The sequence below is a fragment of the Pinus tabuliformis genome, chromosome 5_1 (genome assembly GCF_031772625.1).
Source record: "Pinus tabuliformis cultivar Carrire ecotype Pingquan chromosome 5_1, CPIR1, whole genome shotgun sequence".
In the NCBI taxonomy this organism is placed as follows: domain Eukaryota; kingdom Viridiplantae; phylum Streptophyta; class Pinopsida; order Pinales; family Pinaceae; genus Pinus; species Pinus tabuliformis.
The window spans coordinates 495,252,510-495,324,598 of NC_142305.1; the positions used below are offsets into that span (position 1 = coordinate 495,252,510).

The 72,089-nt window shown below is 39.2% G+C and overlaps 2 protein-coding genes across 5 annotated transcripts; both read right to left on the reverse strand.

Annotated features, from left to right (window-relative positions):
- Positions 1–13,393: 13,393 nt before the first annotated feature.
- On the reverse strand, positions 13,394–24,680 carry LOC149165658 (vacuolar protein sorting-associated protein 55 homolog). Of its 4 annotated transcripts, none has more exons than XM_089431177.1 (3): positions 23,593–24,680; positions 14,165–14,249; positions 13,394–14,049 (listed from the first exon to the last, which is right to left on the reverse strand). In XM_089431177.1, exons 1-3 carry the CDS (start codon positions 23,651–23,653, stop codon positions 13,983–13,985), a joined length of 213 nt encoding a protein of 70 aa, XP_089287303.1. In that variant the 5' UTR covers positions 23,654–24,680; the 3' UTR covers positions 13,394–13,982. The 4 variants fall into 4 exon arrangements, with proteins under 4 accessions (XP_089287303.1, XP_089287300.1, XP_089287302.1 ...); XM_089431174.1 differs by having other exon boundaries at positions 13,394–14,063; XM_089431176.1 differs by having other exon boundaries at positions 23,533–24,662.
- A 217-nt stretch (positions 24,681–24,897) lies between these two features.
- On the reverse strand, positions 24,898–26,326 carry LOC149165659 (BTB/POZ domain-containing protein At1g63850-like). The gene has a single exon (XM_089431180.1). It carries the CDS (start codon positions 26,247–26,249, stop codon positions 25,032–25,034), a length of 1,218 nt encoding a protein of 405 aa, XP_089287306.1. The 5' UTR covers positions 26,250–26,326; the 3' UTR covers positions 24,898–25,031.
- Between the last annotated feature and the right edge of the window lie 45,763 nt (positions 26,327–72,089).

Genomic DNA, 72,089 nt, shown 5'->3' on the forward strand with positions numbered 1-72,089 from the left:
ACCTACGCCATATATAGTTTCGCTCCCACTAAACCACGCTTACATATGTACAGACTCAATGCAGCTGCCTATCATTGATTTGAAAGGGTGCTTTATCGGCCCGACGCACTTTGTAGTGCCTCACATACATATTTTGGTCACACCGCACTAGCAATCCAAGCAAGCAAAGGTGGGATGACAGCCCCCAACACGCACGAAGCTCCCTTCAAACCGCCAAGGTACTGCTCTGGCGACTAAACCAATCACTGGTCTGGCGGAGCATGTCGCAGTTGGGTACCTGACATGGAAAATGTCAAAGAATGTTCTCAAGTAGCAAGTTTATATGGCGTAGAATTTTATGTTTTGGCCTTTGATGACACTTCCCCAACACACTATAGACATGGTTGTCAAATTTATTGAAGACAAACATGACAACTTTGCTGTTTTTTTTGCTGCTAACTAGACTGCAGTTGGCACTGTACCTGGAACATGGCATTGCCAGAAAATGGGACGCCAAAAGAATCAATACAATCTATTATACAAAAAATTTCTGGAAAAAGCAAGCAAACAATATCAATTCTCAGGCCCCTTTGTTTCAAAATGAAACCAATTGGCAATCAGTCAGTTTATGCTCAAATAAACCAACCTTACAGACATCTGCCAGTGAAAATCCAAATGGAATAACTGCAAAACAAAACAAGCTAGATTTCCATAGATTATGTACAAATACAAAAATTTGGTCAATGGATTTGGCCTCATAAACTCCTTGGCCATTATGGCTTTGCCATAGCAATCAAACAATTTGAGCTAATCCTTGGGGCCTGTGTAATATATATAACAGAGATGGTTATCTTTTATATAAAAAAGTGGTTGTGGCCATGCCATATAATGAATTGGTAGAAAGTCTGAAACCAGTCCTTCAAAAAGTCCAAGTTTCAAAATTGTTGCCTATTGGCTGAGCTATTCTTGCTTTCCTAGAGATATTGCTATATAGAGATATAGCTATATAGCCAATTGGTATAATGCCTACTAACATGCTTAGCTAGCAAAAAAATTGCTTTTCAATAATTAAAAAACTTTAACTTAGATGAAGTCATTCCTACTGAGGGCTTCTTGTTTGATGTCAGTGCCTTTGGAGGGGTAACCAAGGAGTACGATGGTTTACTGAGGGCTTCCTGTTTGATTTCAGTGCCTTTAGAGGGGTAACCAAGGAGTACGATGGTTTTCATGCACGGGTGAGGACCTAGTTTAGCCTAGGACCAATTCAGAGAGCGTATTATAGTTTGCTTCCAGTTTCCTAGGACCAATTCAGAGAGCGTATTACAGTTTTCTTCGAGCTTCTCATTTTGCTTCCAGCTTCTCAGTTTTCTTCGCTTTGATGATACAACCTTTGAATCTCTTGCCGTTTGAGCTCTGAATTTGAATACCGAAGTGCTTCCCGAATATCCTCTACATGGTGTTCATTTATTCACTGAGCTCTTCACAAGTCCAAAGCCTCACATGGGATGTCACAACCAGAATGGCAATGGCCCTTCATTCTTGGCCATTCTTAACCAAGGAGTACGACGATTCTCCATGCAAGGGTAAGCACCTAGCTTAGCCTAGGACCAATTCAGAGAACATATTACAGTTTGCTTCCAGCTTCTTAGTTTGCTTGCTTTGATGATACAAATCTCTAATCGCTGAATCCCTTTCCAATTGGCTAAGACGCATGGGAGAAAGTGCATCCAGGTGCCATAAGCCACAAGCAAACTACAGATAAATTCCAAAATGTTCACCGTCTTTTACAATAACAAATAGTAGATGTTCTTTTAGAAGGCAAGCAGCATTGAAGTGTAAACGCCTTCCTTTCTAATGTTTACTGGGAGCGTGAGTTTTTTTCCTTATATTGTGTTACTGTACTGTACGAATTTATCATCAGAAAAAGGAGGAAAAACATATATCCAACGGGTTTACAAATTGAGTCCATCCTCTGCAGTGCAACTCAATCAGAAAAGAAGAAGATAAGCAGATATCCAGCAGGTTTTTAGCTTATTATTGCATGTGGCCGGGTAACAACTGTTCTTCCTGTATCACCATTTGAATTTACATATTTACTCTTATAAACATTCTATTCTTTCATGGAATAAGTTTTCTTCTGTGATTCCAAAGTCCAAAGTCCTATATAAGTAATTGGTGCTTGATGAAACAGGGATTAAGACATAGCAACAGTTATTCTCTTTGCATCCCTATATTACGCCTGCAATGAAGCACTACCTGGGTACATGTTTCCTCAAATTATTGTTTTTCCCTCAGAAATAGTTTTTCCCTCATATCCAAAATGAAGTGTGGAAATATCTGGGCAAATTGTTAGTGGGTTGCATTGCATTAGAGAACTATGCAGGCATTCTAATTATTGCATTTAGTTATACAATTGCTTTTCCCTTGGATTCAATGTGAATTGTGGAACTAGTACGGTAATTTTTTAATGGGTTGCACTGCATCATAGAACTATGCAGGCATTTTAATCATTCTTTCTATTCATACAATTATTTTTCTCTCGGATTCAATATGAATTGTAGAACTATTTGGGCAAATTTTTAATGGAATGCATTGCATTATAGAACTATGTAGGCATTCTATTTATACAATGTAGATTGCCAGAACACATTAATCTGAAGATGAAATTAATTTTTGGCTATGACTATCCTCGCATCTTTCTCGAATTTCATATGCATACATGTGAGATTTGTGCTAGGCCATCCAACATATTTTCCTGGATTTCATGTGCATTTTGAACTACCTAACAAAGTATTGTTATACTTACTCAAGCAACCAATGATGGAAGGAAGATGGTGCGTAAATGGCATGTTACAACAAAGGGCACACTTAACGAAGCTACAGAGTGCCAATGAAATCATAGGGCCATAGACTTCTAAATTCCATTTCTTCTCTTCTATCAGATGATGATAGCTTTAGGGATGTGACATCTCATAAGGCAGGATGCCCAATAAACATTTTTCTTACTTAAATTGCCCAATCATGATTCATTTGTGCTTGTAAAAATTGGGTTTGATTCCCTTTATTCATGCATTTCCCATGTGCAGGGCTGCCAAGTTCGAACAGAGAGTGCCCATGGAGAGAGTGTGTGTTGTAACAATGTTAGGTCATTATTTGATGAACTTCCTACCCCACATTTGGTAGTAGAGATAACTGCCTTCCCTGCTGGACATGTGACTGAGCCAGACTGTGTGAAAGCTAAGAAGATTGAGAGGGTTCTGCGAACCAGAGCTTCCATATGAAAGAAATTTCCCCTGATTTAACTTTTCAAACAAGGCCTATCATACCTTCTTCCAAATCAAGTTCTGTATATAGCACATTATGTTGTTTGTCCATTTACTTGTGTATAGCAGTATTTAACATATACTAGCAGTGCATAACACAAACCATTTTGCTTTCTTGAATGTGCCTCATCGTTCAATGTGTCAATCAATGCTTTGTGAAGGCATGGTAGGGCTTCCATCCCACCCATTTCTCATGGGTACCCTGAAAGACACAACAGAATGCATTTTTTATCATCAAGTTGGGGTTGAAAGATTGATCAAAGAATGCTGTGTGGCATGGATTAATTGATAAATGATAGATACTTGGCAAACCAGATCTTAACCGTCAGATAGATACTTGGCAAACCAGATAGAGACTCGGAAAAGCTTGATGTTATAATTGTCCCGACAAATTTTAATTGGTTTATCAATGGACTCGCTTCATAGACTTTGATTGATCACGCATACGCATATTTACACCAATCCTTTCTTTGTCAAGTGATCGTTTTCACCAGCGATCCTAAGCTTCCATCCTTATTTCAAATTGACATCTTGATGTGGTCTTTCAAAATTTGCAGCTTGTTCTAAAGCTGAAAACATCAAACCCTGTCATCAGTGATTAGTTTCCTAGCTAGTTGTTCTGTAATGAGGTCCCATAAATTGTGATCTCTGTTATTATTTTCCCTGCTTGATTTATCTTTTCAGTTTTTAGTAGTTGTTGCACTAGCCGGAAGTCCAGTAGTTGCCCGGGTCCAGTGAAAATTCCACTATTGCATGATGATATCTGAGCACAAACAAACACGTAAATATCACATAACTACTATGAATTGTGAAAGCTGGTTATATTCCTTAAGTTTTCAACTTCTCCGAAAGCAACGAGCACCAATATTTGCAGAGGCAACAATAGATCCACAACAGAATTTCATAGTGGCCCTTGTAGAATCAAACAAGATTTTTGATATTACTGTTAGCAGCGTAAGCCGTGTTCAAAACTACCAACCATTACTAAATTTACGATGTTCAACACCGCATAACTAGAGTCCCATGCAGAAAGGGTTTTTTGTGCAAATTTCTTATGCACGAGTTTAAGCGTAAATTGTTTTGTTAAACAGGTTTACTATGTTGAAGAGTGTGCAGAGGCAGTGAAGAGTCGGTGAATTAAGAAGGTGTGACAGATGCAATGAAGGAGGTATCCATAAGTGTCACACATGTGGCATCGAATGTGTGGCATTGATCGAAATACAGATGTGCTCATGAAGAAAGCATGTGGCATTGATTGAAATACAGGTCGAAACCTTCTATATGAATATCTATATACTAAAAAGTCAAGCTGCTATGGATATCAAGTGGACTTTGGATACTCAAGTAACTTTGGATATCAAGTAGATATTTTACTTTGGATATCTTACTGTTAGTGAAGTAATGCTAGCATTACTTCACTTGACAAAAACTAACTAAATAGTAAATACATGCCTTTTGTTAGAAAATGTAACGAGGTTCGGTCTTCATAATTGTACTTGAAGTCAAAAATGTAATACATATTTGTCAAAAGAAATCATAAGGTATTTTATTATTAATTTCATTGACTTATTAAAGCATGGGTTTCATGCTTGGGTCAAATATATAGGTCAAGCCTCCATTGTAGGCTTTAGGTTATTGTCAAAGTCAATTTGTGAAGACTCCTCCATCAAGTCAAAGTCTCCTTGTTGTTGAAAGAATCCTCATCAAGTTGACCTACCTCAAATAATATCATGTCGGCCTAATTATAAAGACACACCTCTTCATATATTCATGTCAGCTCATTTCAAGTTGGCAACAACTATATATACCAGGATAAGGACTTCGCATAACTACCACAGAAATTCGCATAGCATTTCAGAAGAAATATTTCGGGTCACTACAGAAGCTCGGACAAGGAACAAGGAGGATCTCGGTGCAATCACAGAAGCTCAGATTATCTCTGAAATGAAGTTCATATGTCACAGGATATACTCTCGGTGCAATCACAGAAGTTTGTATCTATTGAAAGGAAGTTTCGGTGCCATCTCAGAAAGAAAGTCTCGATGCTATTACAATGAGAAACTCGAATGGGGTACAGGCATACTCTCGATGTCATTACAGTAAAGGTACTATCACAATAAGGTGTTGTCACTCGATGTTATCACAGTAAGGTGTTATCATAGCTTCAGTGCTACTACATAACACTGTCTCGGTGCAAACTCTGTCTCGATGTAACCTCAGTGATGAGAATTCGGTGCCACAACAATGAGAAGGTTTGCAGTGAGAAGGTCTTGGTCCCACCACAAAAATGAAGTTTCGGTGTCAATACTATTACAGTGTGACATAGATCTTGATATGAAAACACAATGAAAGGAGGATGACTTGATGGAGGTAGTCTCGAGTCTAAGTTGTAAGGGTCTTGGTCGTCTCATCTTGAATCTACTGAAGGAAGAACTTTGACTGGGTTTTCCCCTAGAGTGGGGTTTTGTTGTGGCAGCGTGCCTACATCTTGTGTTCCCTTATATTTATTACTTGGCATTAATCTTGATGATAAGAAAATGTAATTAATAATAACTAATAATAATGATGAAAACATCACAAGTTAATGTCATAATAAGGGAAATCATTTAACTGCCAACTCTATGGATTTTTCAACACCTTTATCCATGTCTTATCCTAAGATATTCATGCCTCTTACGTCGAGAAGAGGCCAAATAAGATGTTCAATTTAAAACTTTCATTAAAAATGAAATACAAGCTTTAATCCTTGAAATTCCATCTTCAAACTTTGGCTAAAACAACTAAAGACCATTGGTTTCTATGCACATTCAATAGAAAAGGACCATCCAATTACTATAGTGGACCATCCAATTACCTTAGTGCCTGCAGCAGGGATTAATAATATTATAATAAACACAACGTAGAGATGACATATACTAGCAATTGCCCCAAAAGGTGCAAAGACATGCCGATAAGTTTTTTATATTGGAAAAATTGTACGAGGAACGCATTTGTAGATATGTATGCCATATGCCATACTAATTTACAAGTTCTTTGACAATCATAAATAAATCTTCAAAATAACCTTCATTTTGTTCCTACCTTAGCCCCCTTATCTGTTGTCAAATACAAACCTCAAATACAACTTCTCAACAAGCCTGAGATAACCTTTTAGAAACTTCCCTCAAATGACCATCAAACGTCTTTGAAGGACCCTTAGATTAGACCAAATTTGTACCTTAGAACCAACATAAATAAAAAAATTCATACCTTTGAATTATGTTTCAAAATGGGTCCAAATTTCATCTCACCAAAGAGAAACCAAACATACCTCAAGGTCTTTCCACAAAGGCTAGAAGTCTACTTCAGAAAAGGGCGAGAATATACCTTCTTAAATTGCCTTCAAATAGTCTAATACAGGCGCAAGAATGAGGGTTATAACAGACCTCATAATAGTTTAAACAAGTAGAGATGTCCACACAAGAACTGTCTCAAAAGTATGCCAAAATAGAACTCCAATACACCAATAGTCTGTTCTTCAAGCTGTCCACAAAGAGCTTCAATGCACTATGTAAAGTTTCGTAGATTAGGCCCTATAAAGGTTCGATTCAAGCCACAGAGATATAATCTTCAGGCAACGCAAATCTGTAATTGTACCTCAAGGCCAAGATTGGTCCTCAAGACAAGCCTAGATTATGCCTCAAAAACTCAGAAAGAGAAACCTTTTGTTAAACACACATGGGCAACAACAAATAGGAAAGATAAAACATGAGAGTGCAATTTTTATTAACAAGAGATATACATTTATAGTACATTATGTGACCGTTGGGTTCCACATCCCAAGGTCTCTTAGACTCCTTTTGTCTATTCGGCTTCCACACTAACCCATTGAGGATTAGGTGTCCAACATTCCCCCCCTTAATCCGAAGGGTTATGTATGAGTCCAAGAAGAGAGCTGTAATACAAAATGTGCAAAAAATGCATGGCAGCACTAGGCTGAATGTGCTCTCTGAAATGTTGGTATAAAGGGCGGTGGTTTAAGGATGACCACCAACACTAGAACGCTTAGTGCAGTTCCCGGAACTCTTCCAAAACTGGCAAGAAGTTGAAGTCTTCTGCTAGAGGAAGTGCTCCTATTGTTTTGAAGAGGGAAACCTTCAACCATGAAAGGGAGGTCTCACCTCGCATAAAAGGGAGAACTTCAACCTGAAAAGGGAAGTCTCAATCTGTGATGGTTTAAGGATGACCAACAACTCTGGAATGCTTAATGCAATTCCTAGAACTCTTCCAAAACTGGCAAGAAGATGAAGTCTTCTGCTAGAGGAAGTGTCCTCAATTTCGTTCCTGGAATTCTTCTGAAACTGGCAAGAAGCTGGAGTCTTCTGCTAGGGGAAGTGTCCCAGATTACCAACTGAAGGCATGTTCACGAGCATCTTTGTCTCTGGCTACAACTCTGAAACTGGTGTGGCAAGTTGTGGCTCAAGCTCGCTTGATGTGGCTTTGAAGCTTGTAGATGACCATCATTTCCCCCCCTGTCAGATACAAGGTGAGATGATGGAGAAAACTCAACTGCAAGACTGTTCAATACTCTGGAACAAGTTCTGACATGTGTTTGGAATATCTTCTTGGTTGTTGATGCCCATTGCCAAGAAGCGATCCATCCAAGATGAATCTTTGTTCTTGCAGGACGTTTATTTCTGAAGCATCTGTGTGAAGAATGACTGGTTTTATGACAGTGCTTACATGGATGAAGATCAAAACAGTGATCTTTCAAATGGCCAACTCGGTCACAGTGTTGGCATTTCACAATCTGTTGTTGTTGTTGTTGTTGTTGTTGCTGTGGAAGAGGGGCAGAGTCTAGAACAGCTGGAGGTGAACTGTCATGAGGAGCAGGTGAACTGTCATGAATGAATCCAGCACTCTGAAACTGAATGGGCTTTGAGTAGTCTGGAATATGAAAGGACAAGTCCTTCTCATATCCAAGACCGGTTCTGTGCTTGTTGTGGACAAGCTGTTCCCAAGGTCTGATGATGGGCTTGGGAAGTGCAGACTGAACTTCTGCATTTGCATGTAACCTTGCTGCTTTATGGGAGTCTGTTTCAATCTTCTGAACAGAAACAGGTTCAGAATGATGACTCCTCTGTTTTAATTCTTCTTGCTGTAGCTGGGTTTCGAGCTGCAAAAAATCAATTTTCTCTTGTGCATTTTGTAGACAGACCTGAATGTCTGTGAGAAAAACTTTGCTGACTTTTAATGTATCATGATTAGTAGGCAATATCAGAGTTTTGAGGAGCTCTAATACTTCATTGATTCTGGCCATGTCAGATTTACACCTTAAAAACTGATCACAACTACTACTCAATGCAGAAAAGTAATACCCACTCACAGTACACAGCAATATCCTTTATAAATGTCAGCAAATGATCAGTGTGCAACCAACAAGCACCAATTAAATAAACAGTGTATCAATGCAACAATTAATTAAGTCACGGTTTCATTGACCATAGAAACATAATTTTGACCAGTAAAAGAACCAACAAATCAGTCACCTCGATTAGACTGTTCCTCTGGCTGGTGAGGAATTTAGAAAAACGGAATCAGGCTGTAAAGATTGTTGTCCAAGTTTTTCTTGGCAATGAGAAGCGCCTTTGCATTCAGATCTTTGAGCAACTAGGTTTTATTCAAGACACTTGCTTTGTTGAGACTGCAAAGGGTGCTATTTTGCAGCTTCTAAATTTTGCTGAGGTGATTGCAATAAGTCGTCGGTCTCTGGAAAGGCTCTTTAGGGTTCTGGATATGTTTTTTTTTTTTTTTAATACAAAAAACATACTGAAGCATAAAATATAGAACACAATAAATATTCCATGGCCCAATGGATAAGGCGCTGGTCTACGAAACCATACAATATTTAAGGTTTCTCTCAATGTCGCATTCCACGCTGAATTATACACGGAGATCAATGCTTCATTCACTATTTCAACGTAATAGCATCACCACATATGTAATCTGATGTTTGGTATTCCACAGAATCTACTCTCACCTCACAACAGGCTACTACCATACACATATATACATCGTTAAACAAACCTTCTCAGGCCAACGCTCCATTTGAAGGTTCCAACTGTTGTGTTCACACCAATATTCAATCCAGGTTCCAAGCTGGTATGATCTCAATCGTTCAATCAAGTTCTTCATACATTACCCTCATTCCAACCATCACTGATGCTGGCGTACTCTAACCCGTTTTGATCATAGCATGCGTCCTTTTGATACCACTAACAACAACACTCTAAACAACAAGAGGAAAACAATTGTTTTCAACAGTTAGTGGATGACTAGTAAAAAAAAAACGGTAGCGAGAGATAAACTCTTAGCCGAGCAATGACTTTGTTACTCTTGATATGGGCAGAGCAGCTCAAGGGACAGCAGCAGCAGAAATTGTTAATGTGCATTCGACGACAGCCAACACCGTAATTTTTTTCCGATTTTTATAATATATCAATGAACATATAATGATATTTCTAAATGAGTTTCAGCATACCATTATTCATTGAAGAGATACCATATCCTCGCTCTTAAGTCCGCATATGAACTCTGAATGTTCCGTCGTGAGACTATTCTTCAAGTGTTACAACTGTCGTTGCAGAAATGTGTTTTTATTGGGATTCATTTCTGCCAAAACGGAAAGCGTTGTTGTTCTTTTATGTAGAGAACCTTGCTAACGCGCTGAAAGATATGAACTGGGATCTAAGCCAATGGTGCCCGCTAATCGATGATAGATGCTTTCTGCAGTGGCTCGTCAAGATACCTTCAGAGCAGGAGCAACTGAGGGCACGCCATATCAGTGCTCAACAAATCAACAAAGTAGAAGAACTTTGGAAAACAAGCCCTGATGCGACCCTTGAAGATCTCGAGAAGCTCGGTGTAGATGATGAGCCGCAACCTGTTGCTGGTGATGAGCTGCGTTTGCGTGAATCAGATAGCCTCCGAGCTTAGGAAGACCAAGGAAATGATGGCTTCCTTGGATGATGAGTCTAAGCGTGCTCAATCCAAGTTCCAGCAAGAAGATAAAATTGTGTTGCAACATGGTTCCGCGGTTCAGAAATCCTCTAAATCTGATGATACAGATTGTGAAGGTTCAGATGATCTTCAAAAAACCGATGAGACTGACAAAAAAGGCGATTTTGATTTTGCCCAAAATCACTGCAACAGGGATTCCCAAGATTCATTTGATTCCGTTGTCAGATCTCTGAAAAAACCAATTAAACGCTTAAATAATCAAGATTTGGAAGACAGGCGAAATCTTGGATACCCCGAGGATGAAGGGAAGGACGAACAATTCTCATCTCACAGAAAACGATGCAGGCATCACTGAAAATAGAAATGTAGTATGATATCAAATGTGTCCAGGAAGGTCGGACCAGCGTTCAACTCAATCAACGGAGCAGCGTTCAACGTTTATTTAAAAACGCATATGACAGAGGGCGCAGTCTAGACAGAAGGTGCAGTCTTGACAGAAAAACGCATATATGACACTGCCACAGAAGGCGTCAGGCAACCAGGCAGAATATAGACAGTTCTGACCAAAACCTACAAGTCGGACCAGCGATATCACCGAGCATAACGGTTTGGAGGGTGGACCATTTCAGAGAGAATAAAACGTATATGACAGATACCACAGACACAGGGACACAACACAGGGAAAATCAACTGTCCATTCCAACACATGGAGATATATGCATTCAAATGCCATGAACTACGCTCAGACTTCAAGCTCAACGCCAACGCATGAATCAACGAGCAATATGATTGCACCCAGACTTCACAACGCACATAACATTAATGGTCAGAGTAGGTAGCTTGAACAGAAATGAGCCAACGCGCCAGGACTTTTAACTCTCAACGTTTTTGCACGGCCTTCAACACATAGCAGAGGTCATATTTATAACCACATTCCACAGTCCAAGGCATACGCTGCATATTTAAATATGGACCAACGCATCTGGCTCAATAAGACCAACGCATCTGCCTCACACTATTTCAATGCTTTCCATACACCACATTGTGGTATTCATTCAACGCACCAAAAATTATACATATGCCAGCACAAATATATACAACGAATTCAATCATATATAAATATTTAGACCAACACGTATATAGAGTTTTGATTAGGAGCAGGCATATAAACTTCAAAATGTGTACCACTATTTCAATGCTCTATTCCAAGTAAAGCTTCAACACCAGCGCATGAATTAATCAACCAGCAATATCACTGCACCGAGAGTTCACGACCCACATAACATTAATGGTCAATGCATAGGTCTGGTGAAAGAAACACAACAAAAGGCCACAAGAAAACAGTGACTCAAATATGAGCAGGGCCAGAATTTGCCCGCTCTGATACCATGTTAAACACACATGGGCAACAACAAATAGGAAAGATAAAACATGAGAGTGCAATTTTTTATTAACAAGAGATATACATTTATAATACATTATGTGACCGTTGGGTTCCACATCCCAAGGTCTCTTAGACTCCTTTTCTCTATTCGGCTTCCACACTAACCCATTGAGGATTAGGTGTCCAACACCTTTGAACAATGTTGATATAACCCTACCTAAGAGCCAAAATTTGATCTCAGGGAAGATATGAACCGGGCCTTAGAATAGGCCAAAAAAGCCTATGTGGATACACTCCTACCTTGGGGCCGAAATAATGCCTCATGTCAACCACAAATGAATGTGAATGGGAGCCTCAAAGGAGCACGAATTTAGCCTCGACAAATTATTTGAATAAGCCTCAAAACTTGTTTTTGTCACAAATCCGTTCGCATATTACTCCATATTTTGTCAATTAGCTGTATGCATGCGTTTTCTACATTTCATATCAAAAAGAACTGTAACCGCCATGAAACACAAATGCCTACATCATTCAAATTCAAGATAAATCAAATGGAAACAAATAAACCATCAAAAGAATGGAGAAGAATCAATAAAGTCAAAAGTGGAGCATAAAAAAATTCCACATCTTGCCATGATTGTATCAATGTTTAGAAATTGCACAAGAATACAATCAGGACATCTTAGTTATCCCCATATTTTATAATGTCTGAATTACCGCACTTATTCTTCAAATTAATTCCAAACAGAGAAGGAACATTCTTCACTATTAGCATAAACAATTAACAGCAATATCCCCCAGCAATGTCAACACCCTTCACTGAAATTGATATGAATAAAGCACTTTCAGTTCAACCCATACTACTTACATTATAGAGCGAAGCTTTAAGGTCTTCAGAAATGGAAAGTTTGCATGGTTGGGGAAACCTGATCTATAAACCCCCTTGTCTACCATTGCAAAATTCAATGAAGGGACAAAGTTAGCAATGCCTCCTTGCTGTCGGCATATTAGTTCTGCCTCATTCATCACTCGGGATCTGCCTGCAGCTACTCCATCGCTCCGTTTCAACTGCAATTTCACCATGCAGCACAAGATGGCCTCTTCACACAATTGTTGTTCATGGGTAACATAATTTCTAGCTATTGTTCCACCCACTATCCCTTGATTCCCTAAAACTGATATTTTCATTTACCTGCAGATAAAGAGTATTACATACAAATCCACCATAATCCCCTTCTCCGATGACGCAACACATATATTTTGAAAGTGAGAGTGAAAATGCTCAGAATTAAACATACCATTTTGTTGTTTTGGACAGCATTGCACACAAACCCACCAGAGTAGACAACAATAAAAACAAATTTTGGAAATGAGCAATAACTTAGTTAAAATACTCGTAATTATACTATTTCGTTGTTTTGGTTAGCAAACAAAACTAAGAAATAACAAAAATACAAGTGCTTAATGAATCTCCGAGCTAACAAATCTAAATGCAGATTATATAACAAATACATTCCAACCTGAAAATGAAGTTGATCAAGGTGAGAAACAAAGAGGGATCCTGGAAAGGAAAACCAGCCGATCTAGTTAAAAACAGTTTGGTAAAAATATGCATTTAGAATCCCTTATATTGTGGTGGAGTTCGAACTGAAAGAAGGTCCAGCATAAGTCACAGAAAAAATGCTAAAATCAAACAAAGGATTTCTTATTCAAACCACAAAAGTTAAGGTCCATGGATAACATTCAAGGCCATGCCTCTAACATCAAAGGTCACTTTTCTAGAAATTGAGTAGGCTGGCAAGATACTTGGACACTCGTAGGTATCTACTTTCTTCAAAGTAAATGGAGAATGATTAATAGAACCTCAACGGCCTTCTATTATCAATCTCAATCTCCTAACCACCAAATTATCTGTGGAAATATTCACTTCCATCAATACTTGCATAAAAAATATTGAGAAACTCTGGAAAACACCATAGATATCAATCTCAATCTCCTAACCACCAAATTATCCGTGGAAATCTTCACTTCCATCAATACTTGCATAAAAAATATTGAGAAACTCTGGAAAACACCATAGATGAATTACAAATAAATGTTGATGAGTACAGCAATACTGCTTTCCTTCAGAGCATTAATATTTTGACAAAACGTACACCTCACTCACATAACAAAATCTACAGTCTTCAGAAATAGCTATCTTCGTCTTCAACTCCCATACGAAAATAACAAAATGATGTACAACCAAACACAAAAAGGATGCAAACACCAAAAACATGGCTCCCAGCCCAATAACATCAGCATGATTTAGGATAGAAGATATTGCAATGCTCCCAATTATAGAAGCTCCAGTCAAGAATTTTGCTGCATCCACCCATCTGTTATTACAAATGTTGAAAATGATAAGAAAATATCAGTTGCACACTACTTCAGAATTTGCAAAAATGCTGAATAGAGTGGATGGTGTTGTAAAACCTACCCTCCACCTTCTGTAGAACTAATAACTGAAGAATCTCCAGGTCCAAAAAATGACAATGGCATTGGCAGCATTACGTACATAATAGCTGCAAAACAAATCCACTTTCCAACATTAGTTTCACACTAGCGCAGTTCATATCTTGAATTGTGTCGTCCATTATACCAACAGGAAAACAATCTTTGAGAAAACAAATCCACCTTCCAACATTAGTTTCACACTAGTGCAGTTCATATCTTGAATTATGTCTTCCATTATACCAACAGGAAAACAATCTTTGATCTCAAACAGACACAAGCAATAGTACCTGTTAGCATAGGCCACCAGTTCTTGTATAAAGCACAAGCCTGCTTGTCACATGAACCCAAAAACAAATGAGGAAAACCAAAACAAATATACACAGTAAAGCCAAGCCAGACAAAGCATAAAAAGGCAAAAAGGTTGAAAAGGAAAAAAGATTAAAATAGACTAAATATGACATTCCAAAAGCTTAATACATACAGGCAAATACAGTAATCCAAGATAAAGTAACAAATTAAAACCAAAATCTTGTTAACATTGAAAATCCACTCGCTCAGGAATGAAATATTGTTAAAAGAAGTGAATATTTTTCATCTACACAAACAGATTGCTAATCATGAAAGAGTCAGTGCAGATTAGAATACTGATATTTAATCCCTCAAATCCACCAAAATACGCACGAAAAAAACCCCTGCACATTTAAAAAAATAAATATAAATATAAGGAAAAGTGGTGCAGACACAAGATCAAAACCAAAGCCTTATGTAGCTCCAGAAGAATTTACAGTCATACATCAAAGCAAACTGAAAAAGCAGTTGAAAAAGTAAAGACCGCATTCTAAAGCTTCAAAATGCCCCCCAAGAAAATTATCTTCTAACATCTTAAATTCCATTGCCTCAACCATGAAATATTGTTCAACATCTAAAATTTTGTAGCCTCACCAATGAAATATGGTTCAAAACGGTGAACATTTTTCATCTACATTAACATATCTTCTGATAGTGAAAATTCCAGATCAGCTCATCGTAAAAAAAATAAAAAAAATCCATAATTCACACTCTCATTATAACATGAGCATATCCAAGACACTAATGGCTGCCTTCTTCACTAGGTTCTGATATCCATTCTACTCTTTGCTGACAATGTGGTCCTCCTCTCCTCATCCCCAAAAGGATTACAGAGGCCACTGGATGCCTTAGCTCTTTTTTGTGACCATCAACAGTTGACGGTCAACCTGGGTAAAACCAAGGTTATGATCTTCAATGGGGTGAAGAAAACCTCAGACCTTCACTTTCTATTCAGAGGGGAGGAGATTGAGATCACCAGCACATATACTTACTTGGGGGTGCAATTCTCAAGTCCCCGCTTCAGTTTGCGACCAGTGCTTCAGCCTCGGATCAACAAAGGATATGGATCCTTAGCCCTTCTCAAGAGACAGTGCTTTCAACATCACTTCCAGGACATCTCGTCCAAGATGAGCCTCATGGACACCTTGATCCGTCCCACTGTTCTATATGGCTTAGAGATTTGGGGACCGTCTTTACTTGAGTCAGACTGGGCTTCAGCTGAGAGAGTCCAGATTCTTCTTCTCCGCCGCATCATTAGGTGCAAACTGACAGTGCCGCAGCACATCATCCTTGCAGAGTTTGGAGCTCAACCCTTTCGGCTTGAGACAGTCTTCAAATTGGTTTCATTCTTGCATCGTGTCCAGGGCTTGGCAGACTCGATAAAGAGTAGGGACCGATATCCTTACTTGGCATATTGCTCTTTTGAGACTATTGCCCATTCTACTCCCTCAGGCCGAGCCAGATGTTGGTTTACAGGAGTTTCAAACCTCTTAGAGTCAGTGGGAATTCAGTTGGATTGTCTCCCTCCTTTCCGATATTCCTTAGATGCTCCTGGTCACCTTTTACCTACTAGACAGGAGCTAAACAAGATCATCAGGGAGGACATCTACAGGCAGTTCGTCCAAGTCACCTAGGTCAATCCTCCAAGAGGGTTGCGCCCAAAGATGGCCTTCTACGTTGAGCACTTCTTGGAGTTGAGAGACAGGCTCATTGTTCGACCCCAGTATACGTTTCACCACTGGATGCATGCTCTTCGCATTCCTCTAGGCCAATTCAGAGTAGGTTCTCATAGACTTCGGGTAGAGACGGACCACCAGGTGGATAGACTAGATAGACTCTGCCAGGTATGTCATTTACAGGAAGTGGAGACCGAGGTGCACTTCATCCTTGGATGCCCTGTCTACTACGAGATCAGAGGAAGGTTTCATTGCTTGTTTAGAGATTCTCAAACCCTCGTCGACTTTTTCAGGTACCACGATCAGAAATGTTTGGCCCTATATATGCAAGAAGCTCTTACGTTTCGAGCGCATATTCTTCAGCCTCCCATCAAACCAGACCCCACACAGAGGATCACGACATTTTTCAGGGTACTACCTTCAAATAGGGGCACCAAGAGATTGATTGATACCAGTACGTATCCAGACTTCAAATCAGTGAGGATCCGTGCGACCTCACCCCGCCACACGAGATCTCAGCAACAGTTCTGTCACAGAGCCGTCCCTGGGAGACGGACTAGGTCCTCCAGCTTTCAACAGCGTGTGAACCCCCCCAGGAAACGATTTAGTGGACAATTTGCACTTGCCATTAGCTCTTCATTGGGCCAACAGATTTTGTTGAGTTTCTTCAGTGTTATTCATTCAACCTCAGATGTTAGGAGAGATGGGTCTGATCCTCAGACCTATTAGCTCCTAGATCTTCTCTGCTAGGGCCAGATGTTGATTTACTTCATGCATTGTATCTTTTATAGGAGACCGTTTGGTTCTCCCGCTTTGTATATACATCAGTGTACTCAATAGTCCCTTTGACCTACTTTGTGGTCATTAGTTGGACATAAATATAATTATCTTATCTTATCTTATATTCTATCTCATAGCACCCTTCCGCATAAAACATCATCGCATGTGGGTGAAAACCCATAAAACTTAAAATAAAGGATTTCATCACCACAAGTAACAGAGGATTTCATCACCATAAGTAAGGTCCAGACACAATAGCCATTATGACAATAGACTACTAAAAGTCCAAAAGATTTTGTATTAAGGCCGCTACTATGACCCATTACAGGGAGAATACATCCATAGCCGTTGAGAAGCAGAGCATCCATTGAAAAACCCCAATCAAATTATTAATATTATATTTCTGCACTCGATCAGACCTATGAGCTCCTAAATCTTCTCCGCTAGGGCCAGATGTTGATTTACTTCATGCATTGTATCTTTTATAGGAGACCGTTTGGTTCTCCCGCTTTATATATCAGTGTACTCAATAGTCCCTTTGACCTACTTTGTGGTCATTAGTTGGACATAAATATAATTATTTTATCTTATATTATATTCTGTCTCATAGCACCCTTCTGCATAAAACATCATCGCATGTGAGTAAAAACCCATAAAACTTAAAACAGAGGATTTCATCACCACAAGTAAAAGAGGATTTCATCACCATAAGTAAGGTCCAGACACAATAGCCATTTTGACAATAGACTACTAAAAGTCCAAAAGATTTTGTATTAAGGCCGCTACTATGACCCATTACAGGGAGAATACATCCATAGCCGTTGAGAAGCAGAGCATCCATTGAAAAACCCCAATCAAATTATTCATATCATATTTCTGCACTCGATCATCAACGACAATACACTATGCTCAAAAACAAAGCAACCTTGAATATAGATTTATATGTATACGCATTGTAGCTGCTACGGCCACGAAGGATTCTCCCTATAGTAATAGTACAACAAGAAAGAAAGCAATGGATTTAAGAACATCTCAAATCTTATCGATTTAAGGGGCTTTCACAACGGGATTTGTAATGCCCTGCGTTGGCAGGCAACCGGGCGCGCCTTCCATCCACCATGCGAAGCGACTAAGTCATGAAAAAACGCGAAGGAGTGACCAAGGACGCGACATAATGTTATGTGGACGAGTTGGGCATTCCGAGTTTATATGGGCGAGTTGGATAACTCGCACCACAAGCCGACCGAGGAGCGTAAGGCAAACAAGAGGATGAATTGATGGGCGGTCCCACGCCATGGGCGGGCCGACCTACAAAGGCACGTATTGTTTGATGAACGCGCGGTTGGAAGGAAGTATGGAGGGTCGGCCGAGGGCGCGACCTCCCCACGCAGCAAGGCATATATACATGCGAGCGAGGCTTGACATTTGGCCATCGCACTTCGCACTTCGATCTCTAACACAAGGTGCGAGAACAAGAGGTGTAGTCGCGATAGAGGCGCAGGTTATGCGCCCGCCCGCCGGGCACGGTTGCACGAAGGTCTTGGCATAACGTTGGACGGTTGAAGGCGCGGGTGGAGGGCGTTCTAAGGCGCCCGCCCGCCGAAGTCTTGGAACAAAGTTGGATTGTATTTTGGGCAAGGGTCGTGCACGGGCACGCCCGCCCATCTTGACAAAAGAACTTGTGTATTGTTGTTGGGTTGTGGTGAGACCACCATGCGGTCTTGCACGGGTGGGCGCCCGACTCGGGTGTAACGCCGGTTGAGTTATACTCCCGGTCATTTGTAAAATTCTCTCTCATATAATAAAAGATTTACATTACATATGATGTTGTTCTCCTGCTGTTCTATGTTGTTATGGTATTAATGGATTCCACACATTAATATGTTATTCATGTATAATGATGAATGTTAAGGTCTAGTTCGTAAAGTAAGTAACAATGGAAGATGTTAATCACTTAGGCGGTGCCGCACCCGGCCAATTTAACGAAAAAAGAATTGGGGGCGTGACAAGTGGTATCAAAGCAGGGTTGCTCGTGACAGGTGAAGCTGATTCAGGGTTGAAGAAGCTTGACGGAAGCAGAGAACAGACATGTATGCAGGGAAAAGTTATGGAGAAATCGTGGATGAACAGTCTGGGTTTCGTGGACTTGATGGTTCATGGCAAGACCATTCAAGCTCTGGTGGACACGGGGGCCACTCATAACTTCATGACGACACGGTTGGCAAAAGAGGTTGGACTGATGATCTTCCCATCGAATGTGGAAGTCAAGGCAGTGAACTCTAGAGCTAAAGTGGCGGGTTTGGCACACGAAGTGCCTGTGCAGATAAAAGACTGGAAGGGTCAGTTGGACTTCACAGTGATGGAGATGAACGACTTTGATATGATACTCGGACAAGATTTCTTGAAGGGCAACAGGGCTATTGTTGTCCCCTTCTGTGATGAGGTGGTGCTGGTTGGACAGTCACAAACTTGGACTTTGCCCACTCATAGGCAAAGAAGGGAAGTCAAGGTGCAGCATGTTTCTGCACTAAGTTTGGAGAAGGCTATGAAGGAGTCAGATATGGAGACATATGCGGTGATGTTCAAGGGAGTCGAAGGTGATGGAGTGGGGACGCCTGTTCCAGCCAAGATTTCTGAGGTACTGGCCAAATATGCAAATTTGATGCCTGATGAGCTACCAAAGAAACTTCCACCAAGGCGTGCAGTGGACCATAGCATTGAGCTTGAGCCAGGGAAGCAACCCCCGGCTAAAGCACCTTATCGGTTGTCAGGACCTAAGTTGGAGGAATTGAAACGACAGTTAAAGGAGTTAGCTGATGCAGGTTTCATGAGACCTTCAAGGTCCCCTTATGGAGCTCCAGTATTGTTCCAGCGGAAGAAGGATTTGAATGAGCTACAGATGTGTTGTGACTATCATGCATTGAACAAGCAGACGATAAGGAACATGTATCCTTTGCCATTGGCTGCTGATTGCTTTAACAAGCTTGCGAAAGCCCAAGTGTTTTCCAAGCTAGACTTGAGGCATGGGTATTATCAAGTGTGGATAGCTAAAGGAGACGAGAAGAAGATCGCTATAGTAACAAGGTATGGTAGCTTTGAGTTCCTTGTTATGCCATTCAGGTTGTGTAATGCTCCTGCTACGTTTTGCACTTTGATGAATGATGTCCTACAGCCATACTTGGATTCGTTCGTAGTAGTGTACTTGGACGATATAGTGGTGTACAGTGACAACATGGAGGATCATAAGAAGCACTTGGCGATGGTGTTCGAGGCACTGAGGGCAAATCAGTTGTTCTTGAAGAAGTCTAAGTGTGTGTTCGCTCAGACCGAGATTCCGTTCCTTGGGCATATTGTTGGTCAAGGGTACATACGGATGGAGCCGAGCAGAGTGAAGGCGATCGAGGACTGGGTTGAACCGAAGAATGTCCATGAGATGAGGGTGTTTTTGGGCATGACCAACTACCAACGAAAGTTTGTAGAGGGGTACTCCAAGGTAACATCGGCACTGACAGACCTATTGAAGAAAGACAAGAGGTGGAATTGGACGGATAAATGTCAGAAGGCATTTGATGACTTGAAGAAGAGGATGGTTACAGCACCGATACTGAAGTTGCCTGACTTCGAGAGACCATTTGAGGTACACACAGATGCTTCAGATTTTGCCATAGGAGGGGTTCTTATGCAGGATGGGCATCCGGTGGCGTATGAGAGTCGGAAGTTGCAAGATAGAGAACGAAGGTATCTGGTTCATGAGAAGGAGATGACTGCAATCATTCACTGTCTTCATGTGTGGAGGCATTACCTGATTGGGAAGCCGTTTGTTGTCAAGACTGACAACGTTGCAGCAAGTTATTTTGCATCACAACCGAAGCTTTCTGCGAAGCAAGCTCGTTGGCAGGACTTCTTGGCAGAATTCGACATGACTATCGAGTATAGACCTGGGAGGCACAATGCGGTAGCAGATGCCCTTAGCAGGAAGGGACAACTTGCAACATTGGAAGGAGAAGACCGAGCAGAGAGGAGTAGGAGTCGAATTCAGATGTCAAAAGAGATGCAGAATAAGCTCAAGGAAAGTGTTGAAACCGATACTTTGGCGCAGAATATAGTGAAGCAGATAAAGGAGGGGAAGACACGAAAGTTCTTTCTACGAGACGGGTTCTTGTTCTTTGGAAACCGACTCTATGTTCCAAAGTCATCTGGACTCAGGAGGCACCTTTTGAAGGAGTGCCACGACTCACCGTGGGCTGGCCACCCAGGGCAGCGTCGTTCTTTGGCATTGTTGGAGAGAGGATTCTTTTGGGAGAAGATGCGAGAGGATGTAGAGGAGTATGTACATACATGCATCATTTGTCAGCAGGACAAATCGGATAATCAGAGACAGGGAGGACTGTTGCAGCCTTTACCGATTCCTGAGAGGCCATGGATGAGTGTCTCGATGGACTTCATTTCTCAGTTGCCACAGGTTCAGGGGTATAATGGGATCATGGTCGTGGTTGATCGTTTTTCCAAGTATGCTGTCTTTGTTCCAACAAAGATGCCTTGTGGAGCCAAGCGGACTACGGAGTTGTTCTTTAAGAACATAGTGAAGTATTGGGGGATGCCATTAAGCATCGTGTCGGATAGAGATCCGCGTTTTACAGGTAAATTTTGGACCACATTGTTCAAGTTAGTCGGAACAGAGTTGTTGATGAGTTCGAGTTACCATCCGCAGACAGATGGACAAACCGAGAGGATCAACGCATTGCTGGAGGATTACTTGAGACATTATGTGACGGCTGATCAGAAGAATTGGCCTGAACTCTTAGATATTGCTCAGTTCAGCTACAATATTCAAAAGAGTTTTGCGACGGGGTATAGTCCATTTGAGTTGGTGAATGGACAGATGCCAGTTGCACCGCATACCGTAGTGACAGGAGGTTTCTTGAGGAGTCCTCATGCGAAGAAGTTCATGAAGGCTTGGGATGAGACCTTGGAGTTGGCACGATTGCGCTTGCACGAAGCTGCAAGGAGAATGAAGAAATGCGCTGACAAAGGAAGACGGGATGTACACTTCAGTGTGGGAGATATGGTGTTTCTCAGGATTACCGGGGAGCAGTTTCAGCCAGCCAAGGGGACTGCGAGCAAACTGACACGGAAGTATGAGGGACCATTCCGAGTGAAGAAGAGAGTGGGGGAAGTTGCTTATGAGTTGGAGCTTCCACACCATATGCACATGAAGCATCCAATTTTTCACATGAGTCAGTTGAAGAGATGCAGACTTGATGCTGATCATCCAGAGAGAGCTGAACCGCCGAGAGGACCAGCCGGGATTGTGGACAAGCCAGGACTGGAGTTGGATAAGATTTTGAGCTACAGAACTACAGGGATTGGTTGCCACATGAAACGGGAGTATCTTGTCAGATGGAAGAATGCACCGGAGGAGGAAAGCTGGGAATCGGAGGACTCGCTTTGGAGATGGAAGAAGAAGATTGCAAAGTATGAACGGAAGATACTGAGGCAGTCAGGATTGTCGAGGGCGACAATGATTTCGAGTGGGGGAGGATGTAATGCCCTGCGGTTGGCAGGCAACCGGGCACGCCCTCCATCCACCGTGCGAAGCGACTAAGTCATGAAAAAACGCGAAGGAGCGACCAAGGGCGCGACATAATGTTATGTGGACGAGTTGGGCATTCCGAGTTTATATGGGCGAGTTGGATAACTCGCACCACAAGCCGACCGAGGAGCGTAAGGCAAACAAGAGGATAAATTGATAAGCGGTCCCGCGCCATGGGCGGGCCGACCTACAAAGGCACATATTGTTTGATGAACGCACAGTTGGAAGGAAGTATGGAGGGTTGGTCGAGGGCGCGACCTCCCCACGCAGCAAGGCATATATACATGCGAGCGAGGCTTGACATTTGCCATCGCACTTCGCACTTTGATCTCTAACACAAAGTGCAAGAACAAGAGGTGTAGCCGCGATAGAGGCGCAAGTTATGCGCCCGCCCGCTGGGCACGGTTGCACGAAGGTCTTGGCATAACGTTGGACGGTTGAAGGCGCGGGTGGAGGGCGTTCTAAGGCGCCCACCGAAGTCTTGGAACAAAGTTGGATTGTATTTTGAGCAAGGGTCGTGCACGGGCGCGCTCGCCCATCTTGACAAAAGAACTTGTGTATTGTTGTTGGGTTGTGGTGAGACCACCGTGTGGTCTTGCACGGGTGGGCGCCCGACTTGGGTGTAACGCCGATTGAATTATACTCCCGGTCATTTGTAAAATTCTCTCTCATATAATTTAAGATTTACATTACATGTGATGTTGTTCTCCTACTGTTCTATGTTGTTATGGTATTAATGAATTCCACACAATAATATGTTATTCATGTATAAGATGAATGTTAAGGCGTAGTTCGTAAAGTAAGTAACAATGGAAGATGTTAATTACTTAGGTGGTGCCGCACCCGGCCAATTTAATGAAAAAAAGAATTGGGGGCGTGACAGGATTGGCCTTGAAAATGGCGAGGCGGCTGGCAGTCTTGTAGTCAAAAGAGCAGTCATGCATATCAGAGTACCTGTGCTGAGCGCAGAAAAGTTCACCACAGCGGCACTTAAAGCCCGTCAGCCCCACCCACCTTTTGCACGCAAAACACCTCTTCTTGCTCTTCTTCGGCTGTTCCTCCTCGTCCTGTTCATGTTTCTCCAACTCCTGTTCTGCCGAGCTGGATGGGGCGGTGCCAATGGCCGTCTCCACTGCTGCTACTGCTTCCACCATCGGGGCGTCGCTACTTGAGGCACTGTCGCCGCGAGAAGCGAAATCGATGGGTGCTTCGCCACATTGCTTAGCACTTGCATTCGAGACCCTCAGGAGGTCTTCTTCCCCGGGCGACTGTAAAAATCCTCCATGAGGACTGCTTCAAGATCGTGGTCGCTCACATCCAAAACCTAATAACTTCAAGCCCCAATCTCATCAAACGCTGGCCACAAATTTACCGGTTATCTCCAAAAAAAAAACTAATTCAATTTGGTCACTATCAAGGCGTATAGGAGCAGGAGGACGACCAATACGGAGGCCGTTTAATAGGCAAAGTCCATTATGAAAAAGCAGAGGAAAGTTAACATGAGGCGCTTCCAAAACCTCGGAACGATTCTCATAACTCTCGCGTAAAAAATTTCCTTTCCCGTGTAGATGGAAGCCACAGTATACACGATGGTCGCCGTGAACAGCAATGAGAAGGGCAAAACGAAGACTGTGTAGACCTCTAGAATTACAAACAGCTGCGTCCCCGCCAAAGGCAAATTCCCTCATAGTCCTCCCCCAAGGACCAGAGTTGAGAATCTTTCCTTTGGGTATCCCGTTTTGCAAAGACCCTGAGCCAGCGCATAGAGGAAAAAAATATTGTTTTGCAAAACCCTGAACCAGCGCACATAGGATTTTTCCTGGTGCATTATATCCATTAAAACCCTGAACCAGCGCACAGAGGATTTTTCCTGGTGCATTATATCGATTAAAACCCACAAGAAGAAATCAGGTACAACGCCTTATTTATTACTGTAACTAATTCATTGTGATTGTAGTGCTCTTCTGATTCATTGTGATATATTTGGCAACTAGCAAAAAGAGATGGCGTGCATTATTTTCATTATTACTGAAGCTAATTCATTGTGATCCAGTATTACTTTCATTATTACTGTAGCTAATTCATTGTGATTGCAATGCTCCTCTGACATTGGGCGACTAGCAACTTTGGGCAAATAGCAAAAGGAGATGGCGACTATATACGTGTTTTACCATTTATGTGTCAGGTGTCAAACGGAAAACAAAATTGTAGACGACTAACTGATTCAAAGAAATGACATAATCGATTTAATGGCGAAAAAGTAAAAAACGAGACCATGGGAGTCAAAGTCACTTCATCCAACAAAAGTACCCGAAATTCCATTACGAATAAAAACTTTTACAGAATCAATCAGGACTGTGCTGATTTTCAAAACGGTGTCACTTAGACACTTATCAAGATTTTCAAAATAGTGCAAGACTCCATATCAGCATTGTGTTAAAATGGGCACTCAATCAAATTCTGCCTGTCACATTAAAAAAGTTGGTGTGGCGGTTGACGGCATTTTTCACTTTTCCGCCCCAGCCCTCAAGTGCCTCCTTCATATACGAATTCACATACCGTTTTCCATCCATGGTTTCTTTTGCAATGTTGTAAATACTTCTCTGGTTAACCAGTGGGAGGGTTTCAGCTACAACAGTCATTCTTTGGGCAACAAGTCCCTCGACATAGCTATCGTGTTTGAGACTGATAAAAACAACAATCCAATTGGTAAGAAATGAAACGCGAAATGCGTTACAGGTAATTATCTGCCCATTTCGTAGAGCTATTAGAATCCGATCAAGTAGACCAAGTAAACGTTTAGAATATCCAGTCTCATCTCTATGACAAATATAACTATGTACCCGTTCCCATTCAATATATTGATATACGGCTTTAGGAATTTCAGCATCTTTACAAAACATATTGAGCACCGTTTCAAACAATTTCCAGTCGCATCGCTCAATCACATTGACTATCCAAGAAAGTGCGGAACAAGCTTTAGGGGTTTCAAATTTGGATTTGGCACGCTGGAGGTTGGCACTAAACTCTTTCAGAAGTGCAGACCTGCAAGTTTCCGCAAAGGATTCATTTTCCTTAAAGTGAGCTATGATATATTCTTCAATATACTCGCCATCATCAAATGAACCACTTGAGATCGCACGCAACATTTTCTGTAGAGTCTGCTCCAGCATATGTAAACCTGTTAGATCTGGCTTGCATTGGCTAATGCCTAGTCTATCAGTTAAATCGCCCAAAATATTTATCTCCAGAGAGAGTAAAAGGGCTCTGAGTTTGACTTCTTGTTTAGTGCTCCAAGGAACAGCACTCAAATATTTCATACATTCATCCATGCATTGCTGAAACAGAAGTTCGGAAGCAACTGGTAGAATAGCAAGGGCTTCATCCACATTTGAGAAACTCAAGGGTTTTCCTGCATCAGAAGAATACATGAGCTGAATACATTTAATATAAATCTCACCACTGTAACGGCTTGCTACAGTGATTTCAAAAGGCTGGTTCTTCTCCAAGGACCAGCGCTCAGACAACAAGGTATTATAGAATTCAGATTTTCTGAGCACATTGGAATGAACATGAAGAGGATTTCTTTGGTAACCAGTTCCATCTGTGTATATTAACTGCAATTTAACGTCAGCGGTGCTGTGATCTCCAAATTGCAGTTCATCCGCCATCGTTACCTGCAAATTGGAACTTTACGGAAACCTGGAATGCAAATCGAAATTTTAAAAACCCCAAATTCAAATCGGAACTTTACGGAGACCTGGAATGCAAATCGAAATTTTAAAAACCCCAAATTCAAGACCTTTTTAAACTTTTGGAAACTGTTTTAAAACAGTTTTAACACTCACTCATAGTTACTATAATTAAAACAGATGAGTAAAATATTCACCCAACTTCAAACATGTCAAAAGAACACACAATTATTTAAAAGTCTTCAATACCATCATCAAATGGTAGAAATTAACATGTTGAGAAATTAACATGTTGAGAGAAGATTTTTTTGGCGCAAATTACATTAGGATTTTTGTTGGACGCATTTCGAACCAAGAACTATGGTTCATGTCAGGACAACTTGATATGGATCACAAAATTATAGAAATTAACATGCTAAAATAATATTATTTATTTAATTTTTGAAATTAACTCTCTATATATAACGTTTAAACCTAAAATAGTTAAAACCGTTGAGATTAATTTAATTGGATTCCAAAATCCATAAATAGAATGTGTAATTCATGATGTTTATCTAATTTTTAAAATGGAAGGTATCCATGTATAAAATATAATATAATATTAATTTTGAATTAGGATTTTAAATTATAAAAATAATTGAGGTATGTGGGGTTTTAAAATATAATATTAATTTTAAATTAGTAATTTTTTTGGTAATGTGAAAAGAGTGTAGTTTCAATTATCTTATAATTTGGAGATTTATATTGTATATATTTTTGGTTAATATTGTTTAAAGTTGGATAGATATTAGTTAAAATTAGTGTGGTTATATAAATTAAATGGTTAGTAAATATTGGTAAATATTATTCTATAATAAGTATTACAACACTTACTTTCATTATACATGTCAAGTTGATAAAAAAAATCATAAAATTAATTAAATTATAACTTTATTGTGTGGTAAAAAAATCATTAAATTAACTAAATTGTAAGTTTGTTGTGTCAAGAGAGACTTATGTTATGCAAATGTTTTGAGGTAGTGAAGTTATAAATAAATTATAAAATTAAAATATTTAATAATTATAATGATATATTATTAATAATTAAATCAACTTAGATCTATCTTAATTCTAGATCTAGCAAGAGTAGAGAGGGATCAAGTCTTTTGAGGTGCAAACTTCTTTTAGAGTGAAAAGAGATTGATCTCTCTAAGTGCTTGGTAGATCTGGAGTTAAAATGGATTTAGGTTGGTTTAAAACTAGCCTACAACCATCTTAACCTTGGATCTACCTAGCACCAAGATGAATCAAATCTCTTTTCCCTCTAAAACATGGGTACACCTCAAGTGATTTGATCCCTCTAGGTATCCGGAGTTCTAATGGACCTAAGCTAGTCATTATTATATTTAATTTAAGCTTTTAACATTATATATATAACATTACTTATATTATAATAATTCTAAAGATAAAATCTCAAAGACTCCAATTATTCTCATTATTGTTAACAATATTTAGTTTTTTTAAAGGAATATTATTACAATGGGAGGAACCTCAAAGACTCCAACTATTCTCATTGAAAAATTCTTTGGAATTTTATACGTTTAAATAAGTTACATTAAAGAAGAATACCATGGGGAAAGTCATGGGTTGAGAATACCATGAGTGGTCAAAACGTGTTACTTTATAAGTTTATAGCTAAATTATCATTATTAATTATATATATATGATTTTTTTTGCACTTTTATTTTTTTATTTTATGTCAATTTTATTCGTATCTAATTTGACTAGGTTGAAATGTTTACATAACAAGATATGACATGATAGTTACAACGTCTCTAACACAGTAGGTTAGATAGCACTTAATCAAAATCTTAGAGAGATTTTTAAAAACTTGAGTTTAAATTTCAGAATGTAGGCTTTTGTGATTCATGGTTTATACAAGTATTTTCCGAACTAAATCACATACAAATTTTTAAATCTACGTGTTTCAAAGTAGTTCATCATAAAGACATAGATGGATATAGTAGAGATTCACAATATTTTATTAAACTATTTACTCATTTATTTATAATTTGATCAAAAGTGGTTCATCATCAAGACATACATGGATATAGTAGAGATTCACAATATTTTATTAAATTATTTATTCATTTATTTATAATTTGATCAAAGAAAAGTTAGAACGAAAAAATAAAAAATAAAAGAAAAAGCCTTTAAAATAGGAAGATATTAAAGAATCCTAAAAAGGAAATGGAAATTAAAAATCAATAAAAACAAATTAAACCAAAGTCAAAAAATATATATAAGAAGATTGATATTTATTTAATTAATCTATTATTTAACCAAAAGGAACTTTAGATTGAGCTATTTAAAAAAAAAATAGAAAAAAATATAAAAGAATTCAAATAAAAGGGAATAAAAATATAAAATTAGAAAGAAAAAAAACAAACAAACAAACGAAACAGAGAAATAAATAATAAAGGAAATTTACCAAAAGTATAATAAAACATAAGAAGAGAGAATTCAAAAAACCAACTTGAAATTGTATCAACGAATTTTGGTGAATTCCTATGAAAATGGTTATTTTGTCATTAATAAATGTTGAGTAGCTAGGTGTTTATCCAAGTAAATTTTGAAGAGTGTGGTGGTGGGATGGATTGGGTTAATCTTTACTTGTTCGAGAGTAGTTTGATTAACTTTAATTTAGTAAATCATGATCTAACTTGTTCAAAAAATGTTTGATTAACCTTAATTTAGTAAACCATTGCTTTACCATAAGTAATTTGTAGGTCCATGATATTGATGTGATGGAGTCTAAGGATTGTAATACTCTAGTGTAAAGCGCCTATAATGCTCAATTGACCAAGGGCCTAATGAAATTGTCCTTGTAACCAATTTTCTCAATAAAGGGTTCCTATGGTAAATCTTCTAAGCCTTATGTGAGAAAATGACCCTTTTACGCCTTGAGCATTTTGAAGAGTGCCTTTAACCATGACATATGCAATCCTTGTGGGATCTTTCACCTTCAAGTGGTAGTTCAAGTGCCACTAGATGTCTTAGTGCAAAGGACATGGGTTTTGGGGCCTTAGTTCTTGCCATGGGAGGAAAGTAGGTCACATTTCTTTTAAAAAAGGTTATAGTGATAAGGTTTTTCTTTTGAAACATATCATGGTGACAAATTTTAGATCATTGGTACTCTTTATAAAAATAACGTGTGTGGATGTCTATAAATTTCAAAAGAAAATAGTAAGTGTCTCCTTTCATATACACATTGGATGATTTGGTTATGTTGATTTTAGTTTCAGTGCGATGAAGCTAGTGGTTTGAAAAACAAAAACTCATTCATTTTACATAAATCTTAATTATTATCTCTATTCCCAATGAGGTTTTTACATATTGTACATATATATATCAGTAATGAAAAGCCTTGTATGTAGATTCCAAACATATATAGATAGATAGAGAAAACTAATTTGAATTTTTCTATATATTTACCTATCCACGTAATAATGATCCCAAAATATATACATCTTATTTTTCTATCATAATTTTTTATTGCCTCATCCACTTGGAAATCAAATTATATGGTGTCTAAATAAAGATAGAAAACTAGACTTAAAAAATGCATGATTATGTTCATACCCTCATACCTTATATTGTAACTTCACTTGGCTTGCTTACCTTTGTTTCCAACTTGCAATCATCTTTCAATAATTTGTTAATGTCATTTAATATTAAGGAAATTTATTTGTCAAAAGCACAACGTAACTAATTGTAATCTGTAAAAATAATAACACACAATATCTAACTATTATTTACAATTATGCAACCTTCTTAAAGAAATTAAACATGCAAACATTTTCATTATATTTTAGATGAAAAGGAACATAACAATATGAAATCCCCATAGAGGGTGTTCATGTGACATGCCTCCCTCCTCTACTTGTGGCGAGATCTAATGATGTAAATTAAGGGTGCAGGTTGCCCTTCAAAGGGTAGCTTGCATGAACGCTCGTACACCACACTCTAGCTACCATGAAACCAAGCCCAAATGAACTTGCAGAGTACTTGTTATCAAATGTGTGAAACTCAGGAAAAACAATCAGTCCATAAGTCAACTTAGAGGGGAATTTTGGAAGTTATAATGGCAATATATGGTGGACGAATGTCTCATTATATCTAGGCATGGCTTGTTGAGGATAAGTATTCCATATTCAACGATGGTTGCATGAAGTTAATTCACCGTCCATGGGATGTTAGGAGTTTTTGCAGAGTTTTTTGTGGTGGTTAAAATTGTAGTTATGGTCAGTCTTTATAAAAAATATTTATTGTCTTTGTATTTGGGAAAAATAAAATTATAATTAGCATGTTTTCCATGCTTTTGATTTGGTCAAAATGTATTCTTGTAAAAGAAGAAAAATATTATTTTATTTGTAATTACAAGTGGCTCCACAAGTGCTAAGTTGGCTTGCCTAGAAACTCATTCATTCGGATCACATCAACCTTTCTAGATGGTGAAGTCAATTTGCCTAGAAAGGCACCCATTTTGATCTCATGATGGCTATATAAATAGCTCCATTCATCCTCCTTGTAATGCAATTTGAGTACATACTTATGCTTATGTTCTCATATGCTAAGAGCTACAAGGAAGAGTTCAAGGGCATATCAAGTGAAGAAGGTATTTGTTCTATCTCTCCCAAGATCTCATCTAATCCAAGTTGAAGGTCAGGTTCTATGGCTATTGTTTTTTATATGAAGTATGGTGGTTCATATATGCTCATTATTCTTGTGATCTAAAGTCTGGTAATTCAAATTTGTTCATTATTCTTGTGATCTAAAGTTTGGTAATTCAAATCTTTTCATTATTCTTGTGATCTGAAGTCTGGTGGTCCATATATGCTCATTATTCTTATGATTTGAAGTCTGGTGGTTCGAGATCTGTGCATTATTTTTATGATCTGAAGTTTGGTGGTTTGGCATTTGGTTCTTATTCTTGTGATCTGAAATCTGTATCCAATCTGAAGTCTGAGCCTCCGAAGGGAAGAGATTCGAGCTCTGTCGTTGTGGTATGGTATGCATTTTGTTGGGATCTTGTTGGACTACTTATTGACATTTGCATTGTAGACTTAGCACTTGTGGAAGCCATATTATGGTCAATATTATCGATGACTTGATGTCTTGTTGAAGGATCTCTCTAAGAAAAAACTTGTTTAGATTTTCCCCTTGTGGGTTTTTCCCTAGTCTCTGACCTAAACACCAGTGTCTCTTGTTATTGTGCATTGTGATCTTTACTTTTTTTCCATTTCTATCAGTTAAATTTCTAAAGTATACTTATTTAATAAAGAATAAGAATTAGTAGAAGCTATAATAATCTGACAAATAATTATTAGTAGTTCAGAAATTGTCCTTGTACCCATTCTACTTGGGTTTTCAACATGGTATCAGAGTATTGTGAAGTTAGAAAGTTGTTGATTACAATTGAAGTTAGATCAAAAGAAACCTTCTTCACCTTGCTAGATCAAATTCTTAGAATTGTTTTAATTGAATCTCAAAAGAAATAGTTTAAGATCAATTCTATTATTTGGTATCTCTGTGACTTCCGAATTATGTAAGACAAATGTCTTCTGAATTATGTATGGCTTCGAAGGCTTCCGAAAATCTTTGTGACAAATTATCTTAGAAGTTTGAAGGTTCTCAATATCACTCTAATTATGCTTAACCAAGAATCTATGCGAGAATCCTAAGGTATTTTTATTAAGTCGTGAGACATGATTTGGATTTATGGAGTTGTGGTAGCCCGAGCCTCCTTTTTTGAGATTGCCTTTGCGATAATTTCAAAATGTATTATGGTGATAACTATTGCCAAACAATGTTTTGAGTTGTGATCCAAGCTTTTGGAGGAAGTCCAAATTTTATTCTCAGTACTGGGTTGTGATCCAAGATTTTGGAGGAAGTCCAAATTTTGTTCTCAGTACTAGGATCTGTATTATCTTTGTAGTCTAATATGATCTATAATGAAAATTCTTGGGATGAATCCAATTCTATGTGGCGTCCATATTGTATAACATTCAACAAGTATTTGAGCCTTTGTGATCAATGATAAAGTCTCGTTTGTGTATGCTATCTCTGGAATAAAGGTCAATCCATTTTATTTTTTTGGCCTAACATGATCTCTATTCTTCATTGGAGACTGACGCATGTCCCGTTCATCCAACTGCAGCTTAGGCTCAATTTTGTGTTGCTTGGTGAAAGGTCGATTGAGTTCCACATGAAATGAAAATGGAGAGAGTAGTGATCTACCCAGATCATGTTATTCTTCCTGAGACACTTTGACTAGTATAAGGACATTATCCCTATGTTAATGTGACCAATATAGTAAGAATGGTTTAACATATTAGACAACATATTGGACATTCATTCTCTCTATGTCTTGTACTTTGACCAGTATAGGGATATTATCAATTTGTGTTGTACCTTGACTACAATAGGGAGAATGGTTCAGTGAGCATCTTCTTGTTTCTTGTACTTTGACCAGTATAGGGATATCATTCATGTGTCAAGTACGTTGATCAGTATAAGAAGATGGACATTTTCATGTGTCTTGTATTATGACTAGTATAGGGTTGTCCCTATGTCTAACACAATGACCAATATATGAAAATGGGTTTAGAGGCTACCTGGTTGAATAGGAGCCTCCTAGCAACTAGCCTCAGATCTCGTCTTAAGAGAGAGCTTATTGATGGAAATCATGCATGGAAATTATGCATGGATTTGATTAATGGATATGATGGTACCATGGTTACGAGACATTCGTTGATTGATGTCTCTTGGGGAGAGCATGCATGAATAGTACCATGGTGATTTGGTACAATTTGTTTGATGTTGGTAATGATAAACTATTGATGATGTTGATCTAATATTGATCCTTCCTTAGAGAACATTTATAACGCCTCACCCCACATTTAACCCCTTTTACAAGCTCCCCAGGGTAAACATGAGTTGAGTGCTACTATGACATGACCCGAACTCCTAGTGTCACTTAAGGAAGTGGGGCCTACCAACTGATAACTTACTGACTTCCCTTAGGGACTACATATCACTTAGAGGCTGAACAACCACCCCAAGTGACCAATCCCTTAGATGGAACACCTTTTCCCTAACTTAAGAACTCAATCGCACCCTTCACATTGCATGAATGTGATTGTGAACCTCCAACTTCACACACAAGCCTAAATCCATGTAGTTGTGACCCCAGATCCTTAGTTCGATGCCTATGGTTGCAAGATCTAAGCCATTTTTCAGGATAGCCTCCAAACCACTACCCAAAACTACGTGTAACTTTCCAGAATAATGAAAGTAAAGATAAAAATTCCAACCATCCAAAATTTGATCAAGATCTTAACCAGTACATGCTCGGTACACAATAGACATTTCTTCAAACACATGGTAAACATATAATTATAGGTGATGAATGCATATATGATCATAAACTATTATTCCTCGTCTGAGAATCATCAAGAAGGTCTAATTCCCTCTCAAGTTAGATGCAATGACACATTTGTTAGCCCATGCATTCATCAACCGTTCAAATACTTATCAAATCGTGAACAAGAACCATAACTTGATCACATCATAGAACCATGCATATAACCAACATATAACAAACATATAACCAGAATGATAACCATGAAAAATTAGAGATCACTTAATAACCAATACATGTGTTCATGAATCATAAAGAGGAAAATAACTTGTATGAAGAAATGAAAAATCCAACCAAGTCAGGGACTTCCACATTTCACATGACCATAGATTGGATTGAACTGAACCCTTCTTTCATCCAATCACCCCCATGCCATATTCCAATTACTAATGTAGGATCTCATGGGATAAACCAAGACATAATCAAACAGGGAATCCAAAGGTTAAATCACCTCCACCCTCAAGCTACCATGATCTCACCTAAACCGGTCTCGAGATCACAAAAGCAAACCAAACTTGGATACCTCAGAATTCCTTCACCATACCTTGAGGAATTTTCTTGTCTCCATCCACCTGTCGAGGGCTTCTAAGAGAAAACTATCTCCACCCCCAACCCTTGGGATTTTCCTTAGACCACCTCACCTGGTTTCAAAACCTTCTGGAAATGAAAAGCTCAACCAAGAATGAATCCCATCACACCATGGCTATCCAGGAAATGGAAAGGAAAGGATTGTCAAACCAGGAAAAACCCATGCCAATGACAACCAATGACTCAAATAAAAAATGCATGTACCATGCATTCACAACTCAACTAGGAAATCAAAAAAAGATCTAGCTGGTAATACCAATATAACAATAGAAATGTAATGGTCGGCCTAGGAACAGGAGAAGGAGAGCGATGGCTTGCGCGAGGGTTTTCCCAAGTTCTGGTATCGAATCCACAGGCTCTTCGGCTGTTGGAGAAGGCGCTGCTGGTTTGGCCACAGCCATTACCCTCCACTGGATCAGCCAGAAGAGCGCGCATAATCATGACTTAAACGCTGCAAGCACGGGCATGGCCTCGAGTCCCAGAGGACGGACAACGTTTGAAGCTTCCGGCGTTGCAGAAAGCCCTCGCCCAAAATACCATATGCGTGATGGGCCAAAGAAAATGAAGATAGATCCGGAAGAAAAGCTCGTTAAGAGGTATGAGCCGCACGCAAAAAATGTTTCCAGGCTCAGAACCCACCACGGAGGCGGAAAAATGTCAGGGGCTGGATACTCCATTACTGCGCATCGCCTCACGATTTCTGCATGCAAGATTGGGGGGCTGCGGGCTGCAGATCCGACCCATCTTAAAATCGTAAGGCCCAATCTTGGCAGATCTGGGTCGGATCTACCAGATCTGAGAGCCAAACATTGTAGATCTTGGCCGGATCTAACCGTTTGGAACAAGATCCAGGATTATACAGCTCCCAGGCAACAGATCGGAAGGAATAGGCAGCGACTGAGAAGAGGGCGCACAGTATCTGACATGCAAAAGGCAGATCGACTCAATAGGAGGCAAGATCTGGAAGAATGCTCATACCCGGATCATCTGGTAGCCAGCCTTCAGCCAGAGCAGGTAACAAATTCTTGTTTTCAGATTCTGATTAATCCCCCTCAGGGGAAAACTTGCCTAGTTTGGGTTCATGCAGGAGACACCCCGTTGCAGTTGAAACAAAAAATATGGGCTGAACTGGGTTACCCAGTCCAGATCCAACACCTGGTCAGTGGTAGACGGTCCCTCCAGGACGGTAGATCGCTGGAAAGTTATGAGATTGGGCCAGGATCAACCATTACGTTAAACTTCAGATTGAGAGGAGGGGCTCTGCCTCAGGGACAGACAAGCTCCTCAGGGGCAGATAAGGGGAAAAAAACTGCAGCCCAGCACCAACCCAAGGGAGGGTTATCCTACAAAAACATCTTACAGGGCAGCAGGAATTCAGGACCCGCCCCAGAACAAGGCGGACACATTCCCAGGCCATACATAGTAGATCAGTCAGAGCAAACTCCAGCTTTAAACTTAGATTCGTCAGGGATTGATGACTTCGTTAAGTCCTATGAAACACAAGCTTTAATCTGCCGCTTCAACAGTTTCTGGCCAAAACCCATGGATTTATTCCACTGGATCTTCACCAGCTGGACCATGGAGTGTGATATCCATCTATGTTCGAAGGGTTTCTTCATAGTAAGATTTACATCCAAGGAAGTCAGAGATACAGTCATAAGTGCTGGGCCATGGTTCTGGGGAACAGCGGGGTTGTTCATGACCCCATGGTTCCCAGATTTTGATCCAAATAAAATGACTATAACCAAAATGCCAGTCTGGGTCAGATTATACAATCTTCCACTGCACTTTTGGAATGAGCGAGTGCTGGAAGGCATTGGGAACAGCATAGGGAAATATATCAAAACAGATCTAGAAAGGATCGATGAAAGGATCTACACTTTCGCACGTATCTGTGTGGAAGTAGATTTAAGTAAAGGGCTGCCGGACAATATAAGGCTGATCTACAAACAACAGAACTGGTTACAGGTACTAGACTATGAAAACACCGCTTTCAGATGTAGGCTCTGTAGGCAAACAGGACACCTACAAAGCTCATGTCCAGAAGTTAAGAATAAAAAGAAGCAGAAAGGGAAGCAGAAAAAAGGATGGCAATTTTCACACTCAGATTCAGAGGATGAAGAATCAGAAGCAGCAGAGGAAGAGATCCCAGCAGAAAAGACCGAGGCATCTCAAGAAATGGAGAATCAGAAGGAAATCCCATCAGACAACAAGGCAGAGAAGTCAAACATGGATCTGAGTACGGGAGGCATCAAACGGCAACACCACTCAGATACCTCAGATTCAGACAAAGAAACTGGCCCACAGAATACAGAAACACAATTAGTCATTGCTTCGATCGAGCCCACTCCAGGCGAGTGGCGTAAGGTCGAAAAGAAAAAGGGGAGAAAAACTTGAAGCGTGAGTCCAACTCAGTGCGGGAATTCAGTTTTTTGCCTCTTTTCTCTCCTCCCTCCTTTTATTCTTATTCTTTGTGCACGTTAGTCCTCTAACGTTGCGTGGGGTGCGAAAGCACTCGAGCCCTTGTGGCAGCTTACGGAATGCTTCATTGCATCTGCTAGTGTAACTTTTCATTATCTTTTTAATAAAAAGTTACCGTTTTTTTCCTTGGAAAAAAAACTCAACTAGGAAATCACACATGCAATCTGTTACCTATAAAATCCTCTTGCTAAAGATGTTGATCCAACCTTTTGCATTCCCTTTGCTTTCATTTTCCTTCCTTTGCTTGCTTATTTACCTTTCTCCAAATTCAAGTGAATGCTAAGGTGCTTCAAGAATTCTCTAAGTGTGAATTGTTTCTCTGATACCTTTTTATCATTAATTTTCCTTTTCTATTCATTTTCCTTAATTTCTCCTCTAATTTCCCTTGCATGCAAATTTGTGTCTCTTCACCTTCATTTTCTCCTATTTTCCTTGTTTCTCATAATTAAATGTCAATTATTGTCTCTTTACCTTTGCCAATACCTTTAAAAAATTCCATAGCCATAATAAACCATAAGTGATGCCCACTATAATGTTTTACCCAACATTCAACTTGGAATACGTGTCTCATGTCCTTGGCCTTATTATTTTTGCCTTTAATATCCTGTATTACATGAAACTTTAACCTAGGGTTGTTATAACCTTTTTCAAGATGTATGACATTTTGATTGTGATTATGAATACCTCCCTAGCTAAGAGGAAGCATTGAAATTGTAGCTATGGTCGGTCTTCATAAAAAAATATTTATTATCTTTGAATGTGGGCAAAAAAAAAATTATTATGAACATGTTCTCCATGCTTTTGATTTGGTCAAAATGTATTTTTGTAAAAAATCAAAAACATTATTTTATTTGTAATTATGAGTGGCCCCACATGTGCTAAGTTGGCTTTCCTAGAAACTCATTCATTCATATCAGATCAACCTTTCTAGATGGTCAAGTCAGTTTTCCTGGAAAGGCACCCATTCACATCTCATGTTGGCTATATAGAGAGTTATGTTTGTCCTCCTTGTAATGCAATTTGATTACACACTTTTGTCTTATGTTCTCCTATGAAAAGAGCTACAAGGAAGAGTTCAAAGGAATATAAAGTGAAGAAGAGTATTCATTCTATCTCTCTTGGGATATGATCTAATCCAAGTTGAAGGCCGAGTTTTGTGGCTATTGTTTTTTATCTGAAGTCTGGTGGTTCAAATATGCTCATAATTCTTATGATTTGAAGTCTGGTGGTTCAAATCTGCTCATTATTCTTGTGATCTGAAGTGTGGTGATTTAGATCTTCTCATTATTCTTGTGATCTAAATTCTAGTGGTTTAGATTTTCTCATTATTCTTGTGATCTGATGTCTAGTAGTTCAAATCTTCTCATTATTCTTGTGATCCAAATTTTGATGGCTTAGATCTTCTCATTATTCTTGTGGTCTAAATTATGGTGGATCATACCTACTCATTACTCTTGTGATTCGGAGTAGGGTGGTTCAGATTTCATTATTCTTGTGATCTGACATCCAATGGTTCAATTCTACTCATTATTTTTGTGATCTCAAGTCGGGTGGTTCGAGATCTACTTCTTATTCTTATCATCTGAAATTTCTATCTGATTCGAAGTACAAGCCTCAGAGGGGAAGAGATTCGAGATTTGTATTTGTGGTATGGCATTGATCTTGTTGGACTACTTGTTGATATTTGCATTGGAGACTTAGCATTTGTTGAAACCATCTTGTGGTCAGCATTATATATGTCTTGATGTCTTGTTGAAGGATCTCACTAAGGAAAATATTGATTGGGTTTTCCCCTGGTCTTTTACCTAAACATTGATGTCTCTTGTTATTGTGCATTTTGATCTTTACTTTCTTGCCATTGCTATCAGTTGAATTTCCGAAGTAAAATTATTTGATGAAGAAGAAGAATTAATAGAAGTTCTAATAATCTCACAAATACTTATTAGTAGCTCAAAAATTATCCTTGTACACATTATACTCAGTTTTTCAACAATCATGACAAGCTACTCATGGAGGATTTGATGCATGTTGGGCTTGCAATGTTTATCAATTGTAAATTGGCCAAAAGGGGAAGCTCCACCTCCGTTGAAATCACAACAACCACCATTGGTTCAAATTAGGTTTAATTATCATCCTAATCTAGGATTGTGCTTCAATTATATATTTTCAATGCTTAGAAATTCAGATTACCAATTTCTAGTTTTATCTCCATTTTTTGGATAGTTAATTGTTAATTTTAGATAACAATGGTATGTTTTTGCTTAATACAATTATTTCAATGTTCCTTTAGCAGCCCAATGACAATCTCAATTTATTTTTCCAACAACAATCACATTAACCATTAATAACATTGACAATAAAAGTAGACAGAACATGAAACAAGATGTATAAGCTAAGACAAGACAAGAGGGCACCAGATTTGGTGGATGCTAGGGAAAAACCCTTTGATAAAATATTCTTATTATTATATCAAATGTCCAACAGAGAGAGAGAGAGAGTACACGCATTCAAAATTGACTTGCCAAATTACAGTCAAAACAACCCTGTCAAATCTGCAGTCAAATTTAACCCTAACCAGAAAGTCAATGATGGTCAAATCAACAACAAAATGTCTCCTTTGAAGCCCGGTCAAACTCGGCCTGAATCGGAGGTAAAAATTAGCCTAAAAAAAGTCACAAAGTCAATGGTCCAACTTTGTCCTGAAATCTACGATCAAAGTTGCAGTCAACCCTGAAGTCAACATTGGTCAAACTACCCATATCTTCTCGATTTTTGTACCCAAAAATGTGGCCTAAAGAAACAAAAATAGCCCTCAAAAATTTACATTAAATGCAGGTCAAAGAGTCCATAATCAACACTGGTCAAACTTGGTCTACTCCTGAAATATTCAGCTCTGCAATTCAGTGCAGAAATTCATCCTTCTTGCCACATGTATGAGAGAGAGAAGTTGTCCAATAGTTGTATGAACCAATGAGATAAGGGGAGAGAAGAATGTGTGAGTGATGATGATGCCAAATGAGTTGAGAAGTCACTTGTATTTATACAAGTCATTGAGGGTGAAGAGTCATTTCCATTAGGCTTCATGAGCCTATATGATGATGTGGTCGACCTGAATGATTTTCCCATGTGTGGGCATAAATTCAAAAACACACTTTTGCTTGTCCAAATTAGATGATCTTTATGTCAATTTTGTTCCTCTCGAAAAGAGGAATTTAATGCAATCATCGTCTCCATCAAATGAGTTGTCCCAAGGTGGAATTTGGCCATAGTTGCCTATTTTAACACTCCTTCTCAACTAGGAAGAATTCCACCTGCCAATCCATCCATCACCATCGATCATCATGTGTTGGCTTGAGGGGCTCAGGCCCAAGTTTAGAGTTAGTTGTGCTAACCAACAAAACCCTATACCATCGGCCTTTTCAGCAATGATCTGATTGCGTAGACCATAGTCTCACCTAAGGCAATATTAGGGGATGCTGGAAGTAGGTTCCGCATCTAGAAGGATATGGAGTGTGGATATTGACTTAGTCTACAAATCTATTTTTGCGTTACACGATCTTACTTGATATTATACCGAATATGATCTATTCATACAAAAATACTACTTCACAAATCTAAACTCTAGCTATTATGCATAAATTAATGGATCCTAACTGTAATTAATTGTAACAACATTCATATACTAATTCTGATATTATCTTTCATTACACAACACAAAAATTAAATAATAATTACGTAAAGTAAAGTACAGAAAGTAAGTACACTGGTTTGCCTTCAATTTTTTTTTTATTATCTTCAGATCTTCATAATTACAATCCTTCTTACCCTGTGCACACAACTACGGGGGTCTGCGCACACAGTTGCTGGGGTCTGTGCACACAACTACAAACTTACCAACGTCTCAGTGCACACAGATGCAGGATCCTTCCCCTTCGCTCAAAAACATATTACAATTACAGACCCAAAAACATCAAAGCGTATCCATCATAACATCATATCATCCCTTTGACTTACTAAGACAACCCTTTATATATATATTTTCCCTTACAATACCATGGTCCACAAACCATGGGCGGAACTCAAAACGTATAAACCAATCCCATCCTTTTACAAAATAAGGGAATTTGACCCACCCTAAAGCCCCTACTCCTAAAACATTGCGCGAAGCACGTTCCGCTCTTCAAAATTCAGGTTCTTTACAAAACTTTGACAAAAATTTGACCTACGGGGACCCTACCTAACAAGCCTCCAAAAGAAAGATGTGACTTGTCCCGAGTCACTTAGATGGTGTGTTCTGAATATTTGCTTTGAGACTGTTGTATGCATCCTTCAAAGGTTGAAGTGTCTCTGTGCACTGCATGGTGGCCTATCGTGCTTCCTCTACCAGTTTTTTTATCGTCGACCCTACTGTCGCTAGACCGATGGTTCTTTGTGTCTTTATTATGGTCTTCATCTTGTTCTCTACTGACTTTGAGAGCTTAATAGCTTCATCAGCCCATGGTTGTGTCTGTGCTGAGATGATCTGTTCCTTTCGCCAGAGCTCATCGATCTGTCCCTGCAAAAAATTTCCCTCTAGAGACGGGTAAACCGTTGCGTAGGTATTAGGGTTCGCGCCATTAATTTGATTTCATCAAACTACTGCTGCTTGTCACGGATCTTTACCTATATCTTTTGTACATGTGGGTCCTCCTACAGTGAGGTCCATATCTCCATAGTTTCTTCGAAGATTTGGCTACATTCCTTGACTGTAGTAGCTATATTCTCCATAGTAGCCTTGATATCACTTTGCACTACTCGTGAACCATTGGGGGAGTTGCCGACTACAACCTCATCTACAACTCCGCGAACTACATTTCCAATTCAATTTTTCCTTTGTCAACTTCCACCTTTGATTATTTGACTACTGTCGCAAGCTTTTGCAGCTTCTCTTAGGGTGTTGCCTTTTTCTAGATCTAGAGCTCTGGTAGCTCACTGCAAGCTTTGGTGATGGCCTCTTCTAGCTGCTGCATGTGGGCAACTGCCTCATCACAATCCTGGATGACCTGATTCTGTCGGTTGTTGTCTTTGACTTCTTTAATTACCAATAGGGTGCGTTGCTCCTAGATCTTTAGTTCATCAGTGACTCCCTGATGTAACTTGTGCAATGTCTGGCTAGGGAGCGTTGCAAGATTGATACTCATATTTTTCCAGTGTTGTGCGCGCTCCTGATCTTTGGAAATCTCAAAATTTAAAGCGTCACCTAGTAGTTGCACAACCCGGAGCTCGAATGTGATTATTGTTGTCTATGAGCTACCTGCAGTTGTGCTTGATGGTACCGCGCTTGCTTGAACCATGCTCACCTAAGCCACACTCACCTGAACTTGAAGCTCCTTGAAGTCCTTTTGTAACTTTGTCAAAATTGTTTTATATTGATCTTCAATGTTTTGGCATATGTCCTCTGTCACAGCTCGAACAGTGTCTCCAATCTCATCAACGTCCCCCTCAGTGAGGACCATCGGCTCTGCACCAATGGATCTGTCTGACTTTTACTTCTTCTACACTCCCCCAACACTTGATTTCCAGATTTTAATTATGAATGGGGAATCTACCTCCTCAGTGTCAACAAAAGGGTCTTAACCACCTTGATCGTCACCTTCGGTGGCTTGCTCCTCCTACCTGGCTTCACGCTCTGTCGCCAGGGAAGTTTCCTTCTCTAGCTCGATGGTGACTTTCTTAGTCTCCTTCTTGTTTCCCTTCTTGGTTGGTTGCTTCTCGGTCCGCACACCTAAAATATATTTCGTTGTTTTACTGGTGCCTGCTTGTTCTCGCTCTGCTCCTTACATGGGTGGAGTTAGCCAATCAGTTGGCCAATTTCTCACCACTTGCATGATGTCATCATCAGTGACAAAAAATGGCAGCTCATACCATACCTCCTTTAGGTCCTTCTCGGCGTGGATGTGTACTTGGTGAAAGTCCACCTTGAAATCTACAATCGCTTTATATTGTTCAAATAAAATTGGTGACAACCACGGCTTTTGGTTGATCACTTTGCACAAATCCATTTCGAACAAGACCTATAACTGTTTGTTCTCTGTAACATGGGTAGGCTCCTTGGAAGCCCACAGTGAGGCATACTTCGCAACCTCACAAATGTCAGGGTCCAGAGTGGGGAACTGTGACTCCTCTTCCATTCTCCATGTTGTCAATGCTATCAAGAGCAATAACCACGCATAGTGAAATTTCTTCCCCTCTTATTGTGCCTCCGAGCAGTCATCTAAAAATTCTTAGCATAAATATCTTGCTTGGTTAAAATGGATGCCATTGCTGCACTGCGTAGCCAATGATACGAACGGCGCAGGGACCTCGTCCACTCGACACGTCCTCATTATTTTCCCAACCAAAATGTGCATGACAAAGCACATATTCAGATCATTAATGGAGCTGACAGAAAATCCTCGAGACTTCCTGATCAGATCATAATCCTTCTTCATCTTCTCGGCTAGCTGTTTCTCTTAAGATTTTCCAACAAATGCATCGGCGGGGTTTTCTCTTTGGTAGGGAAGCGAAGTTATCCTTCTAATCAACATATCATCGATGGGGTTTTTTGTCCCCAGCCACAGACATCCATCATGCACCAACACTATTAGCTGGTGCACACAGGTTGTGTTGATATTGTTGTGCCTGAAGTGCAGAATATATAGCATATTCAACAGCCCAGCTCGCTGTATTCCTACTGCCCACGGCAACAGTTTGGCCCTTGTTACTCCATCTTCTTCATAGTAAACTGATTTCAAGTACTTGTTGGGCTCGGACTAGGGATACTTGCTTTGATCATTAAGATCCCATTCCTCCATGTGCAACTGTGGCACCCTTGCCAACAATGCTCCCTCAATCGACACCTCATTCGATAACAGTGGTGTAAAGACTTAGAATTTGATAGCATATGGTTCTTGGGTAACCTTTGCAGTCGAATTTCATGGTGGCATATCTTTTGCGTCGATATCTTCCACTCCATCGACCACTTCTTCCACATCTAAATCTTGGGGCTCCATTGACTGCTTCTGCTTGTTCAATCTCTCCTTAGTTCTCTGTTCCTTAGGGATTTTTCTTGGCGATTGCCTAACTAGAGCCACCTATGGCTACTTTTTCTTCTGCGCGCTTGTGCCAACAATTTTCTTCCTCAGGGACCTTAGCCCGGTGACATGCACTGGTGGTGTAGCAATCATTAGGAATCCTATCCCTTGTCTAAGAAATTCTTGTTGGATCTTGTTGGGACTCATACATGTCATATTTTCATCCACCTTTTTCTTCACTATTCCTTACATTTCATCATCCCATTAACCTTTTATCATATCATCTTCATACATACATTTGGGTTTCACCTTCTTATTTTCCATTTTATTCATTTTTGTATTACAAGTGAATTTATGATTAATTATTAGAAAATATACATATTTTTATATATATATCTCAAGAATATGTGAGTTTTGTGATGTGTAGGAAATATGTGAAGAATTAATATCTCTTCCACTATATTAAGGAGATAATTATGCAAGCCTATTCTTAAGGAGAAAATCATGGAGGCATATCTTATCCTATTCCTAAGGAGAAAATCATGGAGGCATATCTTATCCAATTCCTAAGGAGAAGATCATGGAGGATTTGGTTGGCATATCTTATCCATGATATGTGAGAGATTTATTGAGAGATTTGTGGGATCATATTTTGTAATAACGGGAAAGTAGTTAAAAATGCTTGAGAGATTTGTGGGATCATATTCTGGGAAAGTAGTGGATGATCATTATGAGTTTGTTACTCATCCCATTGTATAAATAGGAGTACAATCTCCTCCATTTGTAATCTGGAAGTTTTTGTAATCTTAGAATTTTGGAGTTTGTAATTGAGATTTTGAAATAAAGGAGTATACTTCAATTTTGCTTCTACATCTGAGTCTCCATTGAAGTGGTGTGCTTGTGGAGTTATGGAGGGCCCCCATGGCCTCACTTGCATGCCTATTTGTTTATTTTAGGTATAACTTATTTTATGTTTTTGTTTGGTTTCAGCTTTCAAGTTTTGTTAAATGATCTAATATTGGACAAATCTTATTTGAAGGTGTTCTTGTAAGAAAACCGTAAGATCTCATACAATTATTAGATCTAGGTTTATTTCAATTCAGCATTTTATTAGATGTTCTAATGTTGGAAGAGATCTTGTAGAATATGTTCTTGTAAGAGAATCATAGATCTCAAACAATTGTTAGATCTAAGTTTGATTAGTTATTGAAAGAGATCTTAATGAATATGCTCCTGTAAGGGGACTTTAAGATCTTGGACAAATTAGGAATCTTTCTAGATCTATATATTTTAGATAAGCACTTCTAAGTTTACCTTCCCGTGTTGACATTAAATTAAGCTCTAATTTGCATCCGCATTTTAGACCACACATTAAAATAAAAAATTAACAATTCAAACTAATAAAACACAACAAAGATGAACAAGAGCCAAAACAATGTGTCTTTGAACAATTTATCTGATACACGCATTAGGGATCACTTTAGAAAGAGGACGAACAACACCACTTTGGACAATGAAAACCTTGCATTTAGGATCTGTTTTTGCAAACTGCCAATTAATACGCTAATCTGAGTCTGGAATTTTCCATGGCGGGGAAGGACAGCTTGCGTTGGATGTCATCATTGTTTTCAATAAGCTTTTTAATATTCTGAAATGAAAGGGTCCGTTGAACCTTTGTATCTCTTGCGAATCAATAAATTTATAGAACTTCAGTTACTGCTACGAATTATGTTATGCTGACTCTATAAATTTCTTGAAACTCAAGTTCTGTTCACCGATTTCAACGTTGCTACGAATTATGTTGTTCTGGTTCTGGTTATGGAAAAATGGGTATGGAAAAACCTGTGCGCTCCTCTGTCTGTACTGCACTCCAGAGCAAAATTCAGAGTCATCACATTTACACCCAGGAATCTGAGCTGCAGTGGAGGAGTGCATTGAATCCAAAATGTGAATTGGGTGAACAATAGCAATACAAAAAGCCGTGTAAACCTGTGCGCCCGACAATCTAAATCCGAAGGTAAAACAACAGTATCAAGCCCTGCATGATCAACGAGCTCCGACTCCGGCGTTTTGAGAGTCTCCAACATCCAACTCAGGAATCACAGGTACGTTTTATAGTCCAAAATCACGAATCTACCCACAGCTGATCTTGAGGATTTATTTCATTTGCAGCTTCAGCTGATCTTGTTCAGGTTTTGGCTGATTCTGTTTAGTCAAGTCACAGGCTTGACAGAGCCAATTGAATTTCGTTGGATTTGACAGGCAATCCATACGCAACCCCTGAAAACGTCAGTTTTCAAAAGCGGTTTGTGGTCGAACCAGGACAAATTTGGAAAAACGAAGACATGGGTTTTTTCCATAATAGACTGAATTATATAACCCAGAAATCGTTTGCTTAAATTCCTAACGGTCTAAGAGGAAATCGTGGTTCTTCGGGACCCTATTTTGGTAACTGCATGAAGAAAAAACGGTTTTTACAATTAATATGCAGAGGAATTCAAAGTTACATAAAAGCCAGATTTTTCATTGATTCTAGAGGATTTTGTGTGTTTTTTTAGGATATTGAAAAAAATCCATTTTAGTGTTAATTTATTTTTAAAAATTTTCTATATTAGTTTTTAATTAATTTCTTTATTGTAAAAAAAAAATGATTTTTTTTTGTTATTAAAAAAAAAAATTGTTTTTTTATTTTAAAATAAATAAATAAATAAATATATATATATATATAAATTTCTCACAAAATTCATGCAGGTCTGGAAAAAAAAATGGAACACTTGGAAACAAATTTTGAGGATCGATTTATCAAACATTTGGAGGATTCTATAAATGATGATTATCTTGTTTCAATAGCTTCGAGTTGGCATTAAATATTCATGTTGAATGCTTTTATACGACATATTAATATGCAGAACAACGCAGATCTTTCTAATGCCAATCTTTTTGCCGAGCATATATCATCTGGCACCAACAGGGAGTATTACTTTTCATGGTTTTTTTAAGAATGGATTGATTTTAATATCATGATTGAGTCAATTTCAACACTTTGATTGTCCTTAATTTGTTTTATTTGGTATGAAATTTTTGCGTAAGAATCATGAAGGAAATGGCCATTTCTTCTTGAACACACTTATGTTTTCTTTCAGCCAAGTTTTTTTTTTTTTTTTTTTTTTTTTTACAGGTTACAGGATAATCAAGTGATCATTATGGAGCTTACATTGTGACGACAATTGGTCTTCCAAAGACTAAATTCATGAAAGATTCTAAAGACAAATCCAACTCCATAACAATTACTTTGCACCTCCCTTTTTGAAGCAGATTTTGAATTCCACCAATTGTAAATCCATAAAGCATGACATTTCCAAATCCATTTTTCACAACAAGAGTTCATCTTCATACACCATGCATTTCCTTACATCTAGTTTTCCTTTTTGAATAAAACTCCTTCCCTTTCCATGATTACATTGCCTTGTTTTCCTCGCCATGCTGATCCACACTGCTTGTCCATGAGTTCTTTCCATTTATAGTCCTACCAAATCTTTTTGTACAAACTCGCGTTGACTGATATGGGATTCCTTAAGACCCACCTTTCAACAAGTTTTGTCCCATCGATATCAGCACCTTATCTAGGAAATAGACTAGAGTTCCTTTTGAGTACCTAGAGGCTTGCATGCCTTAATGGCAAGTTCTCTCGCTGACGATCATGGGAACACATCAATGTCCCTTGATCTTCAGATCTTGCAAGTGGCTCGACCTCGACACATCCATTCGCATTTCGCAAGATGTACTTCAGTACCTTGGCACTCATTGACATCAATGGTGAGTTGCCTCGCATTGGTTAACGGCATACATCATGGCCAGTAATCCAATGATTTCTATTCATGCTCGACATCGACACATTCTTTCGCATGATTAGAATTGTACCATCGGGTTTGTAGAGGGTGAAGACCATACACTTTTTCACGACTCCCTCAGCAGTTACAGCAGCATGCATTCTGATATATGAGAGTACCACAGTTCCACTTTCAGCGTTTATCTTTTCCATGATTCAGCATCAGCAGTTCAGATTCCTTCATTTCCTAGGATCCAGTTACAACAACATCAGTCACATTTTCCTGATCCAGTAGCAGCAGCCGCTACATTCCTATTGCAAAGTTCATCATTCTTGGGTAAGTAGAGGTATGTTGTTTTCTAATCTTTAATCATGCAATTCTTTATATGCTAACTTGAATATTTTGGAAAATTCCCTCACCATGCTACATTTCCTTTCATGAGCCATGTCAAGTTGCATGAGGACATGCAACCAATTCAGTTGAGGGGGGTGGGGGGGGAAACTATATTCACTTCCATGATTCCATTTCTTCACCACACTACATATTCACTTCCGTGATTCCATTTCTTCACCACTTCACTCCATTTTTTCTCATTTACCATTCACCAACATTTATTTTCCAATGATACTTTGTTGCACTTTGCTTCATACGCAATATTGGCATGCTTCATTAATATTACAAAAGGGCTTTCTTATGCACATTGATAGCTTATGATTTCCAGTGAGTGTTTACATTATTATTGAAGAAAAGAGAACAGAAAACGAAATGAATGTTGTTAACACAAGAAACAACATTCTTTGTATTCATGGTTGTCACACAAGAACCAACCATAAGGAAATGTAAGTTGTTACTCATGTCTTTCACATATCCTGGAAACATTCATTATTAAAGACATCATCATGTAAAGCCAAAGTTGTTCAAGATGCCAAATGTTCTTAAAGTGACCCATGCATGGTTGCATGAGGACATGCAACAAGTTCAGTTGGGGAGGATGTTGGGACTCATAAATGTCATATTTTCATCCACCTTTTTCTTCACTATTCCTTACATTTCATCATCCCATTAACCTTTTATCATATCATCTTCATACATACATTTTGGTTTCACCTTCTTATTTTCCATTTTATTCATTTTTGTATTACAAGTGAATTTATGATTAATTATTAGAAAATAGACATATTTTTATATAATATATATCTCAAGAATATGTGAGTTTTGTGATGTGTAGGAAATATGTGAAGAATTAATATCTCCTCCACTATATTAAGGAGATAATTATGCAAGCCTATTCCTAAGGAGAAAATCATGGAGGCATATCCTATCCTATTCCTAAGGAGAAAATCATGGAGGCATATCTTATCCTATTCCTAAGGAGAAAATCATGGAGGCATATCTTATCCAATTCCTAAGGAGAAGATCATGGAGGATTTGGTTGGCATATCTTATCCAAGATATGTGAGAGATTTATTGAGAGATTTGTGGGTTCATATTTTGTAATAATGGGAAAGTATTAAAAATGCTTGAGATATTTGTGGGATCATATTCTGGAAAGTAGTGGATGATCATTATGAGTTTATTACTCATCCCATTGTATAAATAGGAGTACAATCTCCTCCATTTGTAATCTGGAAGTTTTTGTAATCTCAGAATTTTGGAGTTTGTAATTGAGATTTTGAAATAAAGGAGTATACTTCAATTTTGCTTCTACATCTGAGTCTCCATTGAAGTGGTGTGCTTGTGGAGTTATGGAGGGCCCCCATGGCCTCACTTGCATGCCTATTTGTTTATTTTAGGTATAACTTATTTTATGTTTTTGTTTGATTTCAGCTTTCAAGTTTTGTTAAATGATCTAATATTGGAAGAATCTTATTGAAGGTGTTCTTGTAAGAGAACCGTAAGATCTCATACAATTATTAGATCTAGGTTTATTTCATTTCATCTTTTTATTAGATGTTCTAATGTTGGAAGAGATCTTGTAGAATATGTTCTTGTAAGAGAATCATAGATCTCAAACAATTGTTAGATCTAAGTTTGATTAGTTATTGAAAGAGATCTTAATGAATATGTTCCTGTAAGGGGACTTTAAGATCTTGGACAAATTAGGAATCTTTCTAGATCTATATATTTTAGATAAGCACTTCTAAGTTTACCTTCCCGGGTTGACATTAAATTAAGCTCTAATTTGCATCCGCATTTTAGACCACATAGATCTCTTCCCAATTCATACAACAGAATGCTCAGTTCACGCTTAAGTGAAAATTCACCATTCAAAATCTCAATGAGTGTTGTGGCTAAAACCTACATATGTAGCACAAATGTAGCATAATATAGAGAAAGCCTCGTAGAGACAACCTTGAATTGCTAACAAGACCAGTGCCTAGGGTCATCCAGATTAGTGTGTCTCAAATGAATTTTGAATAACAAGAGACATCACCAATGTTTCAAACATGAACACGAGAGAGTGGTTCTTCTTACCAAAGATGTAAGCCAATGATATAAGCCTTGATACACAGAAGTAGATTTCAGAAATAAAATAATACAGTGGAGGTCTTGCCCTTCAGAACTTCAAAGTTTAATCAAATTGTTTTAAAGTACATGATAACAACAAAGTGAGGAAAGCAACTCAGAATTATAGAGCTTACAACACCAAGAAATTCACACATAACATGAGCTTGGAACCATAAAGCTGATCTACTTTCTGAGTTAAAAAAGGAGTGTTGAACAAATAATAGAAGAAAGATGACTTCACATCATACAGTGTTGCAAATGTAATTTTTAACCCTCACACAGGCATGTGCATTTAAAGAAATACAAATGAATCTGCAGGATAATTTAAAGACATTACAATGCTTATTGATGCATGAATAGGAGGACCGAGGAACAGACAGACAAGTAATTTTATATGACAAACAATCTGCAATGCTTAGAAGGAGGAATCACCACTAATCTGTGGTATTTTGAAGATCTATAAGCTATCATAGGAGTTATAGAATCGACCCTTTGCTCTCTGGATTTTCGAACCCTTTTACAATATCAAGACTCCTTATTTATAAGAAAGGGAGGATCAAAGCATTAATGATTATTACAAGAGAATTCATGGGCTGAGGGCTTCTGTTTATAAATCAGATTGCCTTCTCATCCGAGAAAGGGTGTCGTCTCAAGCTGTGCTGCCTCTTCGAACTCTTAAACACGATCTGAAAATCTTGGAGTAAATGAGTAGAGAGAAGGATCCCAGTGAGAAGGAGGAGGTGTCAAACATTCCTTTATTGTGAAAGACTCTTGTGAAGGCCATGTCATGCTACAATGGGTGATTTAAGGCGGTTGATGTGAAAACGGGCCAACATAGTCACTTCAGGTTTAAGCTAACTTTGACGTCGACTGTGTTGCAGGTCATCGTTCTTTAAAAGAACCCCTATTCCTCATAAAACGCCCATCTTCTGACCCATCAATCTGTCAAAGCTCTGTTCAATGATTATCAATGCATTATGGCACGGGGTTAATTCATTTAAAATAGGCGAATCAATGAGGATTTCTTATTTAAGTCTTAGGCCCCCTTTGATAGCCCCTTTTATGAAATTATGCATAGGACCACAGGCGAAGACCAAGGACCCATCCATAAAGTGTTTAAGGTTTCAAATAAACATGCGAGGGGCTTTTCTTTATATCACAATAAATCCTCTTATCGGCCGATTTCTTGGACTCAAAATTTTTATAGGTTGTAGTTTATAATTTATCACATCTAAGCCCTCATATCGCAATTGGCCCTTCTCTGCTGTCTCGCCTCTTTTAATCTTTGGCACATTACAACCGTCGATTGTTGATAACCTACTGACGTCATCATTGCCATGTGTCACCCTGTGAGTGGTGCCATGTGGCACCCAGAAATAGGCTAATAGGACCCCTGAAAATGCTAAAAATGAGTGCCATGTGTCCCCTTTCCACGTCATCCTCCATATGTGCCACATCATCGCTGACATCATTTGCCACATCAGCTCCGCGGACCAATAAGAATTTTCCACATGGCCCTTGGAAGAGAGAGAAAAGGCTAGTCGAGGCCTTGTTTTTTCCATGCTTTCCTTTGTAATTTGAAAATAGGCCTCCCCGGTAGTTTGGTCCATATCGCAATCGGCGTTCACCTCCGCCAATAATCCTTAAGGGAGGAGCCCTCTAACTTCGCCGATTGCGATTTCCCATGGGATTTGTGATATAATGGTCTAGGACCCCCGCCGACACCGATATGCGATATGCGATAAGTCTTTCAGCTCAATTTGGGATTTCTATCCCATACTTAGCCATTTTTGGGGGTTTTCCGAGTTTTGAGAGGGGTTGATTCAACAGTCTCTATCTTCTCATTCGGGAGCCTATTTTCAAAATTTAATATACCCCTAGAATTCCCTTTCCGAGCACTCTGTAATGGAGGGGGTCCCATCAAGTTCTGGTGACTTCCATGACTCAAAAAATGGCCTTTTCTTACCTACTATCCTGCATCCTAGACGATTGACCAGCAACAAGACACTGAGTGAGTTGCGAATACAATGGTGAGAAAAGTGTTCAAATGTGGAGCAGGTTGTCATATTTATAACCCTTTTGAATTTCAAACTCCATGACCTCCCTCAGATCCACCTCATAAATGTGCATTTGGTGGAAAATTTATTGAAAATAGCAACAAGAAATGCTAAAAATAGCACTGCTATAAATAGCATTACGAGATACATTCCAATTTTAGTTAGTCCCTGAACTAAAATTGAGAATTAAAATTCGAATTTGATCTTAGCAGTTTTTTGAAAAATAATTAATTAATTCATCTTGAGTTAATCAGTTGTAGAAAATCAAACATGAAGTCTATGTGAAGACATGCAACAGTTTCCCCTTTGATTGAGGAAGTTATCCCTTAATTAAGGAGATCAGGATGAGTTGTACTTTGAGTTGTAATTAGTTAGCTCAGTTAATTGAGTTAGGTCCAATTAGATTAGTTCAAATAGTTTGTTGAACTGATTGTGAGTTCAGTTAGTTAATGCATGCATGCATGTAACTACTGCACTTCAGATAACTGAATATTATCTCATAAATAACTCATGCATGTCAGTTCAGTCAAAGACCCAGTTGAGATTAGATGATGGGACAATGTACTATCATTTGCATGAATATTCCATTGAGGATACCTCTTGCATGCATAAGGAATTCATTCCTTGGATATTGTGCAATTACTTCTGAGTTTGGTGAGTTGTGTGAGAGGCCAATTCACACAAGTAGCAGCGTTGGACCTCAGGAGAAACTGCGCAAGGAAATAGGAGGCTTGGAGGATTGGAGGAAGACATATGTTGTGCCTATTCAGTCTGTGAGCTGTATTGAGGGATTGTACTGAGAGCTGGATAGCTTGTGAGCTAAAGCTTTGTGTAATCCGGACATATTTCCACTTGTATGATAATACAGAGATCAGGGTTTTTAGCTGAGGCTTTACCCAGAGTATTCTTCTATGTTCATGTGTGATTGCTTTCTCATTCTTTGTTATATGTTTTCTATTTGATCTTGCTCAAAATTGATTAAGCTTCTACAAGTTTATTTGTAGAAGTAGATCAAGTATTTTGCTTTAGTATATTGCATTATCTGGTGATTTATAGTGGGAATTTCTACATGGTATCAGAGAAAAGGTGATCAAAGCGAAGAAAAATATACAAAGAAGGGAGAAGTTTGAAGTTTGAAGTTCCTGATTATAGAATTTGAATTCTTATCACATCTCAAATTTCACCAGTGGCATTCAACAGTTTGAGACTTGAGTGTGCCCTTAATGGTAGCTCAAATTATATAGCCTGGAAGCATTGCATGGAAGCGGTATTAGAGGACAACGGTTTGAAGGACTTTATTGATCAAGAATTCCCCAAGCCAGCAACTGCTAATGCCCAAGAATTGGCGAAATGGAAGAAATGTGTGGCTAAAGCGAGGAGAATCCTTCTGGAGGGAGTTCGAGACCACATAGTCTCGAGTCTCCATGGGAAGGAGACACTGTTTTCAATGTGGAAAACATTGAAAGATCTATATCAGAACAACAACGATCAGAGGAAGCTGGCACTGAAAGACAAGCTTTAGAAAATCAAGTGTGAAAAGGGCGACACGATCTCTACATATCTGAACAAGCTCACCACCTACAGGGATGAGCTTGGAAGTGTAGGGATCACGACAGCCACTGATGACATGGTGAGTCTTGCTCTCCTTGGTCTTTCTAAGAGCTGGCATATCTACCAAGACTTGGTAAATGGAAGAGAGAAACTGTGAGATTGGGAATGACTTTAGTCAGATTTGATGTTGGAGGAGATAAGAAGAAGCACCAGAGATGGATCTTCATCAAAGCAAGATGATGAAGAAAATCTAGCCTTAGTGAGTAACGTGAGGAAAGGGAAAGGAAAGGTGTCCCATTCCAAATCCAGTTCTTCCCATGGTGGGAAGAAGTTTGACAAATCGAAAGTGAGATGCTTTCATTGTCATGAGGTGGGCCATTATGCTGCGAATTGCCCACAGAAGAAATCCAAGAAGGGATCCTCGAAGGGATCAAATGGTGAGGCACTGGCCTCACAGTTCGAATTGGATTTCCCTCTCATCACATGCATGGTTTCATCCATGGTGGGATGTGTTTGGTACCTGGATAGTGAAGCTTCATTCCACATGACCGACGATAAGAATCTTTTCAGTACCTTGGAGGAGAAAGATCTCCAGATGCGGATCGAGATGGGCAATGATGGAAGGTACCATGTTTCAGGTGAAGGTGCGGTTGTGTTTCAGAGGGAGCATGGAGCTCCTCTCACCCTGACTAATGTAAAGTATGTACCGGGTCTGAAGAAGAATCTTGTGTCTGTCACTATGCTGGAACACAAAGGCTATGATGTAGTCTTTAGTAAAGGAAAGGTATTCCTGAGGCATATCGGCACTGGATAGACCAAGAGAATTGGGATTCGAGTAAAGAATCTCTATAAGCTAGAGGTAGACGACTGTGTTGTATTGAGTTCCAAAGTAGATATAGTGCAGAGCCAAGATGTTGGCGAGCTATGGCATAGAAGATTGGGCCACTTGCACCATGGGGCCTTGAAGATCATGCAACAGATTTCTACTAGACTTCCCAAGGGAAAACTGGAGCAGACGGATACATGCAAAGGTTGTACCTTGGGTAAGTATGCGAAATATTCCTTTTAGGATCGAGACAGTAGATCTGGAGTAATCCTGGAGCAAGTTCACGCAGATGTGTGTGGACCTCTCTACAACCTCCATCGCTAAACAAAGGTACTAAATATTTTTATTAATGATTTTTCTCGTAGATGTTGGATCTACTTTATGCAGAATAAGGATCAGACCTTCTCAAGGTTTTGTGAGTTTAAAGCCTTGGTAGAGAAAGAATCTGGAAAGAAAATAAGGGCCTTGCATAGCGACAATGGTGGAGAGTATGTCTCCCAATAGTTTAGGGATTTCTGCGTAGCAGAAGGAATTAAACAGGAGTTGACGGCACCCCATAACTCACAACAAAATGGGGTGGCCGAAAGGAAGAACAAATTGATTATGGGAGCAACTTCAGCGATGTTGCATGACCAAAGCCTACCACTTCATTTGTGGGCTGAGGCACGCAATACAACAATATACTTGCAGAACAGAAGCCCGCACCATATACTGGGGATGAAAACACCAATGGAAGCCTTTTCCGGGAAGCAACTAGATGTGAGTCACTTCAGGATATTTGGATCATCGGTTTATTGCCTTGTGACCAAAGATGCCCGAAAGAAGCTAGATCCAACAGCTGAGTTGGGGATACTTGTGGGGTACACTGATACACCCCACAACTATCGGGTGTTCCTGCCTACTAGTCAGAGGACAGTGGTACGCAGAGATCTGAAGTTCAACAGGTAGAAATCCATGCGAGTATCACTTGAGAAGGAGCTCAAGTTGCATGAAAAGGAGGAAATTTTAGTTCCTAAGGAGGAGGAGCCTCAGATTGATGCAGAATAAACACATACAAAGGATCCGGAGTGGAGACATCCACTCATGCAAAGTCTTCCAAAGATGAGCGGAAATGCTCAAGGGAAGATGACACGTTGATGTTGGATGCATGAGAGAATGTGGGACAACCATCTTCTCAACGCAGACAAAGGAGGTCACGCGAGCGGTACACTGGTTACATGGCCTTGGTTAGGGAGTGTGTAGAGACCGAACCTTCTTCTTTTAAGGAAGCAGTGCAGTAAACAGTATGGGTTGATGCAATGGTGGAGGAGTACGACTCCATCGTTCGGAACTATGTTTGGGATGTTGTCCCAAGACCTCAGGACAAGTCAGTGGTGAGTTCCCAATGGCTTTACAAGGTAAAGCAGGCAGTTGATGGCAGTGTTGAGAAACTTAAGGCAATGTTTGTTGCCTGTGGTTCCTCACAGGTCGAGGGGATAGACTACGATGAGACTTTTTCTCCTGTCGCAAGGTACTCATCTATCATATCGATGTTGGCACTATCAACTCAGATGGGTTGGAAGATCCATCAGATGGATGTGAAGACTGTGTTCCTCAATGGGAAGATTGAGGAAGAGGTGTACATTGAGTAGCCGAAAGCTTTTGAGACCTTCGATCATGAGTCGCATGTGTGCCGACTCAAGAGGGATGTGTATGGGCTAAAGCAAGCACCTCGTGCTTGGTACAATAGGATCGACAACTATTTCACCAGGTTGGGCTTCACCAACAGTGAAGCAGATGCGAACCTTTACCACATCATGGTAGAAGGTAATCCATTGATCATTGTTTTTTATGTGGATGATCTAATTTTGACAGGTGATGATCAATTGATCAGGTCTTGCAAGGATGACCTTGCAAGAGAGTTCGAGATGAAATACATGGGTCCTATGCACTACTTTCTAGGCATGGAAGTGTGGAAGAAGGATGGGAAAGTGTTTGTGTCTCAAGGAAAATATGCCAATGAGATACTCAGGCGATTCCACATGGAGAAGTGCAAGCCCATGTAGACTCCTCTCGATGGTAACTGGAGGAACGAGGATGCTACTTCAGGTGAGGTAGTAGCTGCTACTGTTTATCAGCAGCTTGTGGGTTCACTGATGTATATAGTGAACACATGACCAGATTTGTGCTTTATGGTGAACCAACTGAGTCAAGCTATGGTTCAACCTACCAAGTTGTTTTGGAAGGCAGTGAAGCATGTGCTGAGATACCTGAGAGGCACATATCAGTATGGATTGTGGTATAGACGAACACAGGGAGTGAAGCTTCAGGGCTTCATAGATGCAGATTGGGTAGGGAGTCCATTAGACAGGAAGAGCACTTCTGAAGGAATCTTCAACCTTGGTTCAGCTGCAGTTTCCTGGTACAACAAGAAACAGAGGTCAATTGCACTTAGCTCAGCAGAGGCTGAATACATGGCTGCTAGTCAGGCAGCATGCGAGGCCATTTGGATGCGGAAGATTCTAGTGGGATTGTTTGGTCAGAGGATGGATCCAACAGTGATCTATTGCGATAATCAGAGTTGTATCAAACTCTCTGAGAATCCAATATTTCATGACAGGTCCAAGCACATTGATATCCGGTACCATCATCTTTGAGACTGTGTGGTGAAGAGGATCATGTTGTTGCTGTATGTTTCGACCGAGGAGTAGGATGCAGATATTTTGACTAAGGCATTGTCAAAATGCAAGTTTGAGTTCCATAGAGACAGGATTGGGGTGACTGATAATCCCTTTCTTGTTGAGAGGGAGTGTTGAAAATAGCAATAAGAAATTCTAAAAATAGCACTACTATAAATATCATTTCGGGATACATTCCAATTTTAGTTAGTCCCTGAACTAAAATTGAGAATTAAAATTCGAATTTGATCTTAGCAGCTGTTTGAAAAATAATTAATTAATTCATCTTGAGTTAATTAGTTGTAGAAAATCAAATATGAAGTCTATGTGAAGACATGCAATAGTTTCCCCTTTGATTGAGGAAGTTATCCCTAGATTAAGGATATCAGGATGAGTTGTAATTAGTTAGCTCAGTTAACTGAGTTAAGTCCAGTTAGATTAGTTCAAACTGTTTGTTGAACTGATTGTGAGTTCAGTTAGTTAATGCATGCATGCATGTAACTACTACACTTCATATAACTAAATATTCTCTCATAAATAACTCATGCATGTTTGTTCAGTCAGAGACCCAGTTGAGATAAGATGATGGGACAGTGTACTATCAATTGCAGGAATATTCCGTTGAGGATATCTCTTGCATGCAGAAGAAATTCATTCCTTGGAGATTGCATAGTTACTTCTGAGTTTGGTGAGTTGTGTGAGAGGCCAATTCACACAGGTGGCAGCATTGGACCCCAAGAGAAACTTCGCAAGGAAATAGAAGGCTTGGAGGATTGGAGGAAGACATATGTTGTGCCTATTTAGTCCGTGAGCTGTATTGAGGGATTGTACTGAGAGATAGATAGCTTGTGAGCTAAAGCTTTGTGTAATCCAGACATATTTCCACTTGTATGATAATATAGTGATCGGGGTTTTTAGCTGAGGCTTTCCCCAGAGTATTCTTCTATGTTCATGTGTGATTTCTTTCTCATTCTCTGTTATATGTGTTCTATTTGATCTTGCTCAAAATCGATTAAGCTTCTGCAAGTTTGTTTGTAGAAGTAGATCAAGTATTTTGCTTTAGTATATTAAATTATCTGGTGATCTACAGTGGGAATTTCTACAAGATTTTCCCAGATATACCCATTAAATGAGTTCTCCCCACTCCCTTTAATGACAATTTCCCTATCAAATCAACGATAGAAATCCTAACGGTCATATTCTGGATGAGCAAGCCCTTTCTTGCAACGCAGTTACTCCTTCTTTGTCCCAACTTCCTCCAGTTGCGCCATCCTCCTGAATATCGTGCAACACTTCCTCCCCAACGAAGTGTTTCTTTGGCAGAGTGGTTTAAAGTCTCGTGCTCCCTTCCAACTTCCTATAGCACTAAGACTTTTCTCCATTCATATAGTCATTTCACAGTCCCAGGGATGGAATCATCCCTGTAGATTTTCAACCTACTACCATTTACTTGCCTAGGAAAGAGTTCTCCATTTAGCTTCGCAAGCTGAACTGCACCACCATCTGAGATATCCCTGACAATGTATGGTCCTAACCAATGCTTTTTTAATTTTACCAGGAATCTTACGAACTTACTATCGTACAACAACCAAGTCTCCATGCTTGAAAGTTTTCTTCTTAATATGTTGGTCATGCCATACCTTTTCCCTGTCTTTCTGCACATGTTGATGAAATCTTGCAATAAAGCAATCTTCCTCGAGTGTGAGTAGTTGTTCCAATCTCTCCTCCATAATGTCATTGTCCACCATGTCTACGACTGCAACAATTCTAAGACTCAGTATTAAGTATTCCACAGGCATTATGGCTTCCTGTCCATAAACTAATCTAAATGGAGTATGTCCCATCAACTTCTTACAGGTAGTCCTTTATGCCCATAAAACTACGAGTATGCGCACATCCCAATCATTTATGTTGACGTTGCATACCTTAGTCAGAGCGTTTTCCAAAATTTTGTTGAAAGCCTCAACCGTGCCATTTACCTAAGGGTGATAAGGCGTGCTACTCTTATGGTGTACCTGAAATTCCTCCGTCAATGATTCAATAGTGTTGTGTAGGAAATGTGATCCTCGGTCACTCATCAAGATCTCTGGACACCCAAATCTCGATAAAATTTATTAAAAAATGAACTGTGCAATAGTGTCTGCGCTGCAATCCTTTACTGGTTGCGCTTCAGCTCACCTGGTGAGATAATCTGTCACAGTAATAAAGTATCGCACACTAGTATTATTTCTCGTTAGAATTGATCAGCCCAATAAATTCAATAGACCACTTATCAAAAGCCTGAAAGGTGACTTGTGGGTTCAACAACAATTCATCCCTTCTCGACGGCCTTCCAGTCCTCTGGTAGACATCACAAGCACTACAATATTCTTTGGAATCCTTGTGCACCGTGGGCCACCATAGTCCTGCTCTTAAGAGCTTCTACACGGTGGATTTTCCTGCATAGTGTCCTCCCATGACACCACCATGTTCTTCTGCCAAAATATTGTGTCTTTCATGCTTAGGGACATATCTGTGCAATATCTCGTTGGGGCCCATTTTATACAAATGCTTGGCAATCAGAGAAAATTTTGTAGTTATGACTATGAGTTCTTTCTTTTGTTGAGTCGTATACTCCACAGGGGCTAATCCAGTGAAAAAAAGTGAATGATATCGACAGAATGATCATCAAAAACCCTTATTGCAAAGAGATGCGCATCAAGAAGTCCTTCTTCAATGTTTGTTGGTTCTTCGTTGGTCTCAATTCTGGACAGAAGATTTGGTCCAACGTTCGATCATCCTGACTTGAATATTACATCAAAATCGCACTCTTGGAAAAACAATAGCCACTTGGAGACCCCCCCCCCAACACAGGCTTGTTCACCAAGTACTTCAACGCATAATGGTTTATAAACATCTTGAAGTGCGTGCCTAGTAAGTAATGCCTGAATTTCTATAGTGCGTACACCATAGGCAATCCCTCTCATTATGTTGTGGAATAATTCCTTTCTACCTTAGATAATTTTCGACTTGCAAATGTGATGGGGTGATCAAGATCCCCTTCTCTTGATTGTGCTAAGACAACTCCCAAAGCTATGCACAACACATATACATGAACGTGGAACTCCTTCTTCCAAGATGGAAACACCAATATTGGTGCAGTGACCATTTTTTCCTTTAAGATGTTGAGGCTCTTTTGACATTCATCGTCCCAACAAAAGGTGACATATTTCTCAGTAATTTTTTCATCGGCATAGTAATCTGTGTGTAGGTCTTTATGAACTTCCGATAATATCCAGTATGTCCTATGGTCATGTATAGCTGCTTCACGTTCTTCAGTGGATCCAGATTGATAATAACATCGATTTTTGCAGGTTCCACCATCAACCCCTTCTTGTAAACAACATGTCCTAGTAATATTCTATATGGTACACAGAAATAAACTTTTTCAGGTTCATCGATATTTGATACTTCCTACAGATATCCAACATCAAGCACGGGCTTGAAACATGCTTCTTTAATAGTCCAAAGACTATCCAATCATCAAAGTAAACCTCCAGAAATTTTTCAATGAATTATTTAAATGTTGTGACGACAACTCTGGAGAATATCGCAGGTGCATTCTTCAACCCAAACGACATGACTGTATATTGAAACGATCCCCATTCAGTAGAAAAAGTGGTCTTACTCCTATCTTCCAACGCGATCTTAATCTTATGGTACCCTGAAAAACCATCTATAAAGGAGTAGACCTCCTGTCCTCCCATATTTTCCAAAACTTCATTAGTGAACAATGTTGGGAATGGGTCATGTACTCATGCGTCGTTCAACTTTCTTAAATCGACACAAATCTTCATGTCTCTCTTAGTATTTTTCTCCTACACTACTATCGGGATTACCTAGTCGGATTCTTCCACAGGTTCAATTATTCCAGTGGCGACCATCTTCTCAAGCTCCTCCTACACCTTCTCTTTGTATTTTGGGTTTAGCCTATATGGTCACTATTTTACAGGTTTCACATCTGGCTTCAAAGTGATCTTGATGACGCCCAGATCACCTAGAATGCCTTTTAACTCAATGAAATTCATTGGAAAAAGCTCCTAGTACTCATGTAGTAATTCAACGACCTTACCTATTGTATCCTCATCCCAGTAATCTCTGATGCGCGCGAATTTGGGCTCCACCTCTGAGCCTATATTGACTTGCTTCTTCTTAACAGGTTGTGTTATGATAGATATCTCAACTTCTGGTCCCGTAACCTCACGTTGTCCTTCTGATTCAGGGATTTTAATATTGCGCGGATCTTCCTCGCCCTCTTCCGCAATCGTATTATAACATTCTATTGTGTGGTCCAATCAAGTTGTACCCAAGTCGTTGGCTCATTTGGTGTTCGGACAATTGCTGCTCTGATTTTCTGAAGGGCATCATCGATACACTAAAACCCATCTTTGAAGTTGAAGTTCAATATGAAGCTCCTTCAGGCCATGCCAGTCAGTGGTATCATGGCGCAACTCCATTTCGAGATACCAATTCATCAGTATCACATTCAAAGTGTGGACAAATATGTGTACCCATTTTGGTTGAGGTTCTTCACCCCATGTCGTAGTTCAATGGGAAATTTTTTCTCATGGATCATCCTTACCATTATACTTCTCTATGAGCCTTGTGTTTGCATGACCGAACCTGAGCCTCATCAATCGGTGATACTCCTTCCAATCTCCTATATTGTCTTTATGTGTGCCCCACCATTGCACAGGTGTAGACCTCAAAGCTATATCCAAGGCCTGGAATCACTTTTCTTCTGTTACATCCCTTTCAAACTCATCAAGAAATAAGTTGACATCACTTATCCCATCATAGTAAGGTAAATTATGTAATTCTATTGAGATGCAGAGAAGAAATTTTGTACGTATGTTACAATGCATAGTAGAAACTTTGTGCAATTGATTCTTCCAATTCTCCAATTCCTCATCAGAGTCCAAGACACACGAACTATCATTTTCCCAGCTTATCCTCCCATCTGCAATGGGGTTGATCCAATCCTTGTCCTACACAGTTAACTTATAGATATGGTCAACATCTTCATTGCCATATTCGTCGCGGACAGGTTCTATATACCACGCTCCTTCAGAGGAGTCCAACGGAACAATGACCCTAGTACCATTCTTCTCGAATACCATACTTCTTCTTTTCAGATTGATTATGGCATCCATATCAAAAGCCCAATGATTCAAAGTAAATCTGGATATAGATTGCTGCCATCCACAATCTCAATGACTTCAAAGTCTGCCACCAAGCTTTCTCCTTCAATGTCCATGACAATGCCATGCAATCGACCCATTAGGATGATTTTTTGTTGATTGACCATGCACAGCTAAATCAATGACCATTGTAGCTTTGGTTGCCCCATTCACTCCCAGGTCTTCTTTGGTAATACATTCACATCCAAGCCCAAGTCAAAAATTACTTGATCCATTTCGAATTCACCGATCTACGCAATTTTTTTCCAAGGGAAAAGAGCGCGTAATTTATATTCATAAAATGAAAAAAATTACATGTTGTAGATGCTTGTAAGCATATGCAGATAGCTGTCCATGTGAAGGACTGATACAATAAAAAAGGAAAAATAAATAAAAAATACCGCAAGCCTATACTTTTCTACCCTTTTTCTTCTCCACCCTACGCCAACCCTGAGAGTCAGGAGAGGGAACAATGATAGCCTGCATGGACTCCTGAGTGTTCACTGGTGGATCCTTGTCGGATTCAGAGCCTTCAGATCCATAAGATCTTTTGATGCCACTTACATCCAGCTGAGGATTTTGCTGCATTTGATTATGGGGTGCTTCCATATGAGGGACTGGAGTATTATCATTTTGTGTACCCTTCTGTTCCATATTTGTATCAGGTTCCTCTTGGTTTACTGCCTGTTCTGACAGTATGTCCTCTTCTTCCAGCGGTTCCGTATGCTGCCACCCATTGGGCTTTTTTTTTCTGTTCTTGTTTCCTTTAGGATTCTTTTTGACCAGGGGGCAAGAATATTGGAGGTGTCCTGTTTGCCTGCAACTGCGGCATCTGAATGCGGTGTTTTCATAGTCAAGGGGCTGAATCCGCTGAGTGTTGTTGAAGTTTAGAGAAATATGATCAGGCAGCCCCTGACTCAGGTCCACTTCAACGCAAATTCTGGCGAAGGAGAAGATTCCTCTGCTAACTCTGTCCTCATCCACTTTTAGGAATTTCCCTAAGGTATTCCCAATGGCAGATAAAACTAAATGATGCCAGAAGTGTAATGGGAGATTATGAAGCCTCACCCATACAGGCATTGTTGAGATTTTCATAGTGTTTGCATCAAAATCAGCGAACCAAGGGGTAACAAAAAGACCAGCATTACCCCAAAACCAAGGCCCCTCAATGATGATACTATCCCTTTCTTCTTCTGTATGGAAGCTAACTATGAAGAAACCTTTTGAACATAGATGTATATCGCAGTCTGTTGTCCAATTGGAGTAAATCCACTGATGTAAAGCATCGGATTTTGGCCAGAATCCATTGAATCTACATATTACAGCAGTTTTATTGAGATCAGAGTGTAGTTCTGTTACCTCTGGCATTGTAACTTGGAGCATTGGGGATTCCAGTTTTTGATCTACTATATATGGACCTGGTTGCTCTGTTGGTATCACTGGTTTGTTCTGCATTTTTTCTTTTCCCTTGACTGCATCACGGAAGGAAGCTGGCGTCTTTGATCCGGATCCGTTGCATCCATTGCGTAGCCTTAGGTTAAGAAATATGGTTGTATCTTGACAGATCCCATATTCCTGAAGAGTAAGATGGTCCTGTAGGCTACGACCTGCACAAATCAGGTTCTGGTGATTTGAGGGTATTCCAAGTTGATGTTGTATTTCTTTTTTAAGCTCTTGTATATTTGATCCCATACTGAGTCTCATGCAACGTGGCTGCCCCCAGTTGATTTTATAAAGATTTGGATCCTATTTTCATCCTGGCAGTATGGTTCAACCACTTTGTAGGAGAGCTTCTGCCGATCTACGCAATTAATCGCATCTCTCGACCAATTCTTTTCTTATTTATGCATAATTTGTTTACTATGGATTGTTCAGGCTGTGGATTCTCTTTACTAGCACAATTACCTATTATTTCTTGCAATCCTTCCACTGCTTTTTGATCCCTTAGAAACTTCATACATTTCTATAGAAAGGACTTCATAAGGGTCGGATTAGGGTTCTCTATCGTAATAACCACTTCAGGATTATTCTTTCGTGGTAATAGTTGCATCGATGTCTTATGTCGAAGCTCCTAGGCCCATGAAATTCTTTCTCACTTCCATGAAGGTTTCTTTCTCCCACTACATATTGAACCCATTACTCTTTTCTCCAGCCTTCTTGACCCATGTATCCATCATAGACCTTTTTCCCTCTGTTTTATCTTCTCTTGTAGCTATGCCACTTTAGGTCACTATGTTAACACTTGGATCATCCTTGTGTGGTTCAGTCTTTATCATTTGCAAGTTCTGTGCAGACGTTGATTCTTCGTTTCCTGCATTTTAGCCATCAAAATAGGACAATCCTCTATTACATGGATGAACTGTCTACAATTCTTACAGGAAGGGGTAGTGGGTTTCTGACAATCTCACGTAAAATGTCCAGCTTCACCATAGTTATAAAATATAATCTGGCCTCGACCTCATTCAATTCCCCCTCCTCGACCTCGTCCTCAGCCCTGAAATCCTCCACAGGCTGTAGGTGAACCCTGATATTCCTGTGCGCGGCCTTCATCTTGCATTATGTATGCCGCAATTTTCTCTTTCATCAAATCATACCTATGACAATTTATTTCGTCATGTCCTATTGACCAACATAAGTTACAAAATAATTGCATTGGCGACTGCACATACTTCTGTAACAAATAACAGTGGTTAGTCGAGTGCTGGCCTACGAATCATAAAATACTATACCACACACTCAATTCGGTACTTGGTCCAGCACTAGGTTCCAACTTCAACATAATAGGACCTCCAGCAGAAAAATAATCACGATAGATAGGACACTCGCCCTTATAGTGACCTTCCACTTTACACTTTATGCACCAAATGTTTGAGCGCATATCAGACCGGACTTCCTTTCCCCTCTTCAAATCTTGTAGCTCCATATGTAAGCTTGATGACTAGGTCTGTATCTAATTAAATCCTACGTGAGTATCATGTATCAACGATGCTTCTAGCTCCATCACAATTTGTAATGCCTCAGCTTACGATGCAATCTTTTGTTGTGATAGTGGTCATTTGAGATGCGGTAATAACGCAGCTATATACCACTCTTTGTGCTTCTCATCAGAGATCTGAAAGTTGACTTGTCCCAACAAACATTTTAATTTCTGATCTAATTCCCAATTAGTCTCGTTGACCGCTTGCTTAGTCTATTTTATCTCCGTAATTCACTATTATTGCGTCTTTGGTTTCTTGAACTTTGCGTTTAGTGCTTTCTTTGTCTCAGCTAGTGAAGTAGCTAGGTTTATTGTATTATACTTAATATACCATGATAGTTCTCTGTCCTGTAGCATTGTGACAAGCTGAGATTTCTTCATATCTTCATCATTAATATGTTGTGCTTTCCATACATCTTCTGCGACAAACCAAAATTTGTCGAGATCCTCTAATCTTGATCTAAAATTGATCAAAGACAAATAATAAGGTATTACAGACTCATGTGCATGGATGTGTCTATGTTATTTTATGCAACAGATCGATAAGATTGCAAAATACACAGACACTAAAGCAGTTAAAGAAAACACAACAGGCAAACATATAAATGCAACAAGTTTAATAAGGAGTTGACCCAATACTCATGGGCTACATCTCCTGGTCCAGCCTTTAGTGGTGGCCTCTCTATAATTTGAGGCTCACTGTTGTAAAAGCATAGTTTTTACAACAGTGAGCTCAATTTGAGTCTCACTCAACAGATATAAATCAACAAGACTGAACTTGGATCCCCCATGTCTCTGGAGTACACAGACTCTCCTTACTAAATTTCGACCTCTATTGGTCACAATGATATGAGTCCAATCTGAGACTCAATGCATGACATGCATATACAGAGGAGATCGCTTGAACCTCTCAAGCCCTTTCTGGAGTATACAGACTCTCTGTCTCTCTCTCTATATCTGTCTCGATGCTACCTTTGCTCTTACAAGCCAGCTCGACTTCTTCTCTATTCTCTGCTCTTAGCTTTCTCAACTTCCTTATTGTTTTACTGCTTGCTTCTCTCTCTTTCAGTTCGTGGCTTCAAAGCCAATCTTCTTTGTGACTGTTTGTTTCTGCTTCCTGGTTTTCTAGTTCTCCTGCCTCTGTCCATTTGAATTCCTCTGTTCTACGTCATCATCACTGTGTAATTCCTCATAGGGAGGCGACCACCTGTTTCATAACGAACTGAGTGTCAGTTCTCTTGGAAATGTTTGAATAGTCGTTATTTCCATTTGCTCCAATATTTGCCCACGAAACACAAATCTTTTCCAACTCATCGTTCATGCTGAACTTCCAACCTTATACAATTCAACCTGTTTACCCTGTTGAATCCGGTCATCCATCGAATCGCATTTCTGCTGTCAATCTGGAGCCCCCAGATCCTACGGTCTCCGTCCACATCAAGCAGGTAAGTAACATGATCTTTACCCGTCCGATGTGAGTAGTTTTCTCTCTCTTCCACCAGACGCGTGGCACCCAGTGTGTGGCATCGGGCGGGACTTAGTTGAAACCACTTAGTGCTCGAAGCCCTTCTGATATCTTGCCGGTTTTTGTGTAGGACCCACCTCTGACGGAATCGGCGCGATATCCATACAGTTTTATGACTTTTCGGGTCAACGTCGCTCGGGGCTTTTCCTTCACCGAGGGGTTTGCCCAGCAATATGTGATTAGCGACGATTAGCGACTTGTCGCTAATCGCATATAAGAAACCACCCCCGTTTCTCAAAAATACCTCATGTGTTGCCAATTCGTGACAGTGTGCATTAACACGGGCCAATGGTCTGCGCGCTTGACCAAGGGTCCTCGTTGCTCTGTGCTGCTCACAAATTACAATTGTTCCGAAGATATTTCTGATAAGCTCGACCTTTGTAAGTCTTTGAAACTTTGGCATGAATTTTTTAGAGTTATGAAAACTTAGAGAGTGTTTTAGGATCCAATTCGGATCACGGCCTTCCCACTGAAAAAGCTTTTGGACCACCAAAAGTTGGTTTTTAAACATCCATCAAGTGAGGGTATAGATTCCTCGCTTCCCAATTTCTATTCATTTCACACTGCTTGGTTTTGAACCTTTGAGCCCAATCTTAAGGTACTCAACATCCCCTTTGCGCATAGTTCTCACCTTCATGTCTAGAATTGTATCTTCTTGCAATTCATTAAGATATTCAGGCAACAGATCATCAATAGAAGGCAATTGACTCTGCTCTTCGGGATCTTCAATCAATGAAGGTTCAAATAGTCTTAATTTATCTGCATTGACAACTGAGTAGATGTGCATGTAAGCTGGTAAATCAAGGCGAAAAGCATTCTCACCAATTTTCTCAAGTATCTTAAAAGGTCCATACCTTATTGGCTTCAGCTTCTTACCTTCACCTTGCATTCTGTCTTTGTTGATATACAACCAGACTTGATCCCCAACTTGGAAACTATGCTCCATCCAATGCTTATCATGCCTTGCCTTGTACTTGGCTTGGATCTTTTCTAATTGTTCCTATACTTCCTGGTGAATCTCTTGGATTTGTTTGATGAACTTGGTTGCCTTATCCACATCACTGTATCCATCAACCACTATGTCTTTACCAAAGACAAAATCCAAGGGAGACCTTGGTGTGAAACGAAAACAGGTCTCAAAATGAGATATCTGTGTAGAAGAATGTTTAGCTCGGTTGTAAGCATGATGCACATAACATAAATGTTCATCCCAAAGCTTGGGATGCTTGCTGCAATAGCCTCTGAGCAACTAGATCACTGTCCTGTTGACCTCTTCTGTTTGGCCATCTATTTGCGGATGAAAAGCTATGCTCTTCTTCAGTCTGGTGTCCATCAATTCCCACAAACTTGACCAAAATTTCCCAAGAATTCGAGTATCTCGATAAGATATAATAGAAGTGGGTAATCCAAAATGAACCCATACATGTTGAAAGAACAACTTTGCAGTTTGTTCAGCTGTAATTTGTTTATTACAAGGTATTAAAATACACATTTTGATGAACCTATCCACAACAACATATAAATATTCATGACCTTTTCTAGATTTAGGCAGTCCCCCAACAAAGTCCATGGAAACACTTTCCCGAGGATGAGAAGGAACTGGTAGCGGAGTTTACAAGCCTAGTTTTTTATTGCTAGGCTTGGTTTTAGCACACATGGTACATCCTCTTACATATCTAGAAATTGTCTCATTCATTTTTGGCCAATAACAAAATCTTTGTAGCTGTGCAACTGTTTTACTTACACCAAAGTGACTTGATATTAGAGAAGTGTGTGCTTCTCAAATTATCTTTACTCTTTCAGTTTGTGGAATGCATGACTTTCCAAAATGATACAAGAGTTGGTCCTTAACATGATAATCCAATTCTTCTACTTGTTTGTCACGACTTAAAGTTGCATATACATCCTTAAAATATATATCTTGAGCATACTGTTCAATGTAGCTTTCATGCAATAATGAATTATGCTTAAGTATAGTAGATGCATTTATGATTGGTCTAGACAACATATCTACAACTTTATTGTGTATGCCCTTTTTATATCTGATGACAAGATGAAATTGTTGTAGAAAACCCATCCACCTATAGTGTCTTGATTGTTGCAACTTAGTTTGGGAGTGTAAATATTGAAGTTGTTGATGATCAATATGTATAACTGTCTCTTTGCCCATTAAATAATGTTTCCACTTTTTCACACTCTGTACTAATGTATACAATTCCTTATCATATGTGGGATAATTAACTATTGTAGAATTAAACATCTCAGAATGATAACATATGGGTTTACTGTGTTGCATCAACACTGCTCCTGTGGCATAGCCACTGTCATCTATTTCAATCTCAAATGGTCTTTGAAGATCAGGCAGTGCTAGTATTTTTGTTGTACTAATCTTTTCTTTTAAGGTGTCGAAGGCTTTCTGCTATTTTCCTCCCCACTGAAACACCCTGTTCAATCCGATTAAACCATGTAAGGGATCTGCAATCAAGGAAAAGTTAGCAATAAACTTTCTCCAATATTGTGCTGCTCCTAAGAAGCTTCTAACTTCTGTAGCAGATTTGTGTTTAGGCCAGTTTACAATGACTGCAATCTTAGAGAGATCTATCTTCAATTCACCACCCCCTACAATATGACCCAAATAATTCAAAGATGTTTTGCCAAATTCACATTTTGAGAGCTTAACAAAGAGATTTTATCTTTTCAAAACATCTAGAGTCTGCTTGACATGCTTCAAATGTTCTTCCCATGTTTTACTAAATATAATAATGTCATCTAAATATACAATGACAAAATCATCAATAAAAGGCCTAAGTACATCATTCATTACTCTCATGAAAGTAGCAGGAGCATTAGTTAAGCCAAAAAGCATCACTAACCACTCATACAATCCATTCTTTGTTTTGAAAGCAATCTTCCATACATCTTGCTCTGAAACTCTGACCTGATGGTAGCCACTATGCAAGTCCAACTTGGAAACATAAACAACTTCTTTTAGCTAATCTAATAGATCATCTATGCGAGGAAGGGGATAACGATTTTTTATCGTTATCTTATATAGTGCTCGGTAATCAATGCACATTCTCCATGAGCCATCTTTCTTTCTCACCAAGACAATAGGAGACCCACATGGTGATGTGCTAGGTCTTATGAACCCTTTCTCAAGCAACTCTTGTACCTACTTCTTGATTTCTGCATTCTCTAAAGCGGAAAACCTGTACATTCCGATGTTAGGCAATGGAGCATCTTCCTGCAAATTAATATCATGTACTATTTCCTTTTGGGGTGGTAGAATTTTAGGTTCTTGAAATAGTATATCATATTCTGAAACAAATTTTTCTAAATCAGCTTGTTGTTTAGCATTACAACCCTCAAATATATTGGTTTTATCAGGTTTCTTTTCCTTTACAACCATCAGTAAATTTTTTTTGCATGAATTTACAATTCTTTTCATCTACCTTGAGTTTATGAGAGTATAATTATTCTTGAGTTTATGAGCTCTTACAATATATTCAATTCCATCTTTAACGAGTTGATACTTATTTTCAGCTCTATATAGAATAACTTTCCTATCATACAAATAAGGACTTCCTAAAACAATTCCACATATATCCAAAGGAACTATATCTAACTCAACCTCATCTACAAATGTTGACCCAAAAGAAAACTTAAGTTTACATTGTCTAGTCACTTGTAGCTTTGCTTTATCACATAACCAACCTAATGGATATGGCTTCTTGTGAGGTGTGGTTAGTAATCCCAGCTTCTTTACAATTGCTTCAGAAATTAAATTTACTTGTGAGCCACTATCAAACAAAGTATCAATCTTTTGATGCTTTGGAATAACTCAAATATGAAAAAGCTCATGTCTTTTCCTCTCATTTTCTTCATTGTCAGTAGATTGTGCATAATTATTAGTAGATGCTCAGAATTTTTACCTTTTATACTTGTGGCTGCGATTGTTGTTTCATCTCCTAAGTCTGTGTTGGAAATAATACTGAGAGGGAGGGTGAATCAGTATTATCAAGCAAAATATTCCCTTTTAAAAATTCAGAAGATATACGCTACTTCAGTTATTCAAACCCACGTATATACACAACTATGTAGAAGGAAACCCGCGTATACAATGCAAACTTATCATTTACTTTACCTTTCAGATGTTGATTATTAATCTGTGTATCAGAGTGAAATAAATAGTAAACAGAACAGAAGACAGTCACACACAAGAACAGAAGATATAAGTGGAAACCCAATGTGGGTGAAAACCACTTGCTACAATTCGTCTCTATCTTCCTTTAATTAGAAACTTCTTTTTGCAATGTACTGGTGCAGTCCTTTACCAGTACGCAGGCTACAACCTGCAGAGAGCTACAACCCTCTCTCGTTTTCTAGCTTCTCCTGGAAGGGAGCTACAACCCCCTTTGCTCTTGTACTAGCCAAGATACTAGCACGTAGGTGCTAGCCTACTGAAGGCTACAACCTTCTCTTTCTTCCAGGGACCACGTTTCATATATTTTCAGATTGGATCCATGAACTTCGATCAATCATCAAGATTTCCGTTTCAACCAAACTCCTTTCCACCGAACAAAACTGATTCACAATAAACACTTCTCTGATAGCTATACCTAGAACACAAAAACAATAACCATATACCAAATTCTGAACCCAGAACACTGTAGCAACAAATAGAGGCAGCTAGATCACAATAAAATACATATACGCTACTTAAGCAACCTGAAACATGCGTGTATACGCTCCTGTATGTGGAGCAACCTGCGTATACGCAATTTTCCTTTACTGAACCTGCGTGTATACATGCCTTCACTTCACTGAACCTGCGTACATATCTATAAAGGATAATTTACTCTTTCAAACAGTCAAATACAAGTTAACCAAGATTATCAGATTTATAGATCAAGCGTGCGCCTCACAGAACAGATCAAGATCATACAAAGATACTATCATTCAAGCCTTAAATATTATGACCCATCAATAGATCTTATGCACTTAGGTTCTTCCTTCATTCAGATCCAGATCTACACATAACCCCAATCACAAAAAGTTTCAGATCTAGCACACTTTAGATATTCAA

Bases quoted from the DNA above. Each gene is read 5' to 3' on its own strand.
- LOC149165658 (XM_089431174.1), bottom strand. From the start codon at position 23,653: ATGAACAGGACGAGGAGGAACAGCCGAAGAAGAGCAAGAAGAGGTGTT. The intron at 14,250-23,592 runs GTGGGTGGGGCT...TTTGTTTTGCAG, and splicing joins AGGTGTTTTGCGTGCAAAAG to CTATTATGTACGTAATGCTG. The intron at 14,064-14,164 runs GTAGGTTTTACA...TTGTAATAACAG, and splicing joins AGTTCTACAGAAGGTGGAGG to ATGGGTGGATGCAGCAAAAT.
- LOC149165659 (XM_089431180.1), bottom strand. From the start codon at position 26,249: ATGGCGGATGAACTGCAATTTGGAGATCACAGCACCGCTGACGTTAAA.